Below are 72,089 nucleotides of genomic sequence, written 5' to 3' on the forward strand. Positions count from 1 at the left end.
GCTTGTTCTCTGAGAATTAAAATGCGTGGGAGTAAATTATGCATGGAAAACACATAAAACAATTTAACAGCAGGCCATTTTCTAAGAGTCTAATTAAAGACTCATTGGAAGTTTTAAACATTTCACTCTAGCAGATAGTTTGGACCTGACCTTGGTTACTTCTCTTACTGATGGTTGTTACTACTCAGTATTTTACTACTGCCATCTACTGCTGAGGTAAATCTGATTTAGGGCTTCAATTGCTCCAGTGTTAGCAGGGATACTAGAACCAAAAAGGTTTCTTCCCAAGTGACCTCTTCAAGATGCTTGAGGATTTTTGAGGATACCTGTACCTCTTCCTTTGTTCACACATCTACCAGCTGGAAAACAAAACAGTGGTTAGATGTGGGGATCAACAGTAGGCTGACAAACAGAATTCTGAGTTCAGAATATTGTGATTTTAGAAGTCAATAGTTTTATATGTTGTTCAGCTGTTTTCCTGACCACTGGGAAGTAGAGAGGAAGGAAAACATCTGAGATCATTAGAATATCTGCCTCTATTTTCCTTCTAACATTACCAAGAAAGAGCCAAGACCCAGAGAAAGACAAGTTTTGAAACTTCTCATAAATTGCAGTTATCATGTTGATTTTAACAACTTTTCAACTAACCTTAACCATAAGATAAAAATGTATCCTATAGCAACAATTCATCAGTCTAAGTGTTTCCACATACAATAGTACTTACCAAATTGTATTATGTTTGTGTCTGTCTCAGACATCAACTCTAAACTCATGGAAAGAAGGGCTGTGGAAGTCTTTTAAAAAAGTTTTTGAACAGGTACATTTATCAACCTGTCCGCCTCCAAGTCCATATTTTTTCCACTGTACCACTCTGAACAAGACTCATTCATTCATTCAATAATTTATCAAGGGCCTAATATAAGCCAGGCATTAGGGATTCAGCAATGAAAAAGACATGTATTATCCATAAACAAATGAAAATGACAGCCTAAGACAGAAATTAACCAATTAATTATAAAATATTAAATATAATTATAGTGGGGTAAATAATACAAATGAGACCGAGATTATGACAGAAGAATCTAGCCTAGTCTGCGGGTAAGGAAAATCTTCCTTGAGAAAGGAAATGTCAAGTTTTCTTTGATGTGAGTTGAGTCCTGGAGGAAAGATAAAATATAAACTAAAAGGACACGTGTGCGGGGACTTCCCTGGTGGTCCAGTGGCTAAGAATCCACCTTCCAATGCAGGGGACTCGGGTTCAATCCCTGGTCAGGGAACTAAGATCCCACATGCCGCAGGGCAACTGAGCCTGCGTGCCACAAGTAGAGAGAAGCCCGCGCACCATAACAAAGAGCCCGCGCACTGCAGCTAAGACCCGATGCAGCCAAATCAATAAATGAATGAATATTAAAAAAAAAAAAAAAAGTACATGTGTGCTTCTGGGAAGTGGGAAGTGGAAGCAGAGAAAATTTATTCCCAAGTAGAGGGAACAGCATTACAAACATTAAAGCATAGGAAGGACTGTTGTTCTTTAGAGCAGTATTTTTCAAATGTGAATTAATACCAAATAGTAGATTATGAAACCAATAGAACAGAACAGAATAAAAAGAGATCACCACATATCAAAAAGGTGGGTATTGTTTTATAAAACTTTTGCACCAAATATGTTTATTTTTATAGTATTGGGTCATGATGTAAAATGTTCTCCTTACTCTGCAGCAGTCAAAATAGCTTGAAGCTACTGCTTTAAGTAAGGACTGAGAAGGTCAGTAGGGCTTGAGGCTGGCACATAATGAGGCTGATGCAGCAAGCGGATGCCAGATAATGAGAGCCAGGTTAAAGATTCAGTCTTTAGGCTAACAATAGGGAGCCACTGAAGAATTTTAACCAGGGAAGAAAAACAATCAGATTTAAATTTGAAAAAATTACTCTAACTCTATAATATGGAAAACAGGTGGGAATGGGGAGGTGTCAAGAATAGTTACAGGGAGAGTAATTCAGAAGCGATTGTGTTCATTAAGTGATGGATGCTAGCTTGGGCAAGAGTAGTGGCAGAGAAACAGATTTCAAAACAAAATATAAAATAAATTTAAAGAATACAAGTGGGCACTGAAAGTTCGATAAGAGACTACCAAAGATGAAGAAAATCACTGAAATAAGAAACTGAACGGATGTTTAACAGCAAATTAGACACAGTTGAAGAGGTTGTTAATGAATTAGAAAACAGATCTGAAGAAATTACCCAAAAAGCAATGCAGCACAGATGACAGAGGTAAAAAAATACGAAATGGAGGGAGGTTCTTCTGGAGTGAGAACTCAAAAACTTGAGGACCCAAGAAAAGGAAATACCCAAAGAGATAATTTTCCAGAACTAATGCAACACAAAAGCTATTTTCAGAATCAAGAGGCCCAATGAAAACTTTTCGGTATAAATAAAAGAAAATTCACTTAGACACATCATTGTAAAACTGTAGAACACCAATGAAAAGGAAATGCTAACAGCAACCTGAGGGGAAAAAAATCTAATTACAAAAAGAATGAACAAGAAAAAGGGTACTATTGTAGAAAATAATGTCTTATTTATGAGGTTACAATGAAAAGGACAGACTATGGACACAAATAACAAGCTGAGAGAAAGATGACTGCAGTAGAAGCTTTCTTCATATTGTTGGCAGGGGACAAAGATATTAATTTTAAGACATTAAGTTCAAAAATACATGTTAAAATTTCTAGGGTAACCACTATAAAAATAGAATGTTTAGCTACCCAACTAGTAGAAGACGAAAGAAAAATGGAACCATAAGAAGGCAAGAAATAGAGTGGAAAAAAGCCAAAGTGGAACATATAGAAAGCTTATAATAAGATGTTAGAAATAAACCCATATATGTTAGTAATCATAATAAAAGGAATGGATTTAACATTCCAGTTAAGAGACACATGACTGTCAGGCTGGTTCCAAAAACTCCAGATAAGAAGCTGGAAACACCCTGTGTTCAACAACCCTTGAATGAATTAATTATGGTATATTCAGACAATGGAATATTACAGAGCAGTGAAAAAGAACAGACTACAGCTGAATATAGCAACATGAATAAATCAATATGGATAAGTTTCAGTGTTTACAAAGCAAGCCACAGAATACAAAGTATGATTTCAATTAAATGCATGTCAAAAACATGCAAAACCAGGCATTTTTGCTAGGGATGTACATAACAAGAAATTAACACAAAGGTCGTGGTAATGGTTACTTCTCAGGGGCAAAGAGGAAAATACAATTAGTGAGGGGCTCACAAGCTCTTAAAAGTTACTAGAACCATTCAATTTCTTAAGCTGAGTAGTAGGTAGGAGATACTGGTAAATGGGTATTTTATTTTTCTTTAAACTGGAGATATTATTTATATATATTCTTTTGTATATTTCATATTTTAAAAAGTATAAACACACTGCTTGTGAATATATAGTAACTTTTAAAAAAGATACACAAGCAACTATTTAAGCTTCATGAACTCTTGTTCTTTGACGTGTTCCCAGTGCCTGTAAAAACTGCTGACACACAGAAGGGTCTATTATTGAATGGAAAAAAATAAAGAGCACAAAAAAATTAATCAGTACATAATTTGTGCTCAACATCTTACTGGGACAGTTTACCTGTTATCAAAACTTAAGGTTAAATCCAGAACCAAGTAATTTGTTTTTATGCAAACCTCAAATGTGCACTTCAACAATGAACAAATTTTGGTAATGTGTAAAAATGGCCATTAGTTGTGTACAGTTTGATTATTTTTCTGATTGATACTGGTAATCCATAGTGGCATCATCTTTCTTCAAAGGGCAGAAATATTTGAAAAGCAAAAAGTGGTAGAAAATGTGAACATTGACTATTCATATAATGTGTAATCTTCAAGGAGCAGTACATAAATAGAAAAAAAAAATCAGAGATATTCATTAAATTTTGTATGTTCCAATCGGTTCTTTTGTGTGAGGCCAACAGCACCAGATGATTATACTGGCTTAAAAAACAAAACTAAACAAAACACCCTTTTGCTCTCATTTGAAGATAACGGTGCCAAGAGACTTAAATGGTTTTGTGGATCAAGAGTCTCACTTACAACCTACTAAACATACATCCCATAACCCTATGTAAACTTAGTCTGGAAGGATTTATAAAACAATAATGATGTAAGGAGAGACAGTGTGACATAACTGAAAAAGCCTGTTTCCAATTCCTTGCTTTAACATTTACTAGGTATGACCTTGAGTAACCATCTGTGTATATTTCCTCATCAACAATATATAAATATTTGCACAAAAATTTCAGTGTTTCCAGGCATAAGTGAGGCACTCAAATGTTAGATTCCGTCTCTTTTCCTTAGGGTTATTTAGATATATAGGTGTAAAAATGCCTGACACATAGTAAATGCTTAATATTCACATCCTATCTTTCCTCCCTGCAGTTTTTACAGGTCCACTAAGACATATTAAATAACTGTCAGACTTGCTTTTAATTGTTAGTGATACAATCACCTAGAAACCTTTGCTATTAACATGGCTTGGTTGAGCTATCTTAAGATAAAAAGTGAATATTAATGATGCCTTTAAGAATGTTTTGCCCTTGGGTCACTGGTTAGGATGGAAACATAGGCATCTTAAACATTCTTCCCATTTCAACATAGCCTGAGTAATACATGCAACTTTATATAACTACTGCTCCATTTCTTATAGCTCTGTACTTTTGAGCCATGGAATTAGCTCCTACACATGAGGTAATGAGGGTCTGCTTCAATCTAGTTAGTGATATGCCACCTTTTGGTACTTTCTCTATGAACCTTGATCATTTTGCACTACAAGTGATCCTCTAAACTTGGCATTTTCACAACACTGGTTATAGATGAATCAAAAATTAGCATTTGGCTTACCTTGACCAGGAATCCTCCTCCTAGCTTCAACACCTTTGGATTACAGTTTAGAAGAACCAATACCACAAACCACAGCACAACGGCTAAATCTGGCCCGTATTCTCCAAATTTAACTGTATGTTGAGGGTGGCCTGACCAGGCGTCAAATAAAAGAACAGTATGCATGTATCTTTTATCTTTGTACCATTCGCTGAGAGCAGAAACAGAAACTTCTGTTGTGACTGGGTTTTAGTTCAACAATCAAAATGAAAAATCAAACCACTTCTAGGTAAAGGAGACCCAACCAGGGCTTTATATACTTCTTGAATATCTTAGGTGTCTATATAACTCTGTGTGTTTGTGTGTGTGCGTGCGTGCACATGCACAAAATATTCAAGGAGGTATTTATAAAATTCAACTTATATTCCTATTTAAGTCTCTGTAGCTGCCTAGTGAGTGACTAAAGAGCCACTTTAAGGAATTAAGAAATAGCAGCCTTATTTGTTAATAGCCCCAAACTGGAAACCACCAAAATATCCTAAAATAGGTACATGGTTAAACAATCTGGTACATCAATGCCATGGAATACAACTTAGCAATAAAAAGAAACAAACTACTGATATATATGATAACTTGGATAAAGAGATCTCAAGGGCATTATGAGTAGAAAAAGCTAATCTCAAAAAAGTCACATATTGTATAATTCCATTGCTGTAATATTCTCATAATGACAAAATTATAGAGACAGAGAACAGACGAGTGGTTGCCAGGGGTTAGAGCTGGCTGGAGTAGGTGTGACTCCAAAGGGGTAGCATGAGGGAGATCTTCATGATGATGATAGCTCTGTATCTTGACTGAAGCGATGGTTACAAAAAAAGTGATAAAATGGTACAGAGCTATTCACACCACTGTACCAATGTCAATACCCTGGTTTTGATACTGTATTATAGTAACACATGAGGAAAAAATTGGGGGAAACTAGATTTAGGCTGCATAGGACCTCTCTGTACTATTTTTGCAACTTCCTGTGAATCTATATTTATTCCAAAATGAAAAGTTTAAAAAAAATCACACACTTACATACACAAGGAAATATAATGACATAAATGAAACATAGCCAATTTTATTCAAATTCTCCAAAATTTATGCTAAATATGTTAATTGTTTATAAAATGTTTCACCTTTGTATAATGGTTTTATTATTTCACCTTTTACAGTTTTTTCATTTTTTTCTGTACAGTTCTTCAGTAGAAGCCAGAGTCCTGAGTTGCCCAGTTAGGAGCCTAAAATACACAAAGAGAAATCAACAGGGAGAAAAGAAATACTTTCTGAAAAGTCAGTTTCAAAAAAAAAAAAAAAAAAAAGTGATACTAAAAAAGTGTTCTAGCAATACTCCTCCCAAACCATTCTCTAAGATTTTAACAACCTCTTCAATTACTAAATGCGAGGTGTCTCAGAACAACAACAAAACACACCAAAATACCATCTGATACATTTTCTCACCAATTATAAAGTATGACAATGACAATATCACCAATATTATAACCAAAATCAATACAACTTGATCCTTAAGCATACAGAAACAACCATTACATAAAAGTTATTTTTCAGGCTCAGTTATTCTGGACTTGGATGGAAAAGGCAAGGACAATAATTTCCTAATTCTTCCTTCTCTTTTAAAACTGAAGGACTATGCTAAGGACACAAATCTGATGCTAAAACTTCAATCAAATGAGATCCTTGAATGTACCTCAACAGTTTCCTAAAAATGTCTTACCCTCCAGTTATACATAATCATAATGACTAAAGAGCATTAGAGGTACTTTGGAATCCCAAAATTACAAGGCCATTCAAATTCCTTTAGTATCTAATATGCAGGATTTCTACCAAAAAGGGGGATATATTTTTCTGACAATTAAATATGACTTTCAGATAAAATCAAATTTTATAAAATCAATACTAATATATATAATAAGATCAACATTTTTTACAGAAGTAGTTCTTTAGATTTACTGAATAAAAGGAACATGAATTTCAAACACTTGAAAGAGAGATAACACATGTAAGTTATCAACTGCCAGTATCAAAATGATGTGTTGAAAACACTGAGGAAATGAGATAATGAAGGCACACAGGAAGGGTAAAAGAAAAAAACCCCAATTACGGTAAAACTAGGAACACCTAATTTTTTTTGCTGCCTTAACTAACGCATAATACATCTAAGAGAAACATTTTCCGTCTAGTAATTTCTTAAATAAAATGTTTATACCCGCAACAAATACAGAATCAGATACAACCAAAATTAATTTGTTCTCAAATGAAGTCCATGTAACAATTATATTACATTATTGCTAAATCCCAGACAGAAGAGAAGATGTGTGGTTCTTACCTCTGATCTACTATTCTGATTAAGTTTCTTCTCAATATTCATGGCCAACATCTGGCTTCTAAATGAAAGGCTTTTGGTCTTCTCAATCACTTGCTGATAGGGTGAGACTGCATTGTTACCCATAACCACATGACCCTACAATGAGACAGAGGGAAACTGATCCTGTAATGTTAACAACCAAGTTTCTCAGGTAAGTCATGAGGATGACATCACAACCTACATGTCTGTTGCAAATATTTTTATGCACAGAGATGACAATATTCATCCAACAACACAAAATAGGAGGTTGCTGTTGCCTTCAAAAAACTATTACACATTAAAACAAAAAGTCTTAATAGAATAAACGTCCTAATAAAAACTTCTCCCCAAAGTATCAAATAATCAGCAACTGATATCTAGTATTTTGCACAGATAACATAATACTCACTAATTTAGAATCAATCTTGGCATCCAGTCTTGCATTTCTAATCAAATTTACAATCCATCTTTCAGCTTCTTCTGGAGTCATGTTCAGTTTATCTGCCAACATGCTAATGAAAAAAGAAAAAAATGACATTAACTGGGTCTAAAAACTTAGTTTTATATACATAGTCTTTGACCTACCCTCTGTATAGAAACTTTTAGGCACTTATGGGTCACCTCCTCTTAAATATTACGAGTCTTTTTTTTTGTTTTTAATAAGAGGCTCTTTTTTTTTTTTTAATTTATTTATTTATGGCTGTGTTGGGTTTTCGTTTCTGTGCGAGGGCTTTCTCTAGTTGCGGCAAGCGGGGGCCACTCTTCATCGCGGTGCGCGCGGGCCTCTCACTGTCGCGGCCTCTCTTATTGCGGGGCACAGGCTCCAGACGCGCCGGCTCAGTAATTGTGGCTAACGGGCCCAGTTGCTCCACGGCATGTGGGATCTTCCCAGACCAGGGCTCAAACCCGTGTCCCCTGCATTGGCAGGCAGATTCTCAACCACTGCGCCACCAGGGAAGCCCGATATTATGAGTCTTAAAAGTGCACTATTGGGCTTCCCTGGTGGCGCAGTGGTTGAGAATCTGCCTGCCAATGCAGGGCACACGGGTTCGAGCCCTGGTCTGGGAAGATCCCACATGCCACGGAGCAACTGGGCCCGTGAGCCACAACTACTGAGCCTGCGCGTCTGGAGCCTGTGCCCCGCAACAAGAGAGGCCGCGACAGTGAGAGGCCCGCGCACCGTGATGAAGAGTGGCCCCCGCTTGCTGCAACTAGAGAAAGCCCTCGCACAGAAATGAAGACCCAACACAGCCAAAAATAAATAAAATTAAAAAAAAAAAAGTGCACTATTGATGTTTTTGTGCTATTATCTTGTACCGTTCACAATCTATCTCATTTCACCAACCAGACTGTAAGACCCTTGAAGGTAGGGCCCCATATTCTGTATTACAGAAATCCTATTACAAGGAACATCAGTATTAAGAATAATAAAATGTAACACGTAACTAAAACTCAGGGCCGCTATGTATGTTTGTTATAAATTCTAAGGACACTCCCTAGAACCAGAACACTATATAACCTAAATGGCCACTGAATTTAAGAGAAAAGAGACAGACACACATACATAGAAAACATGAAAGGAGAGGGGGAGGGAAAAAGATGACAGACACCAAGACCCTGATCTAAAGCCTTTGATCATCAACCGATCTGCATTTTCTAATTTATGGTCAGGTTGAAAAAGAGGCCACTGCAGAGCTTAATTTATCAGAACTAACACAAACACAAGCCTTGGTAGTAGGTAAGCCAGTCAGTCACCTGATGAAAGAGTATCTACATATGCATGTTTAGTATTTAGAAGGACGGTATACATATATGAATATACACAGGTGCTAGACACAAACATTAACTGTCCCCTTTTACTTGTCTTCACTGAAGATACTGCACACTTGCCAGGCCTTCTAATGCAATCACTGGTTTAATGAAAAAAAACCCTAGAACATCAGTAACAAAATAATTCCTTAAAATATTATAAACTAAAATTCCTGATCTGATAGCATTCCCAAATTTAAAACATAAATATTCAAGACATTGCCAATCATATAATTATGTAATTCCGGAACTCCCAACCTAAAAGTAACCAATCAAGTTAATAAAAATACCTTTATGGGAATAATATAATCTGTGCTATCCCTATTTTATATGTTTATTGTCAAAGAGAAGAATTTCATTCAAAATGTAAAAATTAAGTTAGGCTATCAATAAAATCATTACACACTAAATTACAAACTAAAGCTAAGAAGACAATCATTTAAAATTTATCCCTAAAATATGCTTGATGTTAAAAACATCATGATGAGTATGAGCCAACTCAACCATAAAACTCCCTGGATTTACATGTCAAATTCTGTTCTCTGTCGTTTTATGGTCAATTTTGCTCTAAGTACACATTCTCAGCAAACATAAAGAACAATTAGTCCGTGACTACTACTTCAATTTCATGATCAGGTTTCATCTTATTCTCTTTGTTACTGCTCTCTAACGAAACCTCATTTTATTTAAGCTACTAGAAGTAGGGAAGTGTGTCACTTTACTGAAAGAACCAGGCATTTTTTTGACTAGGAAAAATTCCTGCAGCTGGTGTTTCCTGTGGCTTCTCAATAAACTCCTTGTGTTTCCTGCAGGTACTTGACTTATTTTAGAGATGCGTAAATTTCATTCTCTTGGGCTTCCCTGGTGGCGCAGTGGTTAAGAATCCGCCTGCCAATGCAGGGGACAAGGGTTCAAGCCCTGGTCCGGGAAGTTCCCACATGCCGTGGAGCAACGAAGCCCGTTCGCCACAACTACTGAGCCTGCGCTCTAGAGCCCGCGAGCCACCAACTACGGACGCCCGCGTGCCTAGAGCCCGTGCTCCGCAACAAGAGAAGCCAACGCAATGAGAAGCCCACACACCGCAACGAAGAGTAGCCCCCGCTCTCCGCAACTAGAGAAAGCACGCACGCAGCAAGACCCAACACAGCCAAAAATAAATAAATAAATAAATTTAAAAAAAATTTCATTCTCTTCTGTGCTGCTAAAGTAAGCAACTGCCTAATACTTTTATCTGAAGCTGCTACTCTAAAGGTAAAGAACATATTTTCCAAAAGATATTATTTTATCAACTCCTGTAAAAATTTCTCTTTTGTATGTCTCCTGCATTCCCCCAAAATACAACTCTTTAAAGTGAGGCCAAGACCATTTTACTCTGAAAAGCACAAATGAAAACAATTTATACTGAATATATTAAAACTCCAATCTTCAAGATCTCTATATACTGCTTTTCAAAATAGACATGTCATTCCTAGTAGCTACTAATTGTGTATAGTTGGTTTTATACAGATTTTTAAAAATTATAACACAGAACCTGTTTATGGAGGCTGTTTACATAATTAAAATTATAATGAAACATTCAGTCTCAAGCCTAAGTTATTGATCAGATTCCTCTTCTTGCTGCCTATATCAAACTGAGAAGTCCTATCAATTATCTCTTTAACCACTGCCTCTAATCTAAGTTCCCTACCAAACTACTCTCATCTTGAAAGACTCTCCTCTTCACCAACCAGACTAAACCTCTCTGTTCATTAAACATACCATGTTTTTAACCACTTCAGGCCCTCTGCACATGCTGTGCCTTCTGCCTAAAACGCTAATCCACCTTTTTCTTCACTAAGCTATGTGTTACGTGGGTATCAGCTAAAACAGCACCCTCATCAGCCTTCCAAGACACCTCTGCCAATCATGACAGATGTTTGATGCTTTCATGGCCCCCTATTTTTTTCAGAGCATTCATAGAGCTGTAGTTGTTTTACTGAGTATCTGCTTTCATGATAGACTGTACATGTACCCCAACAGCATGCATCATAGCTTCTTTGTTCAGTGCTATATATCCAGCAATTAGCACAATGCCCAGTATACAGGAGGCAATTAAATAAATATTTATTGTCTGATTCCTACCCTAGTCACTACCCTAGGGCTCCATTACTATTTCCTAATTTTCTAACTAATCTACCTCGAGTCTCTCCTTAATCTATTTTACATAGTTGTCAGCTTAGTCCTAAAATCCAACTACCAGTTTATTCCTAAATTCCTTTCAAAACTTTAATAGAGCCCTTCTACCAAAACAAAAAAATTCAAACTTCCAAGTTTCTCTTTCACGGTTCTCTACAATTTAGCTACAATTTAACTTTCCAGCCTTCTCTTATTCTTCCTCATGAATACCACACACCAACCAAATCATTCACTCAACAAAATATGAACTATGTTAGATGTTTGTGACAACATACAGTCTGCTCCCCACTTTCATAAAGTTTAAAGCTGTAGACTGGGAAGTAGGGGACAATCACCTAATACCCCAAATATATAAACTATTTTAAGTGGAAGGATGAAAAAGTGGAAGGAGCTATGTGAATGCAAAAGGGTTTAACCAGTTCCAGTCTGGAAGTCTGAGGACAGTTTAAGTAAACAAATATTTAAGGTCAAATTTTAAGATAAAAGAAAGAAAATTCTATGCTGTATAACTCTACCTAGAATTTTCCATCCCTCTTCTTTCTTTACATACATATTCTAAGTCTCATATTCCATCATGGCTAGAGCAATCTGGCAACATGCATAAAGACCCACAAATGTCTGCATACTCTGACCCATAATCCCACTTTGGGGATTTACTGTTTTGCAATGTGCTTGTTGATCCTTTACTTTTTAAATCAAGTCAAAGAAAAACTTGAAATAAAGGTCCGAGAAGTATTAGTAAATTATTGATGGTATCTCAGGTTATCTAGGCTACCAATCACTCTGAGAATAAGTAAGAGAAGGTGGCAATAATCCAGTTTCTTTCAAGTAACAGGAAAATGTACACAGTGAAAGTAATTAAATAATAGAGAGAAATCCTCAAAAGTCCACAATTTTCTTACATTCTACTGATTTTATGAAAAAATTAGTAAAGGTTTAAAAATAAAAATTTAATATCCTATTAAAGCTTAAAAAAACAAAAACTTGCCTTAAGCTATCCTACACCATGTTAATTTTGTTTTTAAAATAATTCAGTTTATCAATAAATTAAAAGACAAAATGTATCAAAAGGCAGAATTTCTGAGAAAAATACCTAATTCAATCTAGGTTTCAAACTCAAAAATAACTTCCAGATTACTTAGGTTACACTAAAAATCTCAACCCTGTCAGTAGGCAGCTTAAAGAAGGTATTTTAGGCTTAAAGACTTATATTTAAGACATGATACCATAAAACTCCCAGAAGAGAACATAGGCAAAACATTCTCTGACATAAATCATACCAATGTTTTCTTAGGTCAGTCTCCCAAGGCAATAGCAATAAAAGCAAAAAACAAACAAACAAACAAAAAAAACAAATGGAACCTAACCAAACGTAAGCTTTTGCACAGCAAAGGAAACCATAAACAAAACAAAAAGACAACCTACTGACTGGGAGAAAATATTTGCAAATGATGCGAGCAACAAGGGATTAATTTCCAAAATATACAAACAGCTCATACAACTCAGTAACAACAACAACAACAACAAACAACCTAGTCGAAAAAATGGGCAGAAGACCCAAACAGACATTTCTCCAAAGAAGACATGCAGAGATGGCCAATAGGCCTATGAAGAGATGCTCAACATTGCTAATTATTAGAGAAATGCAAATCAAAACTGCAAGGAGGTACCACCTCACATCAGTCAGAGTGGCCATCACTAAAAAGTCTACAAATAACAAATGCTGGAGAGGGTGTGGAGAAAAGGGAACCCTCCTACACTGTTGGTGGGAATGTAAATTGGTGCAGCCACTAGAGAAAACAGTATGAAGGTTCCTCAAAAAACGAACAAGAGCTGCCATATGATCCAGCAATCCCACTCCTGGGTATATATACGGACAAAACCATAATTCAAAAAGATACATGCACCCCTATGTTCACAGCAGCAATACTATTCACAATAGCCAAAACATGGAAACAACCCAAATGTCCAATGACAGATGAATGGATAAAGAAGATGTGGTATATATACACAAAGGAATACTACTCAGCCATAAAAAAGAATGAAATAATGCCATCTGCAGCAACATGGATGGACCTGGAGATATCATACTAAGTGAAGTCAGTCAGACACAGAAAGACAAATACCACACAATACCACTTATATGTGGAATCTAAAATATGACACAAATGAACTTATCTACGAAACAGAAACAGACTCAAGGACAGGGAACAGACTTGCGGTTGCTGAGGTAGAGGGGGGCTGGGGGAGGGATGGATTGGGAGTTTGGGATTAGCAGATGCAAACTATTATATATAGAATGGATAAACAACAAGGTCCTACTGTATAGCACAGGGAACTATATCCAATATCCTTTAGTAAACCATAATGGAAAGAAATATAAAAAAGAATATATATACATATAACTGAATCACTTTGCTATACAGCAGAAATTAACACAACACTATAAATCAACTATACTTCAATAAGATAAATTAAAAAGACATTTTAAATATTTTGTGTAAATCCATTATTCCCATCTTTTAGTTGAAGAGCTCTCCTGCTCAAGTGACACAACAATATGATATTGAATATGTTAAGTCAGTAATACATAAGACCCCGAGTAGCCCAAGCAATCTTGAGAAAGAAGAACAAAGCTGGAGGTGTCACACGCCTTGACTTCAAACTATATCACAAAGATACAGTAATCAAAACAGTATGCTACTGGCATAAAAACAAACACAGAGATCCATGGAACACAGTAGAGAGCTCAAACCCAAGCATTAATTTATTTATGACAAAGGAGGCAAGAATATACGATGGGAAAAGAACAGTCTCTTCAACAAAATGGTGTTGGGAAAACTGGACAGCTACACGCAAACAAATGAAACTGGACCACTATCTCACACCATATACAAAAATTAACTCAAAATGAATTAAAGACTTGAATATTAAGACCTGAAACCATAAAACTCCTTAAAAAAAAAAACCAAAAAAACACAGGTAGTAAGTTCCTTGACGTAAGTCTTGGTGATGATTTTTTGGACCTGATACCAAAAACAAACCCCAAAACAAAGGCAACAAAAGCAAAAATAAACATCAAACTAAAAAACCCCTGCACAGTAAAGGAAACCATCAATGAGAAGAAAAGGCAACCTACCAAATGGGAGAAATATTGCAAAATATTGCAAACCATGTATTTAAGGGGTTAATACCCAAAATACAGAAGGAACACATATAACTCAATATCAAAACAACAAGTAATTTGATTTAAAAATGGGCAGAGGATCTGAATATTTTTCCAAGGAAGACATACAGATAGCCAAGAGGTACATGAAAAGGTGCTCAGCATCACTAATCATCAGAGAAATGCAAATCAAAACTATAATGAGATCTCTCACACCTGTCAGAATGGCTTTTACCAAAAAGATAAGAAATAAGTGTTAGCAAGAATGTGGAGAAAGGGGAACACTTGTGCACTGCTGGTGGTAAAGTAAATTGGTACAGCCACTATGGAAGACAGTATGCTAGTTCCTCAAACAATTAAAAATAGAACTATCATATGATCCAGCAATTCCACTTATGAATATTTATCCGAAGGAAATGAAAACACTAACTTGAAAAGATATACCTAAACCCATGTTCACTGCAGTATTACTTACAACAGCCAAGACACAAAAGCAACCTAAGTGACCATCAATGGATGAATGGACGAACAAAATGTGATACACACACACACACACACACAGAGGAATATTATTCAACCATTAAAAGAATGAAACCTTGCCATTTGTGACAACATGGAAAGAACTTGAGGGCATTATGCCAAGTGAATTAAGTCAGACAGAAAAAGACAAATACCATATGATCTCATTTATACGTGGAATCTAAAACAAAAAATGCTCGTAGATACAGAGCAGAGATTGGGGAGGGGGCGGGGACTGGGTGAAGGGTCAAAAGGTACAAACTTCCAGTTACAAAATAAGTAAGTCATGGGATATAATGTACAGCATGGTGACTATAGTTTAGAGTAAATCTCATCACAAGAAAAAAAAATTTGCAACTATGTGTGGTGATGAATGCTAACTACAGTTATTATGGTGATCATTTCACAATATATAAAAATATCAAATCATTATGTTATACACCTGAAACTAATGTAATGTTTTGTTATATGTTAATTATATCTCAATTTAAAAAAAAGAAAACTAAAACAAACAACAAAAACTATCATTAATATCCTTAGCAAAATTAAAAACCACTGTAGTATTGCACTCATAAAATAAGAACAGAATGCTATAAAGGAAAAATATTCAGAGAAAAAAGTGACAGAGGGCTCTTGGAAATTAAAGAATAACATTAGAGATTTGTTGTTTTTAATCCACAGAAGATTTGAAAGATGTTGAGAAAATATCCCAGAGTGTAGAACACAAAGACAAAGTGATGGAAAATAGAGAAACGATAAGAAAATTGGAAGCCTGGTCCAGCAGGTCTAATACCTGAACAATAGAAGTTCCAGAAAGAATAAACAGTGAACATAAAGAAGAAAGAAATAATTCAAGAAAATTTCCCAGAACTGGAGAGCATGAGCTTCCAAATTAAAAAGGTTCTATATGAAGAATTAAAACAGACCTAAACTAAGGCATATCATTGTAAAATTCCAGAGCAAAAAAAAAAAAGCTTCTTCCCCCCACATTTCTAGACAGGAAAACAAAACACCTGTATAAAAGATGAGGAATAAAAATGGCTTCTGACTTCCACAACAAAAGCTAGAAAGCAAGAGAATCACGTCTTCAAAATTCTGAAGTAGTTTTCAAGTGAGAATACCATGCCTAGCAATACCACTACTCAAGTATGAGAGTCAAATACACAATTTTAGATGTGAAAAAATTTACCTCCAAAGTACCCTTCCTTATAAATCCGCTGAAGAATATGATAATTACCAAATATGATAATAAACCAAGAAGACGGAAGGCATAATGTCCAAGAAACTGGAGTGCTATCATAGTAGACAAGCTAAGGAAATCCCCAGAACAAATGACAAAGGGAGATAAATACGCATCTGGCAGAAAGAGCAACAAGTCCAGATTTTTTTGAGGAAGATAAAACTAATAAAATAATCAATTTTCAGAAGAGATTTATAAATTGGCAAAGAATCTGAAGTAGAATTAATGAAAAAGACATTAAGAAGAACAATGAAGCAAATGAGGGAAAAGTGGCAATTATCAATTACATGGAAAATAAATACTGAATACTAAAACATACTCTAGATCTACCTTATTTGAAAAAAGGTACTAAGTTAACTTAGCACGTATTTGGTGCTAAGTTCAGAAATCAACACACAATTTATAAAAGATTAAAGAGTTCAGAAAAAGTCCCATATATGAATGAGAATTTACAATGTGATATGGGTGGCATTTCAAATAAGTGGGGGGAAGGACAGTTTTTCAATAACTCATGTTGGCTAGCTATTGGGGGTTGGGGGGTGGGGGAGCTACTCTCTATTCCCAAATAAATCACTGATGGATTCAAACAGAAGAAATAAAGCCATAAAGGTCCTATAAGAAAACATATAAATAGCATATAAACCTATTATGAGAAAGAATTTTTAAATAAAATACAAAATCCAGTACCATAATGGAAAAGCTTAGTAACTTTGACTAAATAAAAGTATAAATCATTCCTTTGGGGGGAAAAAAATAGAATCCTAAGTGCTATTTCAAGGCATAGAAAAAATAAGTATTTCATTCTCTATTCAATTTCATTAATAAAACATATTCAAGACTCTTAGCACAAAACCAGATACTTATCTTTCTGGGAAGTAATTAAGACCAGTGGTCCCGCTTAAGCACATAAAATATATAAATCTAAATCTAGAGAACTAATTAGGCTTTCATTAACTCTAGGCTGATTGTCTATCAGGTTTTCAATGACTAATCTTTTAGACAGTCTCCCTTTTCTGAACCCTCCCATAGCCCCTGCCCTAATGTATCTTAACAAATAAGGATTTGGGGTCCAGCATTTCACAGGCATATGAATTACCTGTTTAAATAACCTGGCTTTCCAAATTTTACTTGATAAGCACAATTTATTTCAAATAGTATTGACTTCAGCATTAAGCTATGGAAACCTCTGGCCTGCTTTTCCCTGAAGACTGTGGTTATTTAGCATATCCAAAGAGCACCAGACTTTTATAACTGTATGCTATGACAACTAATTAAAGAATAAGTGTTAAGTGTAAATTGTGTTTAACTGTAAGATTAGGAGGAAACAGGGGAAAGAAACCAGGAGAAAACTGAGAAAATGCTAAATTCTGTGTGTGACAAATGTAAATTCTCACTGAATTTTCCAACATCGCATTAGTCAAAAATGACAGTATAGAGTTTCCCTGGTGGTGCAGTGGTTAAGAATCCGCCTGCCAATGAAGGAGACACGGGTTTGAGCCCTGGTCCGGGAAGATCCCACATGTCGCGGAGCAACTAAGCCCGTGCACCACAACTACTGAAGCCCGCGAGCCTAGAGCCCGTGCTCCCAACAAGAGAAGCCACCACAATGAGAAGCCTGCGCACCACAACGAAGTGTAGCCCCTGTTCACTGCAACCAGAAAAAAGCCCGCGTTCAGCAATGAAGACCCAACGCAGCACAAAATTAAAAAAAATAAAATAAATTAAAAAAAAGAAACTTCTGATAAAAAAAAAAGACAGTATATTACTTTATAGTTAACACAGAAATGCAGTGATAATGGTTGTTAAAACTATTTAATCTCCATCTGGAAACGCACCTTTTTATTTCTAACATCAGGAAGTATAATTAAGAATACAAATTGCTACATGGTAATAAAAACTTTAAGAAAAATATTAAGATCTAAAATGTTACTTAATAAAATCAGCAAAGTAGAATGACTTCATAACTTAAATGCAAGAGCAGTTGGCAAATACATATTTTTGTGAAAAGCCAAAACTAACCCCCATAGGGAAATTATATTAATGTATGCTCCAAAATGTTTATCATACACATTCAAAATATTACTTCCATACTTTGCTTTTATCTACAATTGAAAACTGGTCCAAGAGTTATTCTAGAACAGCTTTTAAATTTCAGACACACACCATATCTGATAAACTATTCGGCTATACTAAATTAAATCCCACCACAGTAATCTTTTTTGACAGATGTTGCATACTTTATGGTAAACAGATTCGAAAGTTATCCTACAAATCTATAGGGTTGTATATAAACTGATAAAAACATTCTTAATATGCATTTTTACAAAGATAAGACTATCACATGTGCTTACAGCCACTTAGTGAAGAATCCTATTAACAGAGAATGTTCCAAATCACAAATGGAAAGAGTTATTTAATAAACAACCATGTGTTTTATAATACTGAATAGCATGTGATATGCGTCTGCTGGGGGACAGAAAGGAAGACAGAGACAAATCTTCCCCGCCCAACGCTAAAAAAGATCGAATATCAAAATAACTTTAAATTAATTAGCAGCAGAGATAGGCCAGCATAAACTAGTGAATGGAGTAATTTGTCATAATTAATATATGGTAGAAGAGTCTACTTAAATATATCCCATTTAGAGAATTATCAGAGTCCACTGAAACTTCAATCCAAATTACTTCTCTGATTTTTCAATATACAAATAATGTACAAGTCATTCTAATTACTCTGTATTTTTTTTTTTCAAAATGCCTATCATAACTTGTAATCTTATCTTTATTTAATATCTGTTTCTTCCTCTGGATTTTAAGCTCTAAGGCTATGCTCCAAGAGGCACTCATTCACATCTGTAATATTTTCTTCTTCAACAACTGTACTAGTTACACTGCTCTTAACTAATTACATCTTAATGTATATCATATGTATTTATCCTCTTTAGAAAGCTGAACACTGGGCTTCCCTGGTGGCGCAGTGGTTAAGAATCTGCCTGCCAATGCAGGGGACACGGGTTCGAGCCCTGGTCTGGGAAGATCCCACATGCCGTGGAGCAACAAAGCCCATGCGCCACAACTACTGAGCCTGCGCTCTAGAGCCCCGTGAGCCACAACTACTGAGCCCATGTGCCACAACTACTGAAGCCCGTGCGCCTAGAGCCCGTGCTCTGCAACAAGAGAAGCCACCACAATGAGAAGCCTGCGCACCGCAACAAAGAGTAGCCCTCGCTTGCCACAACTAGAGAAAGCCCCTGCGCAGCAACGAAGACCCAACACAGCCAAAAATAAATAAAAATAAAAATAAATAAAAGCAAATCGTATTTAAAAAAAGAAAGCTGAACACTATCTTTTTAAAAATTTTGCACATTCTTGAAATGACAAAATTACAGAAATGAAGAACAGATGAGTGGTTGCCAGGGGTTAAAGAGAAGTGGGAGGGAAGTGGGTATGGCTATAAAAGAGCAATTTGAGGAATCCTTGTGGTGACAGAAATGTTCTGTATCTGAATATATCAACAACAATAATGATGGCTGTGATATTTTACTATGGCTTACAAAATGTTACCATCGAAGGAAACTGTGTAAAGGGCATAGGGGATCTCTTCGTTATTTCTTACAACTGAAGGTGAATCTATTATCATCTCAAAATAAGAAGCGTAATTTAAAAAAAAGTTTTGCATCAGAGTTACTTAGAGGAGCTTTGAAAAATACAGATGCTGAGATCTCCCCCTCCCCACCCTGAGAATGTTTCAGTTTTTTAGGGGTTGGACCTGGGAAGTTTTAAACCAGATTCTCAAGCCTTGAATCCAGAGATTCTGATTCAGAAGGTCTGGGGTAAAGCCAGAAAATCTATTCTTAAGTTTAAGTTGTTGGTGGTTTTTTAAGTTCTCCAGATGATTCTGATGTACAGCTAGGTTTAAAAACCTCTGGACTAGAGAACAATAATTTTTTCTATGGATTGTTTGAAGGTAAACATTAGCTATTTTGGTCATTATCATGGATTCCAAGTCCTCGGGGTCTGAATTAAGACATTTGTTGTACTTATAAAAGCCCAACTTAGATGCTTAACATAATTTTCAGCCATATTCCTAACCCACTAAAGCAGCTCTAAAAACGTGAAGAAGCATAGCTCCCTGGACTGAGCCTATTGGCCACATACTCTCCACCATCACCCCCTAAACCTTACAACCTGAGATCTCACTGTTATTCTAAAAAGAATTATTTCTTTGTTCACGTGAAGCTATACTTTATGCTCTGCCTCTACCTTCTTAATTCATTATATACTAAAAATATTAAATTACTGGTTTTTCACTTCATTACCCTAGCATGCTCTAATTATGTGCCTAAAAAAAACTGGTGACCTGATGCAATGGTTCTCAATCCTGATGTGCTTTGGAATTATCACCCTAAATGCAACAGCATAGTAGCCCTATTTATTACACAGCATAGCATACCATACACAGAAAATGTGACTCAGAAAGTTCGCAGTTGCTTCAGGGAATCTCTTTGTAAAATAAAAATCAAAATTCTACAGATTTTGCACAAAAAAATTAAACACTGTCTTATGGTTTCCATCTTTATCCTCTGGTTCAAGTGATACACTAATGACAAATTAGTCTAAATCTGCTGTTTCTAAAAATATCAATTGCTCACAATGAAAAAGAAAGAATTTATAATGAGGGTGAAGACAATGAATGTCAGAGAGCTATTAGCTCAGGCTCTTTCATTAAATAAGCCCTAAGCTGCTTAATGTCTCTGAGCCTTCAGTTTCTCAGCTATAAACAGGGAGTTACAAAACAAAGGAGTTGTACTGAATCAGTGTTTTGTAAAATTGGGTTTACAGAGTCAGAGTCGTATGGTTCCATAGAGTCAGGAGGAAAGCTGAATAGAGGTACAAGCTAAACAAGGTGAAGGGGCTCTTATTTTGTCTGCATGTATGTATACATAAATATGTATACTCATATACATAATATTGCATTTCACAACGAATGACATTTTAGGAATTTCCATGTATTCTTTAAGAGAATCAGATTTTTAAAATTATATGTCTGCTAGCTAAAGTACTACTAAAACAGGTCAAGGCTTCAACTCCCATAGAAAAAGCCTCACGCTCACACTGTAATTCTAACTCTCAGTAACCACTTCAGTGACAATCCACTAAAATTAGGCAAGCAACTATGGATGCCTTAGCAAAAACAAACGGCACTAAAGAAAAACTTTGGTCTACATACAATTCCTAAGAGGCAAACATAAAAGTAGTAAGTTTTTAAACATTAAGGAGCATTTACCGTTCGACTACATCTGTGGCCAAAGAGCACTGTTATTTTTCAAATTCTAATATGTAAAATTAGTTTCTAATAGGTTATGTAAGTTTCACAATTTTTTCCTAATAATTTCCTCACACAAGAGAAAATTCCAACTGAAATCCACCATAATTTTTCCGTGTTTCAACATTTTAGGATGTCACAAGAGTTTACTATATGAGAATTCAAATACATAATTAAATAAAACAAATTCAATTAACTGAAATGATTACCAAATGTGGTCTTTTCAACAGCATTTCCAATTTACTAAGGACTAACTCCTTATTTGAACCCCTGTTAAAAACCATTCTAAAACTGGTCACTGCTCTTTTCTCCCTACGTAATGGTGTAATAGTATTATTTTAAAAGGTAACTCTTTAAAAAGGTAACTGACAATCATAATACTGCCTTGAAGTTATCATTTTCAAAAGTCATGCTTTCCCACACACATGGAAACTAAAGAAGATAAAGAAGGACTGTAGCACCCCGGAATTCAAACAAAAGCTAGGATTTTTAATAAATTACTAGGACAATGTTTCCTTTTTCTTCTAAAGCAAAGAGAAATAAAATAAAAATCCAATTAACTGGAATCCTATTAAGTATAACTTTACAATAAATGAAAATTTACAGGAATTTAGAAGTAGAAAATACAAATCAAATCAGAGTGTTCTTACTTAATGCTGATACATTGATGGATGCGACAAAAAGTCTCAAATATGAAGAGACGGGCATTTTCAATGAAATCCTCAAGACAAGCCACCAAGAAGAAATCATTCACTAGCACCTATGCGTATAAAATATAAAAGAAAAAATTAACGGTGCTGACAAGCAATTTTGAAAAATTTGTCACAAATACTTTGTGCTTTACTCATTATTCCATTCACTATAATTCTCTCATCTATCACAAGTTGTACACCACAGCACTTTCTAGAACACTATATTCAAGTCTCTAACAATTTAACCAAGAAGTAAACGAATGCTACAGGAAAAAGAGCTAAGAACTGCAATGTTTCCTTGTTCCATTGATGACTTGAGCAATCTTGTGACAAAGCAGCTTTGTCCTGTCTCTATCCTACATAAATGCTCTGTAGATAACATATTTCCAGCTATTTAAAATAGTTATGAATGGACTAAAGATATGCATATTTTTGTGATAGTAAGTAGACTTGAAAATCTACAAAAGAAAAAAATTCAAAGGGTGGCACCTATTCCACAGATGGTATCATACTTAGAAGAGAATATTCGAACTTCAAGAATAGCAACCAAGTGCCCCACTGCCTTGGCAAGACCTAGATACTTAGTATTACAATATACACCAATATTTAATAATGTCATGTTTGACTGCAAGTACACAAGTTATTAAAATGGATTCTAATTTTGTCCAATGTTTGAAAATCACCTCTAAAGGTATACTTACATAATTTCCTTTTCCTTAGACAAATAAGATCTTAAGTCCTTCAACAAACTCTTCCCATTTTTGTGCTAATATCTGGGTTCAAAAATGAAACTGACAGCTAGTAACTTGTAGATTTGGTAAATGCCTTTAACAGGTAAATTCTTAGTTTCTCAAAACTTGCCAACTAAGTTATTCAAAAAAACCATAAATCTAACTCTTTCAGTTGCTCTCACAGAACTTTAGTTTCTACCAACTAACAGAAAACATTGTACTTAAAAAATTCACACTCTTAGCTTGACTGATTTATAGCAAATGATAAATACAATCATGAGAAAAATTCTGAAGATAGGCCTGCTTATGTAACACACTGGAATTACAGTTGTGATGGAAAATTCCATATAATCTTGCCCATACATATAAAATATTTCACATATTTACTCATTCAGGATAAGACATGAAATTATGTGTGAATTTATAATGTCCCGATGTTTTAACAAACTGTCCTAACAAAAGGGATAGACTCAGGCAATAAGATTGAAAATGTCTTCAACCCAGCACACTTCTAAATAATCTGCATATTAAGATTAATAAACATTTCTGATATAATTACTTTAATAAAACCCTGCAAGGTTAACTTTTATAATATACAAAATTTTAAGAATATTATTAATTTGTAAGTAAAAATTTGTACTTACTGATTCACATTCCCTTAGCTTTTTCTGAGCCCCATCAAAGTCAAAGTTAACATATAAGCATTCAACAAACTCTGTAATTGGGTCTTTATATGTGTAAGACTCCTGTAAAATTAAGTCAAAGGTTAAGTTGGATCTGATTCAACATTGTTTAGTAGACTGTCCCCAGAATAGCCCAATCTTCCTATTTTCTCCTCCCTTACCATTAATTTCTAACAAATTACCCAGTATTATCTTCTCAAAGCAATTGCTCATATCCTGATTGCAGGCCACACCTTAACCTTATAATGCCTTCCAGACCAAGTTCTCTAAATTCTCATCCTAGAACCATTCCAAAAGCTTTCAAATTCCTCTACTGCCAAAAGTCTCCCTTACTTAATAAACAGTGATGAACTTCTCCAAGTAAAAGGGTATTCATATCCTGCAGAATAAAACTGTCTTTTTGTACTTAAATTATCCTTAGATCAAATAAATGTTTAAGTTCTTTTTTAACCCATAGTTATTGCTGAGAAATTCACTAAAAATCAATCAGTAGGGCTATAGCTTTTGTACAACTTGGGGACTATTAAAATTATATTCTATGTAAAGATCACTACTCTGGAACTATGTGGGTAGTGACCTTCCAACAAAAAGTTCCAAGCTCCAGATCTCCTTCACCCTTTGCAATAAGAGCAACACTAATACACAATGCATATTAAGTATCTAACTAGCAGAGAGCAGTATTCATTCATACCACATCTACCATAAGTATATCATGAACTTAAAGTAGTATACGCCCATTTGGGGTTCTTGGGCTCTTTTCTCTTCATGTATACTTCCCTCCTATTTTTAAACATTTTTACCTTAAGAACTAAGAGTTCTACTTTTTCAGAAAAAGAGGTTAGACTTAAAGTTTAGGCACATTTTAAAAATCAATAAAGATTTTAGTTTTTACCTGTTGAATAACTTTGACCAGATCTTTTAGCACTTGCCGGCGTTTTCGGACATCTTTGTTTGTTATGACTGCTGTGGTCAAATAGCGGAGAATATGTGGACACATTGTCTGAATTGCATTAAGATACCTAAGGTAAAAATATAAAAATTACTTAATATTAATAACTTACCCAGTTTTTTTAGATCTATAATCACCTGTGATTGAAAAAAAACACTTGGGGCTTCCCTGGTGGTGCACTGGTTAAGAATCCGCCTGCCAATGCAGGGGACACAGGTTCGAGCCCTGGTCAGGGAAGATCCCACATACCGTGGAGCAACTAAGCCCGTGTGTCACAACTACTGAGCCTGCGCTCTAGAGCCTGCGAGCCACAACTAGTGAGCCCATGTGCCACAACTACTGGAGCCTGCGTGCCCAGAACCCGTGCTCCACAAGAGAAGCCACCACAATGAGAAGCCCAAGCACCGCAACAAAGAGTAGCCCCCACTCGCCGCAACTAGAGAAAGCCTGTGCGCAACAAAGAAGACTCAACACAGCCAAATATTAAAAAAATAAAGTTATAAAAAAATAAAAATAAAACACTTGAGCAGCCCATTAGATTGCACTGTTTCAGAAGACTAGGATTGCAAAAACTTAAGAATGAATACTATAAAGCAGCGGTTCACAACCTTTTTGGCACCAGGGACCAGTTTTGTGGAAGACAATTTTTCCATGGGAGGGGGGCGGGGGGGGAGTTGGTGTGGTTCAGGTAGTAATGTGCTCGATCGTGGGGAGGGTTCAGGCGGTAATGCGAGCGTGCGAGCGATCGGGAGTGATGGGGAGCGGCAGATGAAGCTTTGCTTGCTAGCCTGCCGCTCACCTCCTGCTGTGCAGCCCAGTTCCTAACAGGCTGAGGACGGGTACCAGTCTGCAGCCTGGGAGTTGGGGACCCCTGCTGTATGGGCCATCTCCTCCAAGAAAAAGTCTAAATGATGAGAATGCCAGCTGGTATTTCCCAATTTGGAGTGAGATGACAGACTCACTTAAGAGGTAAATAATCCTATTACCATTGTTGAGTAAGAGGATTTTGCAAGGCCCTTATACATACTGTCAGTCTGTTTCGAAAGATTTCATTTCCCTAGAAGAACAAATGTGTGAAAACCTATGTGCAAAAAAACACTACTCAATTAGAGAATCAGGCACTCAACACAAATTAAAGAATTAAAAAAATAATTTCAGGGGATGAAAGACTGGAAACTATTTTGATGATCCCCAGCTGGCTACCCTCTGTCATTCAGTGTTTATCCTGTATTTCTCCTGCTCAATTTCCTGATATAGCTCCCCAATTTTTATCCAGTAAGAACCTCTGAGCACCAGGTACTATGCCAAGCTTGGAAACATTTGTCAATAAAGTCCATTTCTCTTAGTTAAATCTTCAAGTCCCAAAGTACCCATCCAGATCCATCTCCCACCACACCACCATTGACTGCTTCTTGCTTCCCTCACTTCTTAAAACTCACTCCATATGGACTGCTCTCCCAAACACATCCCTCTGAAGGCCTAAATTCTAGCCATCCTTCAAGGTCCAGCTCAGATACCTTATCTTCCAAGTTCTCCCAGACTGTAATGTTAATAAATCTTTATACTTTGTCATGTTGCAGATTCCCCATAAAATGCTGTTTGAACTCTTTAGAGGACCCTAGAATCTGATAGCAACCTAACATTTAAATAAAATCTAGTCCCACTTAGCCCTCCCTAAATTTCCTCTAAAAAAGGTAAGGTATAAAAATAATCAACACTCACTTAAGAATAAAACAATTTCTAAGAAAAGATAACTACACAAATCAGCTAAAAGTTTCATTATCTGAAAAACTAAGCCTGAGTTTTAGGCAGAAAATTTTAAATGCAATGTTCACTCAGTACAAGTGACTGCCTCAATACTCTTATCAGAGACATCATGTACAGCAGAGCATGACTGGTGTTCTTAATCAGTTTGGAAGTAGGTAATTTTAGTAGGCATTTATGAAACTCAGTCATAGATTTATCCATACAAAATAAAAAACTGTAAGTTTATTTTATATGATGTTAAACATTTATTTTTACTTATCCTTTCTCTGTATCATTGCACCATGTGTAACTTCACTGTTTTTATTGGAGAATGACTTCCTTAGAAAATCATCTCTCTTATGTGAGTATATGACAGGGGTTAGCAAAATTTTTGTAAAGGGCCAGATAATGAATATTTTAGGTTTGCAGGTCAAGAGGCAAGATTGAGAATATTAATCAGGTACCTAAATAACCTAAATAACAAGAAAACAAATTTCCAAAATATTTTACTGACAAAACGCAAACTATAATAGTTGACTATGATTTTTTATAATTCAGGTCTACTAATGAGAAGAATAAAATTCCTTTAATAGGGTAACTTTGCTTAATTGTGTTCAAAGTTAGAGATCCCTAACACTAAAATTTACTGCAAATGTTTATCTGTTAATGCTGATCTGTAATGAGAGTTTACATATTTGACCTCTGATATCAATTGATAAGATTTTAATTGAGCATATTTATCACTTGGAAGGCTTTTATGGAAGGCTTTTACAGAATTGTTACGTTCTTTTGATACTGCCTTTTAGCATATCATTACACTGCAGATAAACTGATTCTGTTTCAATTGCACAGTTAAATGAATTTTCAAATACAGAAATTTCCTTTGTATTGGGTTGGCAAAAAGGTTCAGTTTTTCTGTAAGATCTTACAGAAAAACTCGAATGAACTTCTTGGCCAACCCAATACTTACAATGAGGTCTAAAACTTTCTGGAATTGTAACTTGAGCCCAAAAAACGTGTCCACTACAAATCTGTGTGGGAATGAGGGTCTCATTTCTTCTTTTAACTTTTGAAAGAATGGAAAATGTATAAAGCAGCTGGACATAAGATCCATGCTATGTTAGGCATTATCAAAGTGACTACTAGAGTATAAGTTTTGCATATAAGTACTGTTCTGATTTGTAATTTTAGGTTGAATTAAGAAACATTATCAAGTCTATAGCTTAACTTCCAGAGCCATTCATGGCTTGATAATAGTGGTTGAGGGCAATTTTTTGTTCAGGAAAATTTCAATCTTGCCCCAACCTCAAAAAAGTCACAATAAAACTCTGCCACTGCAAAGCCATCCTATCACTGTGGTAGCAGGAAAAATCAAGATACTCTATTGATCTGACAAAAATTCATGGACTGAGAACAGTTAAGTCTACGATAGCAAATGAAGTTCACTGTTGACACTAATGGTTCAGTAATACACCATGGATTCAAGAATTTTCCACAAAGTACCTGGAAATGAATAAGGCAGTGGATAACTATAGGCTGTGAACACCTCACATTTTCACAAGCTTTGTAAATCTGTCCAACTAATAAGCATTTTTCTCCTCCACACATATTTGCCACCAAAAGTTTTAACACATCTTAGCAGATTCCACTTCAGGCTGTACTAAATTAGTGTTTCCTCAACTTTGCAAACATTTTCACCTGTAGTTGTTCCACAGACCATTCATAGAGGCATGTTCTGCAGTCACTTCAAATCCATCACTGACTCCTCAAGCCAACAACTAGCCATATTGGTAAACATCTCTCAACTCATCAAGAGCCCAGGAAAACCACTAAAAATCATATACTTTATTTTTTAATTGACTACTGATGTTGCTCCCAATATCTTCAATTCTGAGGAGCTGTTCTCACCAATAGGCTAAAAGTTTTAAACAAGTTCATTTTTTCTGGACATATCTCTTTGGCCACTGCAACTGAACAGAATTTAACAAAATCACCACTGGTAAATGGCTTTCCTTACCTGGTTAACAAAAGAGCCGCTCAGAAACTTACTTTGGTTGAAGCCTCATTTTCATTAATTTTTGTGAGGAAATTCTGCTGTGATGAGATATTCTGTTTTAAATTTCCTAATTTTTCTGACAGTTGCTTTGTAATCAGTTGGGAATATTGTAATGAGTGCTTACAGTCTGGTTATGTAGATGTATACTGTAACCTCTTAGCATATCTACGTTGTCAGTTCAATGCTTTGCTTTCTAATTTGAAACAAAATAATTCCCACTGCACTGCGCCTTACAATTTAAGCACATTTGGTACTTCCCTGGTGGTGCAGTGGTTAAGAATCCGCCTGCCAATGCAGGGGACACAGGTTCGAGCCCTGGTCGGGGAAGATCCCACATGCCGTGGAGCAACTAAGCCCGTGCACCACAACTACTGAGCCTGCGCTCTAGAGCCTGTGAGCTACAACTACTGAAGCCCGCGCACTTAGAGCCCGTACCATGCAACAAGAGAAGTCACCACAATGAGAAGCCCGTGCACTGCAAGGGTAGCCCTCGCTTGCCGCAACTAGAGAAAGCCTGCACACAGCAACAAAGACCCAACGCAGCCAAAAATAAATAAATTAATACATTTATAAAAAAAAAAATTTAAGCACATTTGAGTCTACTTTTCTAAAAGTAAAATGTTGCAGTATAGTTATACACATGGCACTTGAAACTTTGTCCAGGTACAAGGGCAGCATCACTGGGATTCAAAGAGCACTGAGTAGCAGAGTGAGGCAGGGAGAGTGCAATAACATATGATCTCTGTCACAACAATTCAACTCTGCCATTACAATCCAAAAGCAGCCAAAGATGTGTGTGTGTGCGTGTGTGTAGATACATACATATATAAATGTGTGTTCCAATAAAAATTTATGGACACTAAAACTGTAATGTCATATAATTTTCACATTGCAAAATATTATTCTTTTCATTTTTTTCCCAACCATTTAAAATGTAAAAGCCATTCTTAGATTGCAGGCCATAAGAAAAAAGGCAGTGGGCCACAAGACATTTTAGCCCATGGTCCATAGTTTGCAGACTCCTGGCATACAGCATTACCACGGCTGACTTCGAAACATGCTAGGGCAGAAGTGATCCTTCCTATGTATGTATGTATATATGTATGTTATGTATACAGATCAATATATAAAGGAAGGGAGTGGGGATTAAGGGTGATTCTGGGGACGTTACCTTAGTTCACACTCTTGTAGGATCAGTAATTATATATTTAGTTCGAACAAAAGCAAAATCATAGATATGGTTATTTAACAGCCTGTACATAACCACTGTGCTCTTTTGTTCTACTTCTCTTTTTTAGCATCCATCTCCTTTCCTCTCTATCAATCAAAATTTAAAAGTCAAATCAATTTTCATCTTCACTGGACTCTAACTTCTCCAGGTCTCACTGATAAGTGTTATATACTTACAGTGTGTTTAGCATGCACAATACATCTGTATTTAGTTAAGTAGGTTCTTAAACTACTTGTTATGTTATTTGTTTGGATTATAAATTAGGTAAGAAAGGAGGCTATACCTCCCCTATTTTTGAAATCTAACTTAAAATTAATTTTTCCTTTAAATAAGAGCCTCAGTATTTATTGTGTTTGGAAGTGTAATTTCATGATGGTTAAGTAAAAATGTTTATTTTTCCTCCAGCACAGCCCTGCTCTAATTGTACAATTTTATGGAAGTTTTTTCTACAGTATTTTCTAATTGTAAGTCAGAACATTTAGAAATCAAAGGATAAGACAAAATATGCCACCAAATAAAAAATATTTAAGTATTATATGGGGGATACTATAAGGACATAAAGAATAAAAATTCTGCTCCCAAATATGCTTATAATCTAGTTAGGGAGATAAGGCAATTATAAGTTTTTTAAAAAAGACAGTAAATAATTAAATTCCAAATTATCAATATAAGGTAGGCACAATATACAGGACCTCATGTAGAAGTAAACCTGAGCTGGAGCTTGAAAAACAGGCAGGCTTTGAATTGGTACAAAAAAGAGAAAGGTACTTCCAGAAAGGCTAAAAAAATCAAAAAGGCAAGACTTAGTAGAACTGCAGAGGATGGATTTTTAGAGATCATCCTGAGCTAAAGCAGGTGAAACACCTGCATGAAAAAGTTTTCTTATCAGGAACAATTAGAAAGTTTAGGAAAAATAAAGCCAGAGGGTATATCAGGACAAATTCTAGACATGACCTAGTTGACTGTTAACAGTAAAACTTGAAATTTCTTAGGATATTTATGATATCTTTATTTAGAAAACAAATTAAACATTCTTTTGCTAACTGAACTTTGAATCTTTCTTTTTACAACTGGAGAGTAACTAGGGCATTGTATTACAAATGTATTCTTCTCCCTAATAGCATCTACATTTGGTGGCAAAGCCTCATCTCTAATAGCCTACGAACACTGTTCTAGCTTACACTTGATACTTTATCTTACATATTATATTACATTTAAAAGTTCAACATTTTTCAAATGTGTAAATCATCTCCATTTTAGATTCAGAATAAATTATGGCAGAAATGATAATATATATGATGTAAGAGACTTAACCTGCACTGGCATCTAAACTTTCACATCAAGGACAAAAGTATAAATTATCTCCACAGTACTTTCGTATTTTAAAAAAAGCCTGAAATCACAATCTATATAAACTATCAATTTAACATACACTCAATGAACCACATTAAATTGTATTCCTGTGCTACTGGAAATCAAAAACAGAAAAATGATACTTTCTCCATTAATACCTACTACCTATCAGAGACAATCGAAAAATGCATACTGACTGTAGACATACAAATGCAAATTACACACTACTTACTAGAAGCTATTCTACTTAAAGAATATGCAACCTAGGAAAATGGCTGAAACAATGATCTGTCAAGCCAACTGGGTGTATTCTCACGTGAAAAAAGTTAGAATCAAGCAAAAAATCAGAATAAGTCATTAAGACATTACTAATGAGGAAGAAAATATGATGGCAACCTGACCCTATGGCAAGTGAAAATGGTAAGCACCATACTTTGGTGAAATTTTAAAACTGTAATACTACTGAGTTTTCTTTTTCACATTTTGCAAACAGGTTACTTCTGTTTAAAAAAAAAATAGTCCAAATGGCATCAGGGTTCTTATTGGGAGGATGAAAATGTTCAAAAATTGATTTATGGTGATGGCTGCACCACTTGGTAAAGTAACTAAAAATCACTGAATTGTAAACAAAAAATGAAACCATCTAGTACCTTAGCACAAATCACGGTAGTGGCATCATACTATACTAGTCACTGTTATTAATAACCACACTCTTACAGTTAAAAAAAATGCCAATTTCAACTATATCTTTGATTAGGCAGTACAAATTATTAATTTTCAAAAATTTCAACCCGTGCATACTTATCTTTTTAATATTCTGTATGACTAAAATGGGAAGTGTGTAAAAGATCTTCTGCTGTACACTACAGTGCCATGGTTGTCTTAAGGAAAAGTACATGTTCAATGATTGAGTTGCAAGGTGAACCAGCTGCTTTTCTCACAGAACACTATTTTTACTTGAAAGAATGACAGTCAAACCAAAGCCATTCAGACTTGAGTATTTGGCAGACATTTTCCAGATAATAAAGTTGAGCCTATCCTTCAATAAAAACAAATGATAAAAATCAGAGCTTGCAAAAAAAGGGTAAAATTTTGGAAAATTTGTATCTGTCATCAAGAGTTTGACTACTTTCCAATACTTGAAAAGCCTTTTCTAATGGGTTTAGTACTGAAATTAATGAATGTGATTTTTTTGGTGTTGTATAATGGTGCTGTATATGTTGGAATACCTGCATAACTCCCTGAACCAGTATTTCCCAATCAATCAATGCATACGGTCATAAAATCATGCATGGGTAAAAGATCCATTTAAATTGCAAAATCAACCAATATAGTTTAGAATTCTAGTATACTTTAGAATCCAAAAAACTGAATGATACGGTTTCAAATCCCGCTTTTCAGTACTTTTTAAGAAATTACTACTTGTTTAGTTCTGGTGTATGATCAAAAAAGGATATTCACAATTATCTGAAAAGGCTATTAAAACACCTCTCTTTCCCAACTACATGTATGTGTGAGGCTTGGTTTTCTTCTTATCCTTCAAACAAAATGACATATCACAACAGACTGAATGAAAATCAGATATGAAAGCAAACATGAAAATCTAGCTGTCAATTAAGCCAGAAATGTAAAGGTCTGCAAAAATGTAAAACAATGCCACTCATCACTAAATTTGGTTTTTTAAAGTTATTTTTCATAAAAATATATATAACTATAATCAATTTACTATTTGTCAATTAATAAATATATTTTAGAATTTCTTAGTTTTAATTTCTAATACAGTATATATCAATAAATTTAGCCAACATGTATGAAACTACACTCAAAAACTCTTAATAGTGTAAAAGAGTTTCATGACCAAAAAGTTTAAGAACCATTCACCAGTAACAATAATATTGCCAAAGATAATTCTGATGTCAGTATTTTTTTCTTCTCAACATACAATATTTTTTTCTTCTCAGTGTGTATATCTGATTTGGGTCTTGGAGGGGGTAAGAGGATCTTACTGAATGTTCTAATAGTGCTGGTCCTATTTGCCTCACAAAATTGGATGCAGAATATCTCCCCATGTACACCTAGTTCTTTTAATGCTCCAAAATTAGTAATTTCAACGTTTACTAATATATTGCTAATTTTATTTTCAGTGCCTTTGTTGCGTTTTTCTGTACTTTTACTCAAGGTTTTAAAAGTTGAACAAGTACTCAAAGCTATGAATTAATTTCTGAGTGCTGCTTTGGCAGGTATTTCATAATTATCAGCATTTAATCTCTTCTTTGATTCAGTTACTTATAAAACTTTTAATAATTCCTAGTTTTACTGTTTTGTGTCCGCAAAGTACATGCTATAAAATTTCTAGTTTTAAAAATTTATTCAGAGATTTTTAATGGCGTACGGTATTGTCTTTTTTGTATATGAACCATGGAAATGCAAATGAAGGCATTAAGCCTACTTGTAGAATGCAGCTTGATAATTAACTGTCTTAATTCTAAGTTGTTATTTTAATTATATTTCTATGACCATGAACCTTTACCTTACTTTAAAATTTAAGAAACAAATCTACTTTTTGCATTATTTTCCTTTATAAAAGTTTGTTATTTTATCTTTAACAAAATTTTCTGCAATCTCAGCTGAACTACCTTTCTATTTCTAATATCTATAATAAATGATTCTACTAACGAATTAAATATATTGTTTTGATTTCATATAAGCCATAAGGTTGTCAGGAATTAATCCACACTGTTTCCCCTTATTTGTATTACAGAATTTTTACAGTGGGCTTGAATATTTTTACTTTCCTTGTTTGTATACTTCCTTTCATTACTTAAAAATATTTTTAAAAAATCAGTTGAATTTAATGTTCCTTTCTGGATACATATGTAACTGCAAAAACTACAGCAGAGGGCTTCACTGGTGGCGCAGTGGTTAAGAATCTGCCTGCCAATGCAGGGGACACGGATTAGAGCCCTGGTGCGGGAAGATCCCACATGCTGTGGAGCAACTAAGCCCGTGAGCCACAACTACTGAGCCTGCGCACCTAGAGCCGGTGCTCCGCAACGAGAGAAGCCACCGCAATGAGAAGCCCGTGCACCGCAACGAAGAATAGCCCCCACTCGCTGCGACTAGAGAAAGCCTGCGCGCAGCAACAAAGACCCAACGCAGCCAGAAATAAATAAATAAATTTATTAAAAAAAAAAAAAATTCAGCAGAGTGAGTCTACCTGTAAGCAGTAGCATGGAAAGTCAATGCCTAGGGATTCCTATGACTGAGTTCAAGAAGAGCTGTTCTTACTGATCCTTAACCCACCTACTAGGTATCAAGATTAGAGCCAACGGGTTTCCCTGGTGGCGCAGTGGTTGAGAATCTGCCTGCCAGTGCAGGGGACACGGGTTCGAGCCCTGGTCTGGGAAGATCCCACATGCCGCGGACCAACTAAGCCCGTGTGCCACAACTACTGAGCCTGCGCGTCTGGAGCCTGTGCTCCACAACAAGAGAGGCCACGATAGTGAGAGGCCCGCGCACCGCGATGAAGAGTGGCCCCCACTCACCGCAACTAGAGAAAGCCCTCGCACAGAAACGAAGACCCAACGCAGCCAAAAATAAATAAATAAATAAATAAATTTATTTTAAAAAAAAACAAAATTAGAGCCAACTATTACAGTATCCAATGTTTGAGTCAAATCTGCTCATTCAGGGAAGGCTCTTACTCCCACCCGTGATTCTAGGGATATCAATCAACTCATAAGACAATCTTACAGGTTTTATTACTCAGGAGGGAGGCAAAATACTACATGATAATGTTACTTTCAATCTCTTCTCATTTGAATGCATGTTCGATTAATCTCCATAAATATTGAGAAATATATCCTTAATTCTTGAGTTTGAAATTCTCACCAAACATCTCTTTTTATAAGATGCACGGATAGTTAACATTAAAGATAGGTATGTAACTATTTTATATTCACCAACATCCCTAAATTTCTTGCAATGTTTTACCAATCATTTTTCTGGGTACTCCAGATTCATCCATTATTGGTATGTCTCAACTACTGCATAAGATTGCAACTGTCATTATCACAAATAAAAAAGCCTCTTATAAAATATAATGGTTGCCCAAAGGGTGCATGAAAAAGGTACTTCTCAAGAATCAGAGTATAACAGAAATAAGACAGCCCTCAGAGGATTAAATAAACAATGCACCAGGGCAGAGAGAGATTCATCAATTTAGTAAGAGAAAACTACCAGATCAGGAAGACTTGAGAAGAACTTGATAAAAAATATTAACATATTTAAATCAACATAGGGGGACAGGGAAGGAATATAGGAGCAAAGTGAGAGATACTGATATGAAATGGAATCATAAAAAGAGAAGTAAAAAGCAAATCTTGGAAATGCCCATCCAAATGTTTAGGGTGACATGCCAAAAAATGTTCTAGATCTGGTCCTTATGACAAGGATATTCCTATTGTGGAAATGGATATGTTAACCCGATGCTTAATCTGATGGTGCCATGAAACATTCCAGTCACATAAATTAATTTTCTATTCTGATTCCAAATATTCATAAAGCAATCTTCTGTATTCTATAGCTTCCTATGTATTAAACCCATAGGGTCAGAACAATCTGGTCATGTTTCACGTACTTAGTCCTCTTAGCACTTCTCATTGCAAATAATGATGGCATTTTGGTTTTATACATCAGTCTTTTTGAGGTTGGTTCAGCTTTGTTCTTCACAAATCAACCCCTAGGATACTGTAAAATAAAGTTGCACGCTTCCTATACCAAAAGCCAGAACAAAATAATACCACCCTTGTAGGATCTTACTTTAGTACACAGTGGCTTTTCTTTTTTAACCTTTCCCAAGAGCTTTTTACTTAATGCAACATATGGACTACAATTTATATATAACTTTCCAGATTACAATCTATCATAGCATTCAGCAAAGTGTAAAACTTTAAAATTTTTAGATTTCCCACAAAATAGGGTTTCTTTAATAAAGGAGGAACAACAGCTCAGACAGAATGAACCTTTTATGTTCACATTAGTGAATAATGTGAATCTAGAAGGCATACTTGAACATCTCTAATGAAAGAAGAAATAACTATAGTACCATGTAAATTACAAAATCTTATCTCTTGTAATTTACATTTAAAATTTAATGCTGGAATCACCATCTTCTACCTCACTTAATGCCATGTAGTTTTTGTTTTTTCAAGGGAAGACCAAAATAATTTCCTGTTACGAAAACTTCTTTGCCTGTGTTCAGTTTTAACAAATGGGACCAGTGAGTCATGCAAATACTGACTAAATACATTAATACTGAACTTAAGTTGTGACGTTAATACAAAAAATAAGCCAAGCATATTTCTGATAAAAGTGCTTCTATTTGACAGATTCACGGGAACATTTAGCATTTAATGCAGAGAACACAATTTAAACCACTTAAAAATGGCTCCCTGGGACTTCCCTGGTGATCCAGTGGCTAAGACTTCGCCTTCCAATGCGGTGGTGTGGGTTCAATCCCTGGTTGGGGAGCTAAGATCCCACATGCCTCGTGGCCAAAAAACCAAAAAAACAAAAGCAGTACTGCAACAAATTCAATAAAGACTTTAAAAAATGGTCCACATCAAAAGCAAAAACCAAAAAAATTCATTTCTACATTTAAAAGTTACTGGCAATTCTTGGTTGGCAAATATTTTTCATCTGTATCACCACCAATAACTTCATTTCTCTTAAAGTCCAGATGATTATGTTAACAACTTAACTGATGAGGTCAAATATTTTATAGTCTCAAAACTCCTACTAAACTGAGTATTTAAAGAACATGTTTATTCACGTGACTCAGTTTAGATGATTACATTTCATCAACTTATACAAAAATATCGCTAAAGCTAAAGTATTATTACCTTATTTTCAAGACTTAAAAAATTACAAAAAAATTTAAAAATACACTGTTCAGTGTTCATTGATTTTCTATTAAGTGGGTATTACACCATCTATTCCTAAACTATACTTCCGTAAATTAAATACGCATTTTAGGAAAAAATGTTAAAACCTTAATTTGATAGACAATAAGCAGAAATCAAGTGAAATGTATTAGGATCTCCATCTTAAATTGAGTTAAAAATAACAAAAATATGGCTCAAGGTGTTATGTGAGACTTAACCAACAGTGCCATCAATAAGTCATACCAAGAATACAACCTTGGGCTAAATTAATATACGTATATGTACTGGTCATAGGAGCTAGTAATGCCACTGTAATCTATAAAGCTTAGATAACAATCCTAGAATAAGCTTTCAATTTTAAAGATCCAGATTTTTAAAAAGCTGTGGATAAACCGGTGGTTACCTAAGAGCAGCAGCCAAAGTACTAAAGAATGTGACAAACTACATTACTTAATAAAACTAGAGATATTTAGCCTGAAGGAAAGAAAAATAAGGAAAATTATCTTCAAGTACCTGAAGTATTTTCATAAAGCAGTCTAGTTTCCTGTTGCTCCAACCAAACAAATAAGAAATAATAGAAGATTCAGAGGTATTGACCTCAAATGGAAGAATAAATTTTTAAAAATGATTTCTAGCTAACAGCAGAACAGTCTAGTTCATAAAGCAGTGAATTTCTTATCACCAAAAGCTGGATGATGGAACAAAGATGATATAAAAGGGATTCTCTTGGTATGTATATCTTCCTTCCAAATAATATGGCCTAGAGCCTTAATTCTAAAGCTTTAATGTATACATGAATTACCTGGGTTCTTCTTACGTTGAAGATTCTGATTTAGTTCTTCTAGGATAAGGCCTGAGACTCTGCATGATACTGATGCTGCTGCCCCAGGGACCAAACTTAAATAGCACTTTAAAGGGCTAGGAGTATACTTTTATCAAATAATTTACTTAAGAGTTACATGTAAGCTTTTTCAATTAACAAGCCAATCTACCACATGAAGAGGGGAAAATATGTGACAACAAATTCAAATGTTAGAAGTACATTTTAAATTTTAAAAATTCTATTTGATTTCATATAATTAAAGTCAAAACTATACAGTGAAATAACTTACTGTGGCTGGTAAAGGAAGAGATCAATAATGTTATCGCGCCCTTTAGGGTGATTGAAGAAAACAAACAGAGACCAATGAATGAGCCATGTTCGCTGCTGAAGAGACTGAAGTGGAGAACTCACAGACTAAAGGATTACAAAAGGTATACAAAGGAAATATTAATATATGAGAAAGAGGAAAGGGAATAAACATGGCTGATCTCAGAATTTTATTTTAAATGAGAACCTTCTAAAGCATGCACGGTGATCATTATGATCAAAGTCCAATCCCCCAGACCACTCTACTCTCTGCATGACCCTTGACATTCAAAATTTCCCTGTTCTCAGAGACAGATTCAACAATGTCCACTAAGCCATTTTTACAGAGGCTCTAAGTTATACTTACTTCAGACAACATTTTATAAGCAAGGACTAAATTAAACACTTCATAGTAAGTTTTATTAGACATTAATAGTAGATGAAAACTGTCATCTTCTGCATTAGACTTTCAATAACGGGTGGCACTAAGAGTATTATGTCATTTCCACTGGAACAGATCAAAGAAGCACCACAGCTCTAACAAAAATGAAAACTGAGTTATTTTCTCTAAGAGCCAAAAGAAGTTTGACAGCTTCCTTCAAGGAGATTCAGTAAAACTAATCAACCCACTAACCCACTGTGATTCTTATATCAGGTCAACATTTTAGTTTAGCCTCCCTCCCTTTCCTCCTTCCTTTTTAAAGTACACAGTGTTTTCCTTATCAGAAAGTATTAAGGATACATAGAAATTTCAGAAAATCACCCTGAAAAACTGTAACTCACATTATTATCTATGGTCTCTTTTAGCCGTGTAAGGTCTTCCATGGCTGCATCCCAATTCTGCATTAAGATTTCAGAGGCCAGTTTTCCCCACAGTGAACTCAAAGCATTTCTATCTGTTGCTGGAACCTGTTTAAGCAATCATAATTAATTATATTCTGAATACTCCGGAGGAAAAGAAGATAATGTATATTTTATACCCTACATATCCCTCGGGCCTACTAAAAGATCTATAGCACTCTTCCCCAAACTCCTGTTATATAAGCCCTTATTTGGATCACACTGGTTAAGCTGATTCAAATAGATTTCATTTAACTTAATTTATTAAAAATACACAGGTCTTTGATATTCAGTCTAGATCAGAAGATAGAGAATAACTTAAAACTAGGCTACAGCACCAGTGTTTTAGTGTAATCCATTTCAGATCATTTATACACAATTAATCAAATTTTAGGAACTCAAAACTTTGCAAACAAAGTTAGATTCAGAGGCAATTTGTTGCTAAAAATTCCTGGAGTGAAGATGTGAAAATCAAGACTTGTGAGTCTCAACTACAATTTAGAAAAATTATTTCCAGAACAAAAAAACTTCCAAATTATGATATAAATGGAAGAGGTCATAGAGAGAAAAAAAAAGCAGGTCTACTGGTTAATAACATTAATAATTATCAAAGGAATATGTACTGAGAAACAGAAGTTCATATTCTTATATAATCCTAAAACCCTGGAAGGTAAATAATAATTTTTATCCCTATTTTAAAGAGGCGAACTGATGCACGGAGAGCATAATTTGTTGAAAATTATACTTCTAATCATAAAAGCTATAAAATTTCATACTGCAATCTTAACCCTGCAAAAATGGAGGAATGAGGGTCACTCTATCTCTTCTTGCCATTGATGCAAGTGGGTCATAAACCCAAACACCTATAAGGACTAGGCTAATAACAAAAACAAGTAAAGCAGGACTCTCAAAACAAGGCTAAGAAAGTGGATATAATGACTCTGAACTGTGCTAAAGCAGCAGAAGCAAGTGAGGGTACTGGAGGGAGAAAACATTTCTATACCCCAAGCTGAAATTTTGAATTTTTCACTGAAGCACTTACATGGTACTATTAACTGTAAAGTACTATTGGTACATATTATAATTACAAGTTAAATAAAATCATATGGGGAGGACTGGAAATCCAACCACCAATAATTCTGGCTCTACCACTTACTATAAGTAGCTGAACCATCTGTGCTTTAGCTCCCTCATCTATAAAATGGGGATAGTAACAGAAGCCACCTCAGTTGTTGTATGACCTAAATCACATAATACATGTAAAAAGATTACAACATCACCTGACACATAATAAAAACTTGGGAAATGTGAATCATTACCACAATGATAATGAGAATAGAAATGATGATATCAGAGTATTATAGGTTGCCTAAACTATGAGGATCAAAACCATACCTAATTCAGACTCTGTCTATACTGAAATTCTTCCTTTGATGTCAGTAATTAATTCAAATGTACGGGAAAACATTTAGCAAACACTCAGAGCATGCAAATAGCAGAGACTAAATTTGCAAATTAAAATTCGTAACATAACCATGAAATCACTGGTTCTCATTATTATTACAATGTATGTCCACAAGAAACTTGTATATGAATATTCATGTCTTTATTTGAAATAGACAAAACCCAGAAGTAATCCAAATGTTTATCAACAGATGAATAAACTGCAGTATATTCATAGAACGGAATACTAGTCAGCAATGGAAAGAATCAAACTTCTGATATATACAATAATATAAACGAATCTCAAAAACTTGCTAGTCAAAATAAGCCAGGCACAAGCTTACATATATCATTCCACTTACATGAAATTCTAGAACAGACAAAACTAATATACAGGGATGGAAAGCAGATCAATGGATGAACCAGAGATGAGGTATGGCAAAGGTGAACAAGATGATGAGGCAAAGGGGAACAAGGGGTCTTTCTGGGGTAACAGAAATATTCTTTATCTTGATTTGGTGGTAGTTGCACAGGTACATGCATTTGTCAAAACTCACTGAAATCAAAAAAACCTTATATAAAAATCTATAAAATTATTGTTCAAATTACAAAAGATAAAATGTTTGATCCTTACAAAGAAATCTAAGTACTAATATTTCACTGAATCTAAGATGTCATCAATTTTATGGTATATTATTTTAGGTCAATTCAGGACACATCCTAATTTTAGATGTTAAAATGGGATAAAAATATATCTGAGAATCGATATGAAATAGATGTCTTTTACAGTGACATTATCAGAGTACATCAGATCCAAATCTTCAGTCAAGAGCCTAAAACTTCACCAAATCATCATTACTCAAGCTTTCTTGAGTCAAGGAAAAGTACCTTTAAATTGAATGGCAAGTACTTACAATAGATAAATTTTAAATTCTGAGTGAAACACACACACACACACACACACATATGATCACCAACAGTCCTAGCATCTTAAAATCACTTTTATTTCAAATAGCTGCTGGATGAGGAGAGGGATTATATTTTGGAGCCAGACCGAAGGCCACAGTGAGGGCAAATTTTAACAAAATAATTACAATACAGTTATTAATTAAAATACAGTTATAAGTTAATAACTTTTAAAACAAAAATGTTCAAAAATTCCTAACAAATCTGCTCCACCATTTAAATTCAAATTAATGCATTTCTTAGAGCATGATTCAAAGAAGCTTCACAATCAAATAGGGTGCATTTAAGCACTCGGTGTATTCTAAAAGCCATGAAGTCTTTTAAAAATAAAAGTAGATTCTAGGGTCATACAGCTTTAATTTATACAACACTAACCTACAGTAGGTCACTCAGAGAGTCAAATTCTAATCTCAGATCATAGTTACAATGGTTCTTTCATAGCTTATGTTTCCCTAACCATAGATTTAAAAGAATAATCAACCACCAGAAAAGAAATGAAAACAGGCCATTTGCAAAAAAGTAAAATTAAACAACTAATAAGCAAAAACATTAACATTATTTATCCCAAATCCAAAACAGGATTTTTATCTTTGCTACTAACAAGATTTCAAACAAATACATAGATTTTTTAGTGGTGCCCATCTAAATCAAAAGAAAAAGTAAATAATCCATTTTTAAACTTAGCTTAGTTAGCCTTTATCAATATGCCGACATGAAGTAACCAACTCGCGCATAACTCAACTGTTCTGCGGCACAAGATGGGACAAAAACTAAAATGAACTGCACCTAATTTCTGAACACTATCCAATCACTATATTTTGACTGCTCTTAATGTAAAACATTAATTTTGTATCCATTCCATGGTATTCAATCACTTAAACATCATTTGAGTTCCATCATAAGATCTGCTAGGCAATGTAAAAGCTTAAGATCAACCCAGAATTTTTTAAGACAGGAAACTAATTAGATCTTCGTATTTTACAAAAGTAAATATAAAAACTCTGCAAACTTTTAAGTATATACCTATCACGTGCAGAAATTTTCAGACTAATTATGAAACCATACTACATAAACATAATAATACTATTAAAACTAAAATATGTTATATGTGTTAGGATAAAAGCTTTTTGCAGCAGTGTAGCAAGTTTTTTAATCCCCAAAAGATTCATGCATACTACTCTGGCTCAAGTCCATGTCATTACAGTTGGCTCTTCATACCAATCTGCTTTCAAGGGTGGATATGCTAGAAGAGTTTCAATATCTGGATTTCCAGCAGTTACCTTAAGTTTCCATGTCTTAGCAAAATGGCACATTCACTCACTGACCAGCAACAATAAATTTACTGTGCTAGAACTCTAACATGACACTAAATCTTCATTCTCAAAATTCACTCCCAGCATTAACAAATGATATGAATAACCAACTCTTTTCATGTACCTGTAATCATATCAGGCTTCTGATTTTACAATCCTCGTCTAAGCTGTTTACATTTCCAAAGTAATCAACTTTTGCTCTCCTAAATCCTTCATAATATTCAAAGTAAAACTGATGGAATTTTCTGATAAGCTGCTACAAATTTAGCATCACCCATTACCTGCAATGCACTTGCAAGCTAACCACAGCTAAACTGTAAACTAAGAATTCATTTACAAATGGGATAATTTTTTTTTTCAAATCAAACTTGGAAATAAACTGAAATCTTTATTTCTTTGAAGGAAGGATGGTACTTTTTTTTTTTTTTTAAGGATGGTACTTTTAAAAAATGAAGTTGTCTAAGCACTATTTTAAGTGTAGGAGTTATTCGATTTAATAATACTGAACTCTTTCCTCACTTGCAAAAAAGAAAAATTTAATTTCCTAGAAAACAACCAAAGATAGCAGCCATTGAGTCTTTTCTTTGTGACTTGTGGGGCTAAAAGAAAAAAGGCACCAGAAAATAGAGACAGAAAGAACGGACTCTTCCAAGGTTGGAAGACAAAAAGTCCCTGTCTTAAAGAGGTCATTTCCCAACTTCTAGGGTTAACTAGAGATATCAGAGATGTAGGTACTTGCTTACTAATCCAAAGTAACAAATTATAATTTCTCAAATGAGACGCTAGTTAAAATAAGAGAATTTTGGTAACTTTAGAAGGCATTTATTAATATAATTACCTAAACAGAAGGCAGAATAAGAAAGAAATCTGTCAATGTGAAATCCTGATATTTCCTTTGGCTTCATGCAACTCTCCTTCCCTAACAAACACAATGCATCTAGGAACTTGTCAAGTAGACAAATGAAGAAAAAAAGGTTAGGAATTTTCTCTAGCAGTACTATTTAAACTCATCTACTCCCTACATAATGAAAAAAAATTGAGCTTTGTAGTCTAATACCTGAGGGCAGAAGTAAATAGAAAAAAGTTATTTTTTGAAATAAAAAGTTATTTTTTCAAATTTATTTGAAAATCTTTTCAAATATCATTAGAATTCCACAGCTGTTTAGAACAAATTCAAGGAATATATGAAGCACAAAATATTGAATTAAAATTAGGAATAATAGATTTATTCAGTAAATACTAAGCACCCACAATGTGCCACTCACTGTGCTGTACAGTAATATTGTAACAAATTCACTACATGATAGAATTCTACTAATGCTAAAATCATACAATTATACATAATATGAAAAATTAGTGGTTCCTACTTTTGGATTTCAAGGACAAGTTAAATCTGCCTCCAAATTTTGAGGCCCTGAAATAAGGTTTCCTATTTCTATTTGGTTTTGTTGAAAGTTTATTTTTTTCTCCTTTTGCCAATGATTGTTGAAAACTTAATGGATAGATCAAATCTACAGACATGTTTTAAGGAACCAAGGCAACCTACAAAAGAGAAGAAAAAGAAAAAAAAATTACTTACCAACACTCTAAAGAAGTAAAGATATTCTGCTGCTCCAGAGTAATTTCCACATTCATATTGGAATTTTGCATACCTGTAGAGTGTATCTAAATATTCCTGCCTAAACTAAAAAAAGGAAAAAAGCTTAAATTCTATTTTTTAATTTTGAGTTTTAAAACTCAAACCATTTACTCTTTCAAATATCCCCAGATATCAATTCTTTCAAAAGTTACTACCCTCCCCCCCACCCCCCAAAATCAGAAAAGCACATGACCATTAAGATACATATTAGGAATTGTTGGATTCAACATTCATAGTTCTGAATTGTAACAATACCTACTTTGTTGTGATACAAACTTGAATTACAGCTGAAGGTCTGATGTGTGAGTCCTTTAGCTGGTGAATGAGCTTAGACAACTACCAAGCATATGTATATCCCTGTAAGGATTTTGTGATTCTGTACAAATAATGTGCATAGTAAACTTCAGTTCTCTGAAAAAACTGGCCCCCAAATTACACCAATTTTTACAGTTAATGATGCAAGCAAAGTGAAAGACAAAAAATCAAGAGAAGGGCTCCGAACCAGAACATTAACAAATACACCAAACATTCTATATGGAAACCAGAAAGAGTAATTTTGCAGTGGTCAGCATGTCTCTTGTTACAATAATTGTTAAATGAATGATAAAACTTGAATGCAAGTTAAAGAACTGATTATATAAGTAGCCTCACACTTTGAGTTAACGCAAGGGGAAGGAGACTAGGAGATGACTAGGAAAGCCTGTAACAACATTCCTTTATATGGGGGTTTATGAAGGTCTTGGTAATGTCAAGGGCTACTGTATTCCACAAGGCAGCTTAATGCTATTGCTCAAGGTATTCTAATTCAAATTTAGTTCTGTTTTTACCTACTTGTTTATCCATCAGAAATATAAAATGCTAACTATTACATGATCATTCTGGAACAAACAATTTGAGAATTTCTGTTATCTAAAAAGATAAGCATAAGGATATTATTTTCCAATCAAGACCAATTTTTAAAAACTAAAGTTTCAAAAACATACCAGGTATTATGTCTAATAACTTAATCTGGAAATTATACTCTTGCCAAGCCATGAATCTATCTATACAGCACTATTCTTTAATTAGCCTTATTACAACATGACAACTAAACAGTTTTTTAAAAGACCACTTACACCATGCTTGTCTGCGAGGTAGTCAAACAGCATCCGACCATCCCTTAATAATAAAAAAACAAAAATTATTGTATTTTATAGGCCACAGAAAACAAAACAAGCGTATTCAACTTCTATCTTATTACTCACATAAAGCCATTTAATTATCTTAATACTTAAACACTAAAAATAAAATAAGACTTCCAGAATAAAATAAACAGAACATTACATGTTTTGAACATAAGGAATAGGAACTCAAGGAGAACTGCAAACTTAAAATTTCACTTTCAGATTTCTTTAGCCCTAACTGAAAATCATGTGTTCTGATTCACCACATGATCTAAGTTTTTTAGGTAATAAAACCAGAACATTGGGGCTTCCCTGGTGGCGGAGTGGTTGAGAATCTGCCTGCCAATGCAGGGGACACGGGTTCGAGCCCTGGTCTGGGAGGATCCCACATGCCGCGGAGCGACTAGGCCCGTGAGCCACAATTACTGAGCCTGCGCGTCTGGAGCCTGTGCTCCGCAACAACAGAGGCCGCGATAGTGAGAGGCCCACGCACCGCGATGAAGAGTGGCCCCCACTTGCCGCAACTAGAGAAAGCCCTCGCACAGAAACGAAGACCCAACACAGCCATAAATAAATAAATAAATAAATAAAAATTAAAAAAAAAAAGATACATGAACCCCTATGTTCATAGCAGCACTATTCACAATAGCCGAGACATGGAAACAACCTAAATGTCCAACGACAGATGAGTGGATAAAGAAGATGTGGTACATATAAACAATGGAATACTGCTCAGCCATAAAAAAGAAAGAAATAATGCCATTTGCAGCAACATAGACAGACCTAAAGATTATTATACTAAGTGAAGTAAGTCAGAAGAGAAAGAGAAATACCATATGATAACTTATATGTGGAATCTAAAATATGACACAAATGAACTACAAAACAGAAACAGACTCACAGACATAGAGAACAACAGACTTGAGGCTGCCAAGGGGGAGGGGGGTGGTGGAGGGATGGACTGGGAGTTTGGGATTAGCAGATGCAAACTATTATATAAAGAATGGATAACAAACAAGGATCTAGTGTATAGCACAAGGAACTATTTTCAATATCCTGTGATAAACCACATGGAAAAGAATACGAAAAATAATATGTATATATGTATAACTGAATCACTTTGCTGTACAGCAGAAATTAATACAACACTGTAAATCAACTATATGTCAATAAAATAATTTTTTAAAAAAGAGGTTACCTGGTTGACTGCATTTGCCTTGTAGTTTCTGGATCTTCAAACATCTTCACAATAGGTTCAGTTTCTGCCTGAAGCTGTTTCAGTTGTGCAACAACGGTGGTTCTTTTTTCTCTCAAAGCTAATTAAAAATGCAAAGGAGTACTATAATGTTAAACTGTATTGCTCACTATGAGGATGTCTCTGGAAATTTTTCAATCTATCTAAATTGTGCATATATTTATCCCCAATATATTCATGTGCCAGGAGCCACCAACTCAGTAACTCCCCCAGATCCAATTTCTTCTTTCTAGCACTGCAAAGGCACATAAAGGAAGAGTGAATCCTCTTCTTACTCTTAGAAGAAATTGAGGAATATACAGATACAGCCTGGGAGAAGGAGCTGTTGAGGAAACAATTATTTAACTCTGCATTTCAGAGACTTCATTCTCAGTGTTTTTATATTTGTTTTCATTGAATTCTCTCAGGAGATTATCCCACAGTTTCTGAAGAGGCTCAGAGGGGTTTACATATTATTACTACAGGTTTTCAGCTAGGTTGAATGGAATTTAAATTCATCAATAATTTCTCTTTTCACTTTAAATCTAATTCTGTAATCTCTCAAAACCAATTCTATAGTTTCTTTTTACTGCATCATGAAGTCAGAGAAAACTTGCACATAATTTATCCCGTTAGCATGTTTTAAAGTTTCACTAAGAAATAGTTTACTTTTTTATCACAAACTAAAATTTAAAGAGCTACTGTTCTTGCAGGGAACTATAATAGAAGTCAAAATAGTGATTATGTTTTATGTAATAATTTCTACATTATATAGTAGAAAGTACTAATACTAGGAGAGTGTTTCTCAAACACAGAGGGGATCTGTGATCAAATTTTGAGAAATGTCAATTTAAACAAAGTAAATTGTATTTCTCTACTGAGAAGAGTTCTTATAATCTTTTAAAATACTACGTGCATAGTGGGTTTTTTTGTCTGCTTGTTTGTTTTAAGAACATCTATTACTACAGAAAACAAGGATTTCGAAATATACCACAGTAGTTCTCTAATTTGAGTGCTGGTCTTCAGCCAACATTTTCTGGTTAAGTAGATCTGCGGTATGGCACAAGAATCTGCATTTCTAACAAGTTCTCCCAGGTGAGCTGAGGATGCTGGTTCTGGGGACCATGCTTTGGAGAACCCAGATGCTTCAAGACAAAAAAGAAATCTCTAAGGCACACAAGATGCCAACTGAAAAAACAAGTCAAAAAACTGCAAAATTCCCAGATAATTCTAAGGAAACAATCTGATTAATAAGTACAACTTTGATGCTGCATACTATGAACTGAAGACATTTGATGACCATGTTTTAAAGTAGTTTCACACCTTTTATAGGGTCCCCAACCCCCGGGCTGCAGACCGGTTGGTTAGGAATCGGGCCGCAGAGCAGGAGGTAAGCAGCAGGCAAGGGAGCAAAGCTTCACCTGCAGCTCCCCATCGCTCGCACTGCCCCCTGAACCATCCCCCTGCCACCCCCAGAACATGGAAAAATTGTCTTCCACAAAACCGGTCACTGGTGCCAAAAAAGGTTAGGGACCACTGCTTTAGAAGACCTGTAACCTCCATATTACCTTTCATCCAAAGAACTTTTAAATCATTCAAATAATTATTAAGACTTCTGGCTAAAGCACTTTTATAAATCAGAAAACTTTTAACACACATGCCCTCAGTTCTGAAGTCAAGCTTCAGATATAATGACAAAACTTACCATGAGGAATATCATCAGAATAAAGGTTTTTGTATACATCCATAGCAAAGTCTACCATGTTGGTATCACTAAGAAGATCCAATTTCCCTTGTAACAATTCTTTTTCATTATATATCTGCAAGAGAAAATTACTTTCTAATGAATAAATTGAAGTTCCCTCAAGTAAAGCGGTTAATATTAAGATAGTGTACCTGTACCTGGAAACATATGTCCTGAACTATTTTTTAATAAAATATATACTATTAATTCACCCTCCTACAAGAAAGGCAAGCAATCAGCCTACAGAGACATAAAATATTTTGTTTACCTAGCAACTTTAAAATAAAGGCAATTACATACCACAAAGCCATTCCCACCAACTTCTGATTTATACTGATTTTTTAATGTGTCCCTACAAGTCATCCTTTAGCCTTTCTAGAACAAGGCTGTGAGTAAATAAACCACACCCACTCCACTGATAAGCACATAGTATTGTTGACTCCTCTCCACATTCAGGTAATTAGAAATCAACTCTTAAATGTTTTACCTTCTTAGTCTCTCTCACATCCGCATGATGCCTACCCATTTCTCACTGAGGTGGCCTCTCCTTTTTCCCCCACATACTTTTCCACTATATAGTTAAAATCCTTTATAATGCTTCCCATCCACACCCCCGAAACAAACTGGCACCCATTCTTTCAGTCAACCTTGTCACATCAGGTTTTAGCTTTTGCAAAGAGTTCAAGAAACTTAATTTAACTCACAGTTCAGGAACCAAATAGATACATAAGCAAACTCACATAAACATGAAGTGTACTGAGCAATATGTTAAGGATTCTACACAGCAGCATTCAGGGAGAGAGACAGTAACATAATTCAAAACAATTTTTAATCAAATAGCCAAGATAAGGTTACAGCAAAAGAAAAGATTTTTGTACTAAATCTAGTTTTGTCAAGCAAAGAAAAATGAAGGAAGATTATACAACATTTTACTACCCGTGAAAAGAAAAGATAAAGGCAGTCAAACGGTACAGCCATGAGATCAAACCTGAACCTTCCAAACTACATAAAGAACTCCTACAAAATAGTAAGAAAAAATAGACAATCCAATTGAACATGGCTAAAAGATTTTAATAGGCACTCCACAAGAGCACAACCAAATGGCCAACAAACACCGGAAAAAGTCCTCAACCGCATCAGTCATAAAGGAAATGTAAATTAAAATCACACTAAAAACTAAAAAAACGGACAATACCAGTGTTGGTATAGTTGCAGAGTAACTGAACACCTTCTCTGCTGGCAGAACTACAACCACTTTGGAAAACTGTTTTTATCTTCTAAAGCTAAAATATTCTTTAACCCAGCAATTCTACTCCTAAGTACCCAAGAGAAATGGGTACATATATTCAAAGGACATTACCAAGAATGTTCCCAGCAGCACTATTTGTAACAGCCAAGTCCTATCAACGTTAGACTGGATAAATAAATTGCAGTTATTTAGGACGTTTGCAACATTTTATTTATTGATCTGGATGGTAGTCACACATAAATGTGTTTCCTTTGGGGAAAAAAAAGCATTTATGGGCTTCCCTGGTGGCGCAGTGGTTGAGAATCTGCCTGCCAATGCAGGGGACACGGGTTCGAGCCCTGGTCTGGGAAGATCCCACATGCCGCGGAGCAACTAGGCCCGTGAGCCACAACTACTGAGCCTGCGCGTCTGGAGCCTGTGCTCCGCAACAAGAGAGGCCACGACAGTGAGAGGCCCGAGCACCGCGATGAAGAGTGGCCCCCGCTTGCCGCAACTAGAGAAAGCCCTAGCACAGAAACGAAGACCCAACATAGCAATCAATCAATCAATCAATCAATCAGTAAATAAATCTTTAAAAAAAAAAAAGCATTTATATTTGCTTACTTTTCTTTTCACATATTATACTTGATAAAAAGTTTACTTTAAAAAAGAAGTTCCCTTTCAGTTTGCCCCACAGAAACCCTAATCTTAGGTGAAAACATCCTCTTCCTGGCATGCCACCTCTCCTCACCACTTCATCAATAGCTTTTAATTTGTAATGTTTCTCCCAACTGCAGATCCAAAGCACTGCTCCTCTGCCATCAGACCTCACTGGCCTCTTCTTAAATCTATATCTGCTTATATCATCCTCTCTAAATTTTATCTCATAGGCACATTTATTCTGTAAAGAAGAGATAGTAAGATTTTGTGAGCCAAAAAGCAAAAATCAAGGATACTATATATAAGTACCATAAGAGAGAAAAGCTTCAACAATTTTCTTTTTGAAATAAAAAATATAATATGGAATAAAATTTTCTGTAATACAGTTCTACTAATGAGAAGAATGGAATTCTTTTTGGGCAGGAAACATTTTACTTAACTTGTGTACAGTTATTGTTCTATAATTGAGAAAGGTTGCAAATGTTCACCTGTTAAAAATTTTTTTTAGCTCAGACCATACAAAACAGGCAGAGAGGGTTGTATTTGGCTCACAGGTTGTAGTCTGCCAACACAGTCTATCAACCTCTTGAAAACAACTCCTACTTTTTAATAGATTAAAAATCTTCTTTTGACACCTCCTCCTGCTATCATCCTCCACAAATCCAACATCCATAATGATGATTCTTTAAAAACTCAAGCCTTAAAATTCCTTTATCCCGCAAATCATAACAACTTTCATCAGCTCATCTCTAAGACTTTTAACTTACATTCATCACCTCTTCCTCTAAAATGGTTCATCACCCTCAACATACCCTCCGTTCTTTCTAATTTTTACATCACCCTATTTGGTTGTCACTTTCTACATTAGTTTGGATATTGTTTTTGGCTATTTCAAAGCTCTTCCCTTTAGCGGTTAACATTTATTCCATTCATTTTCTCCAACCAAATACAATTCAATGTCTATCTCTAGCACTGGAAAAAAGTTATCTCTTTTCTATGTTATGGCTAAGGTCACCTATAAAATGTTTCAGAACTAGGCAATAATGTTATTCAATCACATCTGTGCTTTTCTCTAATCAGCAATCCTTTTCATCAATCTCTAGATGGCATTTATTTATCACCAGCCTACCTCCACATATTTCTATACTACTCAAATAAACTACCGTTTCTCTCACTCCAAAAATGACCACTTATAAATGTGTGATTTCCAATCTCAGTTGGGCCCTCCAAACTTACCAATCCTTGCATTTGTCTTTGGTCAGTTTCCTCAGTCACTATTTCCAGTCTTTATCTCCCTCCTCAAAACCCCAATTGAGGACTTCCCTGGTGGCGCAGTGGTTGAGAATCCGCCTGCCAATGCGGGGGACATGGGTTCGATCCCTGGTCTGGGATGATCACACATGCCGTGGAGCAACTGGGCCTGTGCACAACTACTGAGCCTGCGCTCTACAGCCCACGAGCCACAACGACTGAGCCCACGTGCTGCAAACTACTGAAGCCCGCGCACTTAGAGCCCGTGCTCCGCAACAAGAGAAATCACCGCAATGAGAAGCCAGCGCACCGCAAAGAAGAGTAGCCCTTGCTCACCGCAACTAGAGAAAAAGCTTGCACACAGCATCGAAGACCCAACGCAGCCAAAAACAAACAAAACTTAAAAAAACAAACAAACCCAAATGAATTCCTCACTTCCCCCTCACATAGGATGGCCTAGCCTCCTAATAGAAAACACTTAGGAGTACCTACTCTGTCCCAGAAGGCTAAATACTTTATATTTACTATTTCATGTAATTTTTCTAACAACCCTATGAGGCTGGTGGTAGTACCAACATTTTGTGCATGAGAAAAGGCTTAGTTAAGATGGGAAAGAAACTGCTGTCAAGTGCACAGAGATATTAAGTGACAGAGCCAGGATCCTAATCCAGGTCCCAATTCAGTACCCAGGCTGTTAAACACTATCTGGCCTTCCACTTCACTTGAGAATAAAGAACACTAAGGTTCAAATATATATTCACTCATGTATTAAATAATCATGAGAAGCCCTTATGCCAGACTCTATTTGCTGAGAACACAGCAAGGAAATAAAACAAAGCTCCTGCTCCAATGGAGTTTATATTTTCCAACATACTGATACCATAAATATATTCAATTGATACCCTCATGTGTCATGATCATTGACTATCCTAAATATCTAGCCTTCAAAACTCAACTCCAAGCCTCTCTTCCTCAGAATCCTTTCTGTACCTCTTCAATTTTGATAGCACTCTGCCACTACTTCTGACATTTTTTACTCTTAGCCTTATAATTACAGACATCTATCTCCACCAAAGGATAAGTTTTTTAGTGATGAGATGTCTGGATTTTATCTTGGATTTCTCACAATTCCATGGTGGTCCTGTACTTAGTAACTGATAAATAAATACTCCAGCACCTGTCTTCCCCTTGGTGTATCACAGCCATCTTACCAACATTCTCTCCAAGGAAACAGGTTTTGAGCAGTTATTTTCCACTGATTTTCAGCTGCCGTTCACAGTTTTGGTCTTGCCCTATGAAAAACTAATTTACACTTATGTATTCCTCCCTTTCATCTGTCTGCCTTGAAAAACAAAAGTGTAAAGACACATTACAAAAATATGAAGTTTGGCTAGTTTAGAAGCATAGAGGATATTTTTCTATTCCTTGATCTTTGGTAAATTATCCTAAATTATCCAAAAAAGAAACAGAAGGCAGACTGGGCTGTTTTATTCAAGTTATACAATACAGGTTAAGTACATCCTATAAAAGAAAAATCAAGACAAAAACATTTCAAGATAAAGCTTTATATAGCAAGGCATTCTTGAATATTTATTGAAAATAAACTTTGCTGTTCCCTAATATCATTAACTTTAGAGTTGTGTGTAGGTGTTTAGAAAAGGTTCATATGAATTTGAGGGTTATACCTATCCAATGAACCATGGGAAAATTTGAAAACTTATCAGAACAATTTAATGTTTATTTGTAGGGCTTTTTTGTTTTATTGCTGTTGGAACACACAAAATCTACTCCCCAAATCTAGAGTGCCTTAAGTAGACTTGCGGTTTAATCTGCTTCTAGAAATAGAACGCATTTTTCTGGCCAATATTCTAATTCCTCCATCACAGTAATATCACTTTATTGTAACTATTAAAATGCATCAATTTCCCAATAAACTACGGTATAACTAAGCCTAATATTTCCAAACTTTTAGGACTGAGACATATTTTTAAATGAGGTACTAGGACCAAATACTTTTTCAAGATACCCGGAATAGCTCAATGAACACTGACAACCAATTCAAATCACTCGAAGTCTGTACATCTATACACTGAAAAACAACTCTTAAGATTACTGTTGGGTTATTTTTTGGGTTCCCCTCCCCACTGGACAAAATATGCTACGCTTCTAGGAAGTGGCTATTTACCGAAACACCAGTTAAACTCCTCGCAAAGAACTCACAACTTTACGGAAACCAAGGGGCTAGATATTTAAGTGTAAGAAAATCATTCCAAACGACCCGGCAAGCAAAAACACAAAGCCAAGGTCACCCTTCCTACTGTGCCCAAAAGAAAAATTTAAATCTCTAACAGTCCAATTTGCTTTTAGAAGCCAGCTTGAAGTTAAGCTCAAGCATTAATACAGGGAAGCCAGCCAATCGTCAACTTCCAAGAGGAACGACGCGGAAGTCCCTTTGGCACTGGCACCTCAAGAAGTGAAGCAGAGACCCCTCCCTTTCTCCCCTGAGTTTCATATTGTCACCTCACCCCTACTCACGGCCGAATTCCGCGGTGCTAATCAACAGGGACGACGCTTAACTACCAGCAGATCCTTATTGCCCGACTCGGGACCAAACTCAGGGCCGCCTCACACGTGTGTAAGGCCTAAGGCTATCGCCACCGCCTTTCGGCCTTGCCCCGCATCTCACGCGCTCCCACGCCTTCCTCGCGCTCAAAAACCCACTCACCTCCTTTACGGAGAGAAACTCAAGCAACGGAAAGACTAGATGCCGATCCAAAAAGTGCGCGATGCGAGTAGTCAAGTCGTACTCCGCCATCTTGCCAAAGAAAAGAGAAGTGTGCGCTCGCTAAAACTTTATTGATAGCGCCGACAAACGAACGGACAAGACCCTTATCGCGCATGTGCAGTGGTTAAACCAGCCAAAGGAAAGGGGCGGGGTTCAGCGTCGAGCGCTCAGGGAACAATGGCGCATGCGCGAGGTCCTCCCTCCCTCCCTCCCTCCCTCCCTCCTTCCCTCCTTCCCTCCTTCCCTCCTTCCCGGCAACTCTGGGACGAGGTGGATGGGCGGGCAAAATTCCTTTTGTTTGCAAGTTTGTTGGTGTCCTGCAATCCGTTACGTTAACAAATACTGAAAACTCAGAATTGATTGCTGAGGCAATGTCATTTGTATTGGAGATGCAGCAAAGGACAAGATAATGAGGCCCCTCCTCTCCAGAAAATTACGTACAAGGAGGAATAGCTGAGCTTTTATTTGGTGTATAGTAATCGTTTTGTAAGCATTTGTTAAATTAAGATGGGATGGTCTTCTAGACAAAAAACAAGTGAAATAATTTCAGATTATAGTAAAAGCCATAACTTGGTGTCGGGGGGGGGGGGGCAGCAGGGAGGTGAGGGACGCGGTGCCAGTTTGGGGCTTTTCAATTAGGGTGTTTAGATAAAACTCAGGGTTACAATTTAGCCGAGGTTGTGGTAAGAGAAGCAGGTGACCAAAATTAGAGCCTGGGTGGAAACATGCCTGGTGGAAGCACAGCAAAGACAAAGGCCATGAGACAGGAAAGGGCTTGGTGTCCTTCAAAAACTGAGTATCCTACCAGACTGGAGAGTGAGGTTACAGACATGGAGAAGGGCCAGGTTTCCATTAAGGTAGGGCATGTGAGTTTTTTATTCTAAGTACTCTTGTCTCCTTGTCGTCTTTCAGACTTCTTCATTTTGGAGTGCCTCTGGAGTGTCTTGGACCTTTTCACTGTCTAGGCCAATGCCCTAAGTGATGTCATTCAACCTAATGGCTTTAAATGCAACCCACACGTTGACAACTCCCAAATTAGAGCCCCAGCACAGACTATTAGTTAACAGCCAACTCCATATATCCAACATCTCAACATTAACGTGTCCAAAAGCAAATTCCCCATGTAGCTCGTCAAAACCTGCTCCTTTTACACTCTTCTCCACCTCAGTGAATGCCCACTCCATCTGTCCAGTTGTTCAGACCCAAAACCTTCGAGTCGTCCTTGACTTTTCTCTTTCTCTTATACTCTACATTGACTTCACCAACAAATCCTCTGGTTCTACCTTTAAAGCATGTCCTGATCAATCAGTTCACACCACCTACAAAGTTAATCCCTACTCCAAAACACCATTATCGCTTGCTTTGATTTTTGAAATAGTCTCATCACGAATCACCTTGCTTCCCCTCTTTTCCTCCTGTGGTTTATTCTCCATATATAAGCCAGAGTGACTTTTAAAAGTCAGATTATGCTCAAAACCCTCCAGGCCTTGTAATCTCACTCAGAGAAAAACATATGTCTCAAAGTAGCCTAAAAAGCCCTACATCATCTGGACCCGTTACCTCTCTTACCTCATCTTCTCCATCTCCTCCTCTTGCTCATTCTACCACAGCCCTAAGGAACCACTCTGTAGATTTTCCCATTCAGGACTTTCAAATGAATGGAATAACATGATATATGGCCTTTTGGGTCTGACTTTTTTCACTTAATGTTTTCAAGGTTCATCCAAGTTGTAGCATGTATCAGTACTTCATTCCTTTTTAGGTCTGATTAATATTCCATTATATGGATATACCACATATTATTTACCCATCCATCCACTGATGGACATTTGGGTTTTTTCTACTTTTTGGCTACTATGAATAATGCTGCTATAAACATTCGTGTACACATGTTTATGTGGACATATGTTTTCAGTTCTCTTACATATATATTCAGAGGTGGAATTGCTGTGTTATACGGTAACTCTATGTTTAATTATTTGAGGAACCATCAGAGTATACTATAATTTTGTACGATGTTACCACTGGAAGAAACTGAGTAAAGGGTACACGGGATCTTCATATATTCTTTCTTTCTTTCTTTCTTTTTGACTGTGTTGGGTCTTCGTTTCTGTGCGCAGGCTTTCTCTAGTTGCGGTGAGCGGGGACTGCTCTTCATTGCGGTGCGCGGGCTTCTCATTGTCGTGGCTTCTCTCGTTGTGGAGCACAGGCTCCAGACGCGCAGGCTCAGTAGTTGTGGCTCATGGGCCTAGTTGCTCCGTGGCATGTGGGATCTTCCCAGACCAGGGCTCGAACCCATGTCCCCTGCATTGGCAGGCAGATTCTTAACCACTGCGCCACCAGGGAAGCCCATGTATTATTTCTTACAACTGCATGTGAATCCACAATCAGAATAAAAGTCTAATTAAAAAAAAGTGACTCCTAGACTTTGGGCTTAAAAAACTGGATACCTATTGGTGACAGTAAAAGGTGGGTGGGGGAATGGCAAAGGAATATGTATGAGTGCTAAAATCAGGAATTCTGTTTCAGACAGAATAACATTCCTATTAGCTACCCAAGTGATGCTGTCTAGTATGCAAATGGAGATACTATTCTGGATCAGTTGATATAGTTGTTAATCACTTACCATCCGTGTAACCTTGTACTAGCTGTTTTCAAGGATTTGGGAGTATGATATGATCTCTGCCATAGTGTCATTACAGTATTGTTGGGAAAGCAAGGCTGAATTTCCATGAAGCAAAGAATAAGTGGTGGTATAGGCTGCTGTATTGTAGGGGATAGTCTTTCTAGCCTCTAAGAGTTGAGAAGTGATAGCTGTAATATGAAGTTTCCTGTAAGCCCAGAGACCAAAGTTGTAATAGAATATAGACAGGAAAAGAGGAAGTTAAAGAGAGAAATAGCAGGAACTGAGGCTTCCGGCAGAAGTGAGCTGCAGCAGAGGAAGGAAGGAAGCAGGTGGAAGTACAGAAACTTGCCAAAAAGGAACAGAGAGCACCTTTGAGAAGCAGTGAGAAATAAGATGCAATTCAATTTGATTCACATTTTGAACTTTTGCCATATGCAAGGTACTAAGCTAGGTGTTAATGGGACTATATAATCCATAAGAGCTAGTCTCTGGCCACAGGAGCTTTCAATCTAATAGGTAGAATTATTTGTTCATTCATTCAATATAAATTGAACACTTACAATATACTAAGCACTGGTCTAGGTCCTGGGAATACAGCAGTAAAGAAAACAAATTGCCTTCTCTAAAGAAGCTTATATTCAAGTTGGGGGAGACAGATAAAAACATATTAACAAATACATAATTTGTCCAGTGGTGATAAGTGCTATGAAGAACAATAGGCAGGGTGAGAATGATGGGAAAAAGTTGCTAATTTATATAAAGTGGTCAGAGAAGGCCTCTCTAATAAAGTAGAATTTGAAAAGAGATATGAAGGAAGTGAGGGTGCCTGTGGCTGCCTAGAGGAGAAAAAGCCAGGTGAAGGAACATTAAGTATCAAGGTATGGAAGCAAAAGTGTGCTTGGTATCCTTGAGGGATAGCAAGGAGACTTTAAATTCAATAACTGATTGAGCAAGGGGAAGTGTGGAAGAAGATGAGTTCAGAGAGGGAGTGGTGGGACAGATGACATAATGCTTTGTAGGCCACAGTAAAGACTTTGGGTTGCATTCTGAAGGAGGTGGGAAGGTATTGGAGGGTTTTGAGCAGAGAAGGCATATAATCAGTGTTTATGCTTTTAAAAAAGGCCACTTTGAGGGTTTGGAAGGGGGTGGGGGAAGAAGCTCATTCACAGAGAAACCAGTTAAGGGACTATTGAAATAACTCAAGCAAGAGATGATGGTGGCTTAGATCAGAGTGGTAGCATTGAAAGAGTTGTGGACAGTAGTGAAATTCTGAATATATTCCAAATGCATAGCTAGCAAAATTTGCCAATGCATTAGATGAGAAGGAGAAGGGTCCAAGATGACTCTAAGGTCTAGAAGAAATGAGAGGCCATTTGCTAAGATGAGGAAGGGTGTGATAGATGCATGATTAAAGGAGAGAAATCAAGAGTTAAGTTTTGGACATATTATGTTTGGGATGCCTATTAGACACCTAAGTTGAAATACTGATTAAGCAGTGGTACATATGAATCTGGAATTCAGGAGAAAGGTAAGAGCTGGAGACAGAAGACTAGATCTTGTCAACCTCCTGATGAAATTTAGAACCATGGCACTGGATGAGATCAGACTGTATGTTGGGAAAAGAGATGAGAAGGGCTAAATCTTAGGCACTTCAACTTGTAGCGGTTGGGATAATTCAAATCAAGTAAAGACACCAGAGAAAGACTGGCCAGGAAGTGGAGGAGGGATGAGGAGGAACAAGAGAAAGTGGTGTTCCAGGCACCAAAGAAGGAGATTGGTCCAAGCACCAAGGAGCAATTAACTGTGTCAAATGGTATGGTTAGTTCAAGATGACAACTGAATACAGTAAGTCCCCTACATAGGAAAGAGTTCCATTCTGAGAGCGCGTTCGTAAGTCCAATTTGTTTGTAAGTCCAACAAAGTTAGCCTAGGTACCCACCTAACACAATCAGCTATATAGCACTGTACTGTAATAGCTTTCACACAAATAATACATAAAAAGCAAACAGACACAAAAAATAAAGAAAACATTTTTAATCTTACAGTACGGTACCTTGAAAAGTACAGTAGTACCGTACAATAGCTGGCATACAGGGGCTGGCATTGAGTGAACAGGCAAGAAGAGTTACCAACTGGAGGAGGGAGAGGAGGTGGGAGATGGTAGAGCTGAAAGATCATCAGCAATAGGAGACAGAGGGCAACCTGCAATTTCACTCATGCCTGACGTTGATGGCACAGGTTCTGGTTTCTTGCTGGATTCAATTCTATCTACCCTCTTAAAAAAAGCGATCCAGTGACGTCTGAGTAATAGCTCTTTTTTTCTCATCATAGATGACACGGTAGCACTGGATTGCATTCTGAACGGCTGCTGCAACCTTCCTTCGTGTACCATTCTACACAGTCCTGTGCCTCAAAAACTAATAGTGCCTCCTCAAATAAAGAAAATCCCCTTGCCACTTCCTGCATCATGAATTTCTTCAGTTCTTCAGTTACTTCTTCCTCCTCTTGTCTCTCTTTGTCCTTTCTCTGGGCCTCCAATTCCTGGTGCTTCTTAGCAGTACCAGCTACATCACCGCCGCTTTTACAGGCATCCTGGGCTTGAAATAAAGATACTGTACTACTGTACTCTATATAGTACTGTACAGTAAAGTACACAAAAGCACAAGCATGTGTAGAGGATGCATGTGACAATGTACACCAGACATGTGAACTAACTTATGTGATTGGACATTTGAATGCACATTCACATCTTTGAAAGCTCGCAACTTGAAGGTTTATATGTAGGGGACTTACTGTGTTGCTCTTTGACTTTCTAAGATATGCAGGTTATTGATGACTTTGATAAAAGCAATTTCAGTGAGTGGTGGATGAAAGTCTGTTTGGTGTGAGCTCAAAAGATGGGAGGAGAGACAGTGAAACAGCATATATAAACAGATCTTTTGAGGAATTTTACTAGAAAGGGAAGCAGTAAAATGGAATGATAGATGTGGGGTCTAGGGAGCGTGTTTTAAAAGATGTGTGTATGCTGATAGACATGCTACAGTACTTACATAAATAACTATCATGGAAGGATAGAGTATTATGACAAGCTGTAGGGAATATGAGAAGAGCATGTGGTCCCAGGCAACTGGCTCCAAACGGAGATTGATTCTCCATGAGGGTAGAGAAAATGGAGAAAGCTTGGTGGATTGGATGTCTTTTGTATTGGAACTGCTGACTTTTAAAACAGATGTGGGAGAGAGCATTACAGGTGGTTCAGGAACAATTTGAACAGTATAGAGACACAAAAACAGAAGAATATAAGAAATATCTGGGAAAGACAACTTGGGAAGTTAACTGAAGACTGAAGACTATAGAAGAGGATATGCCAGAAAACACAAGACCATGGCCAAAGAGTAGAAAGCTTATGTGAGGAATTTGAAATTCATCTGAAGTCATGAGGAGCCTTAAAATATTTTTGAGTGTGAGAGTGTTTCAGGAAGGTAATTCTGACTGTTGTGTGGACAGTGAATTGGATAGGTGAAATGCAGCCAGGCTGTGGAAGATCTTCAAAACCAGACTGGGAAACTTGGATTTGATCAGATAGGCAATGGGAGCCACTCATTAAGTTCTTAAATAGAAAAAGACATGAAGACAGTGGTGTTTTGTCCTTTAAAATTAAACTGGAAGTGATTTACAAGAAGGATTAAAGTGGTGACAGATTGGAAACTCTGCTGATTTGCCTGGCTTTTCCCCTGGAATTTTCCTTGCTGGTTTGTGAAAATATCTTATTTCTTTTTATAAGAGAGATTTAGCCCCAAGTATGGAAAATCTGACTTTCTTGCTTTAGTCTCTTCCTAGTGTTTTAGTTAAAAAGAGATATTACAGAAGAAAGACAGGCAAGGCCTCACCTGGTAGGATCTAGGTGGTATCAGGTGAAGACTTTCTCATACATTCATCAGATATTGATGCAACACTTTCCATTTGCTGATCACCATGTCAGGCTCTGGGGAAACAAAGAAAGGAAACCAATCCCAGCCCAAAAGGAATTTACGGTTTAGTGGAGGTGACAAGCATGTAAAATATAAAATAATCATAGCACCATGTGAGAGAGTCTATGCACAGAGTGTCCAGAAGAGGAAGTGATTCGCTGCCAGAGAAAGCTGGAGTTTCATGGGGAAGGTAACACTGGACTACCTCTACCTGAATAGATGTTTAACTGACTAAGAAAAGGGAAAAGAATGTTTTAGGCAGAGGGAAGAGCAGGCACACAGACTTGACCTTGAGAAAAAGCATAGTGTGATCGGAGACATTGAGAAGGTCTTTATGCCTAGAGGGTAGCATGTGTGATGGCAAGTGGCAGGACATGCGTCTGAGTTGAGGGGTCAGGGCTGAATTGTCAAGGGCTCTGTGAACTATGCTGAGGAGTTTGGATTCTATCCTGCAGGCCTTTTTTCCTGATAACTCTTTTATCATCTGTCTTCGACACATCCTCCTCTGTCTTTCTAGTTCAGGCTCTGATCATCCCTCACACAGACAGACTATTGCAATAGTCATCCAAAGGGTCTCCCTGTCCCTAGCCCTGCACCCATCTAGCCTGTCCTCCGCCCTGCTGTCCTGGTGACCTAAGTGTACATCTAACCTTGTTACGAACTGAATCGTGCCCCCCCCCTCCTGAAATTCATATGTTGAAGTCCTAGCCTCCAGTACCTTAGAATGAAACTGTATTTGTTGATAGGGTCTTTAAAGAGGTAATTAAGTTAAAATGAGGTCATTGTGGTGAGCCCTAATCCAATGTGACTGTGTCCTAATAAGAAGAAGAGATTAGGATAGAAACATGTACAGAGGAAAGACCTTGTGAAGACACAGGGAAAAGATGGCCATCTACAAGCCAAGGAGAGAAGCCTTAGAAGAAACAACCCTTCCAACATATTGATCTTGAACTTCTAGCCTCCAGAATTGTGAGACAAAAAATTTCTGTTGTTTAAGCCACCTAATCTGTGGTACTTTATTTTGGCAGCCCTAGCAAACTAATACACTCTGCACTTCCAATTTCATATAGTATAACATAAAAACATCTTAGCACACTGTAGTACGTTCTTTAGAACTTTATCTCTCCAGAGCTGTACACCCCTTCCATGCTAACTTCTGCTCAAATAAGCCATCAAGTTTTTTGCTTCTCTACATTAAGAAGTGAGAAATAGCCCCAAAAAGCAACCTAATTCTACACCTTAAGGAACTAGAAACTGAGCTCAAAATTAGCAGAAGAAAGGAAATAATAAAGATTAGAGCAGAAATAAATAGAAAACAGAAAAACAATAGAAAAGGTTAACCAAACTGAGAGTTGGTTCTCTGAAAAGAGAAACAAAATTGACAAACACTTAGCTAGAATAACCAAGGGAAAAAGAGAAGCCCCATATCAACAAAATTATAATTGAAAAAAGAGACATTACAACTGATCCCACAGAAATACAAAGGATCATAAGAGGCTACTATGAATAACAACAAATTGGACAACCTAGAATAGATGGAAAAATTCTCATAAATATACAACTTACAAAGGGAGAAATAGAAAATCTGATAGACCAATTACTAGTAAAGCGATTAAAACAATAATCAAAAAACTCCCACGGGGGCTTCCCTGGTGGTGCAGGGGTTAAGAATCTGCCTGTCAATGCAGGGGACACAGGTTTGAGCCCTGGTGCGGGAAGATCCCACATGCCGCGGAGCAACTAAGCCCGTGCGCCACAACTACTGAGCCTGCGCTCTAGAGCCCGCGAGCTACAACTACTGAAGCCCACGCGCCTAGAGCCCGTGCTCCACAACAAGAGAAGCCACCGCAATGAGAAGCCTGTACACCGCAACGAAGAGTAGCCCCCGCTCACCACAACTAGAGAAAGCCCGTGCACAGCAACGAAGACCCAACGCAGCCAAAAATAAATAAATAAATAAATTTATTTTTAAAAAATCTCCCACGAAGAAAATCCCAGGACCAGATGGCTTCACTGGTGAATTTTAACAAAAATTTAATAAGGAATTAACATCAAACCTTCTCAAACTCTAACAAAAAATGAAGGGGAGGGCACTCTCAAACTCATTTTATGAGATCAGCATTATCCTGATACCAAAACTGTAAGGGACACCGCTAGAAAAGAAAACTACAGGCCAATATCCCTGATGAATATGGATGCAAAAATTCTCAATAAAATACTAGCAAACCGAACTTAGCCACACATTAAAAGAGCCATTCACCATGATCAAGTGGGATTAATCCATGGCATGCAAGGATGGTTCAGCATATGCAACTCAATTAATGTGTTACATTACATTAATAGAATTAAACAAAAGAATGATATGATCATCTCAATAGATGCAGAAAAAGCATTTGGCAAATTCAACATCCATTCATGATAAACACTCTTTAACAAATTAGGCATAGAAAGAACATATCTTAACATAATAAAGGCCATGTATGATAAGCCCACAGCTCAATGGCAAAAGGTTGAAAGCTTTTCCTCTAAGATCAGGAATAAGACAAGGGTGCCCACTTTTACCACGCCTATTCAACATAGTACTGGAAGTCTAGCTAGAGCAATTGGGCAAGAAAAAGAAATAAAAGGTATAAGAATTGGAAAGGAAGAAGTAAAATTGTCTCTATACGCAGATGACAGTGATTTTATAGACAGAAAATCCTAAAGACTCAATCAAAAGACTGTTAGATTTTATCAATGAGTCCAGTAAAGTTGCAGGATACAAAATTAACACACAAAAATCAGTAGTGCTTCTATACACTAATAATGTAATTTCTGAAAAAGAAATAAAGAAATTGATCCCATTTACAATAGCATCAAAGATAACAAAATACTTAGGAATAAATTTAGTGAAGATGTGAAAGATCTCTACTCCAAAAACTACAAGACATTGATGAAAGAAATTGAAGAAGACACAAATAAATGGAAAAGCATCCTGTGTTTATGGATTGAAAGAATTAATATTGTTAAAACAACAATACTACCAAAAGCCATCTATAGATTCAGTGCAACCCCTGTCAAGATTCCAATGCTATTTTTTACAGAAGTAGAAAAAAACACTTCTGAAATTTATACGGAGTCACAAGTTTATGGTTTCTTCGCTTGCTCTCTAGCAGTTCCTTCAGACTAAAATGCGCTTCTGCCCTCTCCCACCCTGTTGACCACCTCTTCACTTTTTAAAAAAATAAATTTATTTTTACTTATTTATTTTTGGCTGCACTGGGTCTTCGTTGCTGTGTGTGGGCTTTCTCTAGTTGTGGAGAGCGGGGGTTGCTCAGCAGTTGTGGAGCAGGGGCTTAGCTGCTCCGCAGCATGTGGGATCTTCCTGGGGCCAGGGCTCAAACCCGTGTCCCCCGCATTGGCAGGCAGATTCTTAACCACTGCGCCACCAGGGAAGTCCCAACCTTTTCACTTTTTAAGACTTGAATTAAGCATCTTCTTCCCTATTCTGTGTCTCCCATTAGCAGAGCATATCTGAAGTAATCCCTCCAGCCTCTCACTACTAGTAACAAACTTTTATCACAGAGTCTATAACATCTTAGCCCACCTTTTTTTTTTTAATGTTTGTTTCCCCCTATTAGGCTGTAAACATCTTGAGTGTAAGGACTATGAATACCTGTCTTTGTAGTCCCAGTTCCTGTCTTAGTACCTGGCATATACCAAGTACTCAACAAATGCTATGGAAATGAATAAATGTGCATAGAGCCTGGATATCCAGACCTACGTGTTCTTGAAAGAAATTCTTTCATATTTTGTTTTTGTTTTTTGGCCGCACCGTGCAGTATGTGGGATCTTAGTTCCCCGACCAGGGATTGAACCTGTGACCCCTGCAGTGGAAACATGCAGTCTTAACCACTGGACTGCTAGGGAAGTCCCTCATCCATATCTTGGAATAGTCTAATGAATACCTGTCACTACTGTAGTGGACACTTTCAGAATGCTCATGCCTTCTGATTCAATAGCTCTCTTAGATATTTCTAAATAACACTAAATAATATTATATTTAATCCAATTACCCTTTTTACATACCACATGCAGATGCCTATTGCAGTATGCCTTCTTTAATTATATTTCCCACTCATTTATTCAACGCACATTTATTCAGTCCCTATTCTAGCCAGACACAGTGCTAGATTCTGAGAGTGAGAAAATAACTAAAATGCTGTTCCTACATGAAGGAACTCATGATTAGGCAGAAGGGACAGATACCTAAACTAACAATTCATATTTCAGTGTGGTAAGTGCAATGATAGAGGTGCGCATGGGGTATTAATGTAGTGCTTTAATTAGATTGAAAGCACGGACACATCGTACAGCTAGGTGTTTTCTGTCTTTTTTTCCAAAATAATTATTGCTTCTTGGAGTGTATCTTCAGAAGCTGACTTTTTCCTGACCTTATTCCCTTGCTCTGGGGGACCTTATTGGAACTCTTTATGTACTGATTCCACCTAATTCCTGTGTGAGAATTTCCAGAAGCCTCAGTCCTGCTGTCATCCTCATTAAAGAATCACACAGAGAGAAGGTGCCTTTGGAGGACTTAAATCCCCTTCTTTCTTCACTTACCACCTCATATAAAGCTAGGATTGACAGCTAAATCTACTTCACTTGGAGACGTTGTAATATGTGAAGTGAAGGATATCGGGCAAAGGGAAACACCACTGCTCTTTCTCATCTGTCCCTGATGCTAGCACCTGGAATGCGGCTACCCCATTATTTGGGGGAAGGTAGCAATTCCCAGTAGTTGGAAGTATCTCAGAGGAATCTGAAAGAGTTGTGATGAATCTAAGAGTTGACAAGCTAAATAAACCACTAGCCACTTCAGAACATAATTAAAATACCTATGTATCTGTTCAAATACTTCTAATTCTGTGTGTCTTTTATAGCATATTCTGTGCCTGTGTTATCTGTCTTTAAAAATTCTTGCAGTCCAAATAAATGTTCACTGCCTGGTTACCAGACTAACATGGTTACTGACAGGAAAACGGTGACACTGAAATGCAGTACAGGCTTCTAATCATGACAATTATCATTTGAATACATTCTCTTGTGTGATAACAGCCAGCTTCAATTATCTGGCCAGACATCTTATTTAGCATTTATTTGAAAAATTTGACATGAAAAACATGGGCTCTTTAAGAAAGTAATTTTTAAAAACATTTTCCCCAGTACTTTGTTATGTATCTCAAGCCAATGCTGGGATCTACCAGCTATGAGGGAATTAAGCTAGTAATGCATGCAAGTCAAGTTACTTCTGATATAGCCAAAAACTTAAAAGTAAATATTAAGATCATGTAGGGAGCCAGGAAGAATTTTCAGCCTAAAACCCAAACAGGTAAACAGGGTTTTCCAGGGATGCCAGAGGCCCAAGACAGAAGAGTTAACCAGGAAGAACAGTTACCTTGTTCGTGCTTGTGGTATCCCCTTTGCCATGTTGTATTTTCTTATCTGTTTACATGTCTGTTCCTTCTACTAAACTATAGGTTCTCAAGGTCAGGAATGAGGCATATTTATGTACCTCTATATCCATGTACCTTTTGGAGGAAATGAAGTCACGGGAAAGAAGGTCTGTAGGTAGCCCCAAAGGGGAATAACACCTGGGATTCATATGAAAGCACTTAAATATCTTAATATTATTCAACTAACCAGATTATTTAAGACTAGGATGTGGTTAGAGCGGTCTTCCCTGACTTTCTTATTTAGAATAGCTTCCCCCAACATTACCTCACCTTGTTAATTTCCCTCCCATTGCTTATCACAACCTATAATGATCTTGTTTACATGTTGACTGGTTTACATCTTTCTCAGCTCATGGTAATTCCATGAAGGCAGGAGCCTAATCTTTGGTCTTGTTCATTACTGCCCAATAACTATTTGTTACTTGACAACTATCTGCTGAATGAAGTTTTGAATGAATTAATATGTCTGATTTAGGCCAAATGAATATGTTTGTATTCTGAAAATTTCTTACATGATAGGAAAAGCTTGCTTACCTGCCAGGATACAGTGGGCACAAGGGGAAGTAGAACTATTGAAAAAGGAAAGAACATGAAAAATGTCTTAAGTCCTGGTATTTGATCTCTGAAAGGGAGGTCTCCCCTTTTTTATTCTCCTAAGTGACAATAGAAAATTAACTCAGTGCCATGGAGGAAGGGAAGTGGGTTAGTGGTATTCCTATCTTTGAAGACTCCTCTGAGTCCTGGAGATTGGGAATAAGGGAGCTGTCACAGGAGTTAAGCACCACTTATTTAACAAAGGTATTCTATACTTGCCATGTGACAAGAGCTGAGGGGGGCCACAAGATAACAAAGATGCCCAGGAGGAAGACTGTAAAGCAGCAACAGGTAAAAAGCAGAGCTCCCAGCCTGTAGATGCTGGAAAAGATCTGTGTACTAGATTCACTGTTTTTATCTCTTCATTTCTTTTATATTTTAAAAATAATTTCTCTTTTTTTTTTTTTTGGCCACATGTGGCTTTCAGGATCTTAGTTCCTTGACCAGGGATTGAACCTGGGCCACTGCAGTGAAAGTGCCAAGTCCTAACCACTGGACCGCCAAGGAATTCCCTAATGTCTCTTTTAAAACGAAAAACTTTCCCTTTTCACTTTCTATTTCTTTTAAGGCATTCATTAATCTAATTCTTTTTAATCAATAAATTAATTAATCTAATTCTTCACTGAGTTCGGTCACCTCAATGCTGAGCTTTTCTAATTCTGATTCATGATGTTCTTTCACATCTTGAATCATTTTCTTAATGTGTTTTAGGTTTGTTTTGAAATGGTAGGTTACAGTTTTGAGCTCTTTTGTGGGCACATCTTCCTGGCCTGCTTTCCTTGTCTGTAAGGATGTTAGTTTGCTCCTTATTTTTTCTTATAATAAATTTTGTGTGGGATTTCCCCTGGATATTCTCCTCATGCTCATTTCTATGGGAAATTGGGGGGGGGGGGTTGTGGGGTTTTTTTGTTTTTTGGTGTCTTTTTTTTTTTTTCCCCCTGAACTTTTACAGTGAGGCTGGTGGAGAAAATTTTTTCTGACTCCAGCATGCTCCCTCTTCTGTTGCTTTTGTGTAGCAGTCAAAACCTTGGTGGCTTTCTCTCTGGAGTTCCCTGGCCCTGTTTCCTGCCCCCTGAAACTTCCTTTACTTTGTCCTGGTTGTTCAGGTGCTGCTGGGATTTATTCTACTCTCAGCGGCTTCTCCTTCCTCAGTGTTGGGCCGTGTCTCGCATCGGAGCACCGTGGAGTCACAGGGCGGCCCAGCTGCTCCGACCCCTGCAGTCCTGCGGACTCGAGCGCCGCCGGGGCGGGAGCCGACACAGCGCTCGCTCCCTCGCCGGCTGCGCGTTGCCCGCTGCTGAGCCGGGAGCCAAGCGCTCCTGGCGGCCAAGGGCACCCGCCCGCACCTGCTTCGCAGCCGTCGCCCGCTAGCTTCCTTCCTCCCGCACAGACCCTGAGAATCTGACTGTTGGGGGTTTGGCCGCACCCACGTGTATTTTGGGGTCCCCTAGCCTTGTGATATATGTTGCCCAGGCGTTTAGGCTTCGCCATGTATTTGCTCTGTTTATGTAGTGGTTGTTGTTTGCTTGTTTTTCCTTTCTGTTTTGTAGAAATTCAGAGATTTAAAACCTGGGCTTCTGCCATCTTTCCCAAGTACCCGTCAACTGCATTTAAAGCTGGGAGAAACCTGGGACTAAGCAGATAAGACTTCACACAGGCCCTTTGAATTAAAGGGTAATCTTAAATATTTATCAAATGTGATGCCCCCCCCCCTTTACCCCTATCACCACTTCCCATACATGTAGCACTTCTTTCTTTCCTAACCAGCTTTGCTGTGTTCAGCTTTGCCCTCACCCTCCATGCTTGGTCTATGTAATCTCCCTAACATAGAAATATACACTCCTCTTTCCTACCCAATAAATCCTAAACTCCTGAGAAGGGCAAGCGAGACAGTCCATAACCGGGGCCTTTCTCTCTCTTTAGTCTGACCTCCTGTTGCATAACCTTCAAACTCTGTGTGTTAATGCTACTGGACTGCTTGTGATTACTCACGTCCTCACTGTTTCAAGACTCAGTGCTTTTGTGCATCTTATTGCTTCTGCCTGGAATGCCTTTTCCACCTTTCTCCTTATGACTGATTCTTATTCAAGTTTCCAGCATTAACTGCACCCCTCTGGGATCTCAAAGCATCTTTTACTTCTTGTCATTTACCAGGTAAGAGCTATATAATGTAAGTGTTTCCTCCACTTCGCAGTAAACTAGGGATCATATCTTACTCACCTTTGTGACCCTGCATCATGTATAGTGACTTGGACATAGATAATATTAACATTTTCACTGTTTTTTGCTTCTATCTGTCCTTTCTGAGTCATTTTATCTGCCCTTGGTACTTCAGGTATGCTCTGTATCATTTACTGCCATGGTACATTAAAAGAAAAAAATATCAAATTTCTCTCACTAGATCAGTACGTCTTCTGAGCTCCGGATCATTTATTCAACTGCTTGGGTAACATCTGCACTTGTGGGTCTTCCAGGGATCCAAATCAAGATCCAGTTCCCCACTAGTGTTCCCTTTCTTGATTAATGGCACCTTGTTGATCATGCCAGAAAATAGGAATCATGATAACTCATTCTGTTTTCCAAACTCCCTAAGCAACGCGTCTTATTGATTCCATCTTCCAAGCCCATCTCAGATCCATCCTTTTCTTAACCACTCTCACTCTACCACTTGAAGCCCTATTATCTCTCACTTGAAGCCACTTAAAACAGATTCCTAACTATACTCCTGTATCCACTCTTGACTTTCCCTAATCTGTTTTATATATAACAGACAAAATTACTCTTTGAAAATGAAAATCTAATCATATTGCTTACAACCAATCAGTGGCTTTTCATTGCTCTTAGCATGACGTCTGAAAATCCTTACATTGGCCTCTAAGTAAGTTCCTGTTCTTCCTTTTGCTCACTGGCTTCCTTTAAACTCCTCAAATTCCGTCGTCTCCTTCCTATTGCCCAGTTATTCTTTTTCCTCTGCCTGGATGCTCCTCTCCATCCTCCTTCCCCCTTACCAGGCCAAACTCATACTTTGGCTTTAATATAGTAAACATTTCTCTGCTGTTCTTTATAGTTCAATTACTTATGTATGCATCCCTAAACAACATAGTTTACTTCTGTTTTTGAACTTCACATAAATAAAATCAAATTCTATGAATCATTTTATGACTTGTTTTTTTTTTTTTTGGCCATGCTGCGCAGCTTGTGGGATCTTAGTTCCCTGATCAGGGATTGAACCCCGGGCCCTCGGCAGTGAGAGAGTGGAGTCCTAACAACTGGACCGCCAAGGAATTCCCAGGACTTGTATTTTATATTCAACATTATGTTTGAAGGATTCATCTATAATGCTGAGTGTATAGTTTATTTTCATTGTTCTATATTTTCCATATATTCTATTCTACAATATAATGTTCTAGAGTCAATGAACTTTAGGTTGTTTTCAGATTGAGGCTGTAATGAATGATGAGGCTATGAACCTTATTATACATATATCCTGGTCTACCTGTGCACCCATTTCATGGGGGTATATACCTATGACCTTTTGCAATTAATGACAAATTGTTTTGTAAAATGAGCATCAAGATTACACCTACACCAGGAGTATATGAGAGTTGTTGCTACACATTCTTGCTGACGCTTTTTAACTCATGCCAAGCTGATGGAAGTACATTTTGCATATAATCTTTATAATAAATCTATGCTTTATAAAATAATAATATGGCAGTATGTGGTCATTTGTTTCCAGATAGGGCCTTAGCAATAGCTCCAACCCCACATACCCTTCTGCAGCATGATTTTGGAGCTCTTCCAGTAAAAGGTGGAAGAGCTTTTTCTATTCCCCCCAAATCTGGGCTGACGCCATGGCTTGCTTTGGCTTCTAGCTCTAGGTCTTAAGAAGCCTAGCATTTCCACTTTTATTCTCATGGGATCCAGCTGTGATATAAACAAGCTCAGGTTAGACTACTGAATAACGAGAGACTATGTAGAAAGAGGTCAAGCCAGCTCCCACCTATTCCAACTACCCCCAGCTAAGGTCCCAGACACATGAGTGAAGCCATCTTAGACATTCCAGCCTCAATCAAGCTTTCAGCTGACTGCAGCTGCGTGCGTGAACCCAGTCAATACTATGTATTGAAAAATGATTGTTAATAAACGGTTGTTATATTAAGCCACTAAGTTGTGGAGATTTTGTTATACAGCAATAGGTAACTGAATCACAATATATATCAAAAGCCTTAAAAATGCTTATACCCTCCATATCAATTTAACAATCTATCTTAAAGAAATATTTTAAAATGAAGTTTTAAAATGTGTACAAAAATGTTCATCATAGTGTTCTTTACATTTTTTTAAAGTGGAAACAACTGCTATGTTTAAAATTTTAAATAGAGAGTAGTAAAATAAATTATGATGCTTTCATAAGATAGAACATTCTACAGACAAAACTACATTGAAAGGGTTTTTAATGACATTGGAAAATGCTGATGAAAAATCGGGTGGTAATGGCAGGATCAATATACATTAATACATATATATATATTCTTGTTAAAAAAACTGTACATAGAAAAACACTGGAATAAATAAATCAATATATTAACAATGGTGTAGTGGTCTTGATTTAAGTTTTCCCATTCTTGGAAAGTTTTCTACAGAAAGGATATATTACTAGGATATATTCACTAGGGACTTGAAATTTTTCATTTTGCCACGGACTAGTAGAAACTTCATTTGGGAGATGCTGCCTCAAAAAAAGAAAAAATAACACTAAAACTTAAAATTACACAAGGACACCAAATGTCCTATATATGTTCTTCCTTGGTAGAAAACCACCTAGATTTCCTAATAAAATTATCTTTAAAGCTGAGAGTAATGGAACTTTTAGAGTCATAAAAAGGAAGTTAGGCTTCCTTTGGGGGCGAAGTTTCTCCAAGTGGAGGTGTTTATTTAATATTCAGTCTCAGGGACCCTATCCCAGATGTATTATTATTGAATCTCCGGGAATGTAGCCTAGGAATCTACATTTTAAACTACATCCTCAGGGAGAGATTTATACACCTAAAATTGAAGGAAACATGATCTTTTAAGTGTTCTC

The 72,089-nt window shown here is 36.6% G+C and overlaps 1 protein-coding gene across 1 annotated transcript; it reads right to left on the minus strand.

Moving 5' to 3' along the window:
- Positions 1-5,998: 5,998 nt before the first annotated feature.
- Positions 5,999-54,405, minus strand: EIF3E (eukaryotic translation initiation factor 3 subunit E). Its single transcript, XM_068525452.1, has 13 exons — positions 54,258-54,405; positions 48,355-48,469; positions 46,614-46,731; positions 45,368-45,410; positions 44,193-44,297; positions 38,835-38,960; positions 38,035-38,159; positions 24,535-24,661; positions 23,604-23,705; positions 22,187-22,296; positions 7,712-7,814; positions 7,285-7,419; positions 5,999-6,178 (listed from the first exon to the last, which is right to left on the minus strand). Exons 1-13 carry the CDS (start codon positions 54,345-54,347, stop codon positions 6,140-6,142), a joined length of 1,338 nt encoding a protein of 445 aa, XP_068381553.1. The 5' UTR covers positions 54,348-54,405; the 3' UTR covers positions 5,999-6,139.
- Between the last annotated feature and the right edge of the window lie 17,684 nt (positions 54,406-72,089).

Source organism: Eschrichtius robustus, chromosome 17, assembly GCF_028021215.1.
Source record: "Eschrichtius robustus isolate mEscRob2 chromosome 17, mEscRob2.pri, whole genome shotgun sequence".
Classification (NCBI taxonomy): Eukaryota; Metazoa; Chordata; class Mammalia; order Artiodactyla; family Eschrichtiidae; genus Eschrichtius; species Eschrichtius robustus.

Coding starts and splice junctions, on each gene's coding strand:
- EIF3E (XM_068525452.1), bottom strand. CDS start 54,347: ATGGCGGAGTACGACTTGACTACTCGCATCGCGCACTTTTTGGATCGG. Junction 38,961..44,192: donor TTTACTTCTTTAGAGTGTTG/GTAAGTAATTTT, acceptor TTGCTTAAACAG/GTTCCAGCAACAGATAGAAA. Junction 23,706..24,534: donor TGGTCAAAGTTATTCAACAG/GTAAAAACTAAA, acceptor TTAATTTTACAG/GAGTCTTACACATATAAAGA.